Genomic DNA, 72,089 nt, shown 5'->3' on the forward strand with positions numbered 1-72,089 from the left:
TGGTGTCCTCAGTACCAGAATACAACCACATCAGATGGTCTCGGGCTTGAAGCGGTTGGATGCATCGTTGGAGGAAGACCTCCAAGAGGTCCATGCCGGTCACCCCATCACGGATAAGCTGGACAACACGTTCGACTAGCACCTTAACCTGCGCCTTCTCTTCCGGGATCACCTTCAAAGAGGAAGGCTTCCTCACTCGGTCCATGGAAAAAGGAGGGAGTCCAGTCGACTACCCTGGCGACGGCTGGTCCCTGCAGTAGAACCAAGTCGACTGCCATCCATGGACCGAGTCAGGTAGGATCATGGCCGGAAAAGCACTTTTCCCCCTCATTTGAACCCCAAGACCCCCACACATCTGAATCACTTGTGTTCTCTCGTCACTCGGATTGGCCTTTTTCACCATCTGGGAGCGACAGGTGAAAATGTGCTTGAAAAGACCCCAATGAGGCCGACAACCCAAGAAATTCTCACACAAAGACACGAAAGCAGCAAGGTACACGATAGTATTGGGTGTGAAGTGGTGGAGTTGCGCCCCAAAGAAATTCAGAAATCCCTGAAAGAAAGGATGAGGCGGCAAAGAAAACCCACGGTCGACATGGGTGGCCAAGAGAACGACCTCACCCTCTTCAGGCTGCGGCTCAGACTCCTTCCCCGGGAGCCGCGCTGATCCATGGGGGATCAGTCCTCCATTGGCCAGGTCGTCAAGGTCCGCTTGACGAATTGTCGAGCGGATCCAGTCGCCCTAGATCCAGCCCTGCGGCAGACCGGCCCTCGACGAAGATCCGCCCCGACTGGTCGCCCTTCCCTTCGCCTTCGCCATCGCTTTCTTCGCCCGCTCCAGGGCCGCCATCTTCTCCTTCACCATCATCGCCGGCGAGATGCGCACGGAGCAGCAGTGCTGAGATGGAAGCGAACACGGTGGATAAATCTGAGGAAGAGGTGAGGAAATGAGAGCGCACTGTTCAAAAAACCCCGTCCGGCGCCTTATATGAGGTTACTCCCGAGTGGCTGACTTGTAGGCCCGGGCGATCCTGTCAAATCCCGCAACAGTCGCGCGCATGATACGTGGCGAAAAAGGTGGCATGGAGATCGATGCGTTCCTGCCTTATCCCATCCGATTACCACGGCCCCCTCCGCCTCGCGCGCTTCCTGAAATTCGAATCCCGCTAAATCCGCGGGCTGCAGAGCAACTTGTCAGACGAGAGATTTCCTCCGCTCTATCGCTCGGAGTTCTCCAAGTAAAGATATTCACTCGACGGATACAAAGAATGGATCAAGGGGACTGAAAAAGAAGTTGGTGTTGTCACCTAAGTTCATTGATCCAAAACAAGGCATACTCATCGCACGAAAATGGGTCGGAAGTGTGCTCAACTCCTTCCCCACTAAAACCTCGATCCATTCGGGGGCTAATGATGAAGCCATGTACTTAGGGTAGGGTCATGGACCTGTCCAAGATACCCTCCCCAAGGACATCTCTAGAAGAAACCACCTTTCAGTCGACCTGGAAGGGTTCCACTCGATGGACTCGAAGACACTCGACCATGAAGCCAACCACTCGACCGCCAGGAGACCTAAAGTCACTATGCATGCAAACGGCCTGTCATTAAGTAGCTTTTATGGTCATCATAGCACTTTATATGTGGCGCTACCAGAAACGCCCGACCTTAATGTACCTTAAACCCTGCATAACTGAGGGCCGGAGGGGTCTGGCGGACTCTATATAAGCCACCCCCCTTCTCAGTGTAAAGGGTTCGCACCCCTGTAACTCATATACGCATAATCCAGTCGACCGCCTCCGGGCTCTGAGACATAGGGTTGTTACTTCCTCCGAGAAGGGCCTGAACTCATAAATCTCTTGCGTATACAACTACCCCATAGCTAGGACCTTGCCTCTCCATTCGTACCCCCCTACACTACTGTCAGACTTAGAACTACGACAGTGATCACTTAGAAGATTAGAGGGATGTCTATCTAAGTGGGAGTTCTTAAGTAATATGATTAATTGAACTTTAATTTATCATGAACTTAGTACGTGATAGTATTCTGCATGTCTATGTTGTTGTAGATCAATGGCCCGTGCTACCGTTCCTTTGAATTTTAATGCGTTCCTAGAGAAAGCTAAGTTGAAAGATGATGGCAGCAACTACAAGGACTGGGTCCGTAACTTGAGGATTATCCTCATTGCTGCACAGAAGAATGACGTCCTGGAAGCACCGCTAGGTGCCAGGCTTGCAGCTGATACTACTGATGACGTTAAGAATGTCTGGTAGAGCAAAGCTGATGACTACTCGATAGTTCAGTGTGCCATGCTTTACGGCTTAGAATCGGGACTTCAACGACGTTTTGAACGTCATGGAGCATATGAGATGTTCCGAGAGTTGAAGTTAATATTTCAAGCAAATGCTCGAGTTGAGAGATATGAAGTCTCCAACAAGTTCTATAGCTGCAAAATGGAAGAGAATAGTTCTGTCAGTGAACACATACTCAAAATGTCTGGGTATCATAATCACTTGACTCAGCTAGTAGTTGATCTTCCAGTTGATTGTGTCATTGACAAAGTTCTTCAATCGCTGCCACCAAGCTATAAAGGCTTCGTGAAGAACTATAATATGCCAGGGGTGGACAAGACTATTCCCAAGCTCTTCGCGATGCTAAAAGCCGCGGAGGTAGAAATCAAAAAGAGCATCAAGTGTTGATGGTCAATAAGACCAATAGTTTCAAGAAAAAGGGCAAAGGGAAGAAAGGGAACTTCAAGAAGAATGGCAAAAAGGTTGCTGCTCAAGATAAGAAACCCAGTCTAGACCTAAGCCTGAAACTGAGTGCTTCTACTACAAAGGGACTGGTCACTGGAAGCGGAACTGCCCCAAGTATTTGGCGGATAAGAAGGATGGCAAAGTGAAAGGTATATTTGATATACATGTTATTGATGTGTACTTAACTAATGCTCGCAGTAGCGCCTGGGTATTAGATATTGGTTCTGTTGCTCATATTTGCAACTCGAAACAGGGGCTACGGATTAAGTGAAGATTGGATAAGGACGAGGTGACGATGCGCATGGGAAATGGTTCCAAAGTCGATGTGATCGCGGTCGGCACGCTACCTCTACATCTACCATCGGGATTAGTTTTAGACCTGAATAATTGTTATTTGGTACCAGCGTTGAGCATGAACATTATATCTGGATCTTGTTTGATGCGAGATGGTTATTCATTTAAATCAGAGAATAATGGTTGTTCTATTTATATGATTAATATCTTTTATGGCCATGCACCCATGCTGAGTGGTCTATTTTTGTTGAATCTCGACAGTAGTGATACACATATTCATAGTGTTGAAGCCAAAAGATTGAAGTTTAATAATGATAGTGCAACTTATTTGTGGCACTGCCGTTTGGGTCATGATGTCTACTACACAACCTTCTTCTTGTAGACGTTGTTGGGCCTGCAAGTACACAGGTTTGTAGGACAGTAGCAAATTTCCCTCAAGTGGATGACCTAAGGTTTATCAATCCGTAGGAGGCGTAGGATGAAGATGGTCTTTCTCAAGCAACCCTGCAACCAAATAACAAAGAATCTCTTGTGTCCCGAACGCACCCAATACAATGGTAAATTGTATAGGTGCACTAGTTCGGCGAAGAGATGGTGATACAAGTGCAATATGGATAGTAGATAAAGGTATTTGTAATCTGAAATTATAAACACAGCAAGGTAACTAATGATAAAAGTGAGCGTAAACGGTATTGCAATGATAGGAAACAAGGCCTAGGGTTCATACTTTCACTAGTGCAAGTTCTCTCAACAATAATAACATAGATAGATCATATGACAAGCCCTCAACATGCAACAAAGAGTCACTCCAAAGCAACTAATAGCGGAGAACAAACAAAGAGATTATGGTAGGGTACGAAACCACCTCAAAGTTATTCTTTTGGATCGATCTATTAAAGAGTTCGTACTAGAATAACACCTTAAGACACAAATCAACCAAAACCCTAATGTCACCTAGATACTCCATTGTCACCTCAAGTATCCGTGGGCATGATTATACGATATGCATCACACAATCTCAGATTCATCCAACCAACACAAAGTACTTCAAAGAGTGCCCCAAAGTCTCTACCGGAGAGTCAAGAAAACGTGTGCCAACCCCTATGCATAGGTTCATGAGCGGAACCCGCAAGTTGGTCACCGAAACATACATCAAGTGGCACGTGATATCCCATTGTCACCACAAATAAACATGGCAAGACATACATCAAGTGTTCTCAAATAAAGACTCAATCCAATAAGATAACTTCAAGAGGGAAACTCAATTCATCACAAGAGAGTAGAGGGGGAGAAACATCATAAGATCCAACTATAATAGCAAAGCTCGCGATACATCAAGATCGTGCCATAGAGAGAACACGAGAGAGAGAGAGAGAGAGAGAGATCAAACACATAGCTACTGGTACATACCCTCAGCCCCAAGGGTGAACTACTCCCTCCTCGTCATGGATAGCACCGGGATGATGAAGATGGCCACCGGTGATGGGTTCCCCCTCCGGCAGGGTGCCGGAACAGGCTCCCGAGAGGTTTTTGGTGGCTACAGAGGCTTGCAGCGGCAAAACTCCCGATCTATCTTGATATTCAATGGTTTTAGGGTACGTAGGCTTATATAGGCGAAAGAAGTCGGTTGGGAGGTGCTAGAGGGGCCCACGAGACAGGGGGCACGCCCAGTAGGGGGGGGGCTATCTCCTGGGCTCCTCGAGTATGTTCTGACGTGAACTCCAAGTCTCCAGGATGATATTCTTCCAAAAAATCACGTTGCCGAAGGTTTCATTCCGTTTGGACTCCGTTTGATATTCCTTTTCTTCGAAATACTGAAACAGGCAATAAAACAGCAATATGGGCTGGGCCTCCGGTTAATAGGTTAGTCCCAAAAGTAATATAAAAGTGTATAATAAAGCCCATAATCATTCAAAACAGGTAATATAATAGCATGGAACAATCAAAAATTATAGATACATTGGAGACGTATCAAGCATCCCCAAGCTTAATTCCTGCTCGTCCTCGAATAGGTAAATGATAAAAATAGAATTTTTGATGTGGAATGCTACCTAACATGATTCTCAATGTAATTTCTCTTTATTGTGGCATGAATGCTCAGATCCAAATGATTCAAAATAAAAGTTCATATTGACAAAAGAAATAGTAACACTTCAAGCATGCTAATAAAAGCAATCATGTCTTCTCAAAATAACATGGCAAAAGAAAGTTCATCCCTACAAAATCATATAGTTAGGCTATGCTTCATTTTTGTCACACAAAGATGTTCCCAACTTCTATACCCCCGATGACAAGCCAAGCAATTGTTTCATACTTAAATAATCTCAAACTTTTTCAACCTTCACGCAATACATGAGCGTGAGCCATGGATATAGCACTATGGGTGGAATAGAATATGATGATGGGGATTGTGTGGAGAAGACAAAAAAGGAGAAAGTCTCACATGGACGAGGATAATCAACGGGCTATGGAGATGCCCATCAATTGATGTCAATATGAGGAGTAGGGATTGCCATGCAACGGATGCACTAGAGCTATAAATGAATGCTCAACAAAAGAAAACTAGTGGATGTGCATCCAACTTGCTTGCTCACGAAGACCTAGGGCATTTGAGGAAGCCCATCGTAGGAATATACAAGCCAAGTTCTATAATGAAAAATTCCCACTAATATGAAAAAGACAACTTATGAGACTCACTATATGAAAAACATGGTGCTACTTTGAAGCACAATATATGAGACTCACTACATGAAGAACAAGGTGCTACTTTGAAGCACAAGTGTGGAAAAAGAGATAGTAACATTGCCCTTTTTATTTATTTATTTCTCTTTTTTTTCTTTTTGGGACTTTCTTTTTTTTTCTTTTGGCCTTTTTTGGGCAATGCTCTAATAATGATGATCATCACACTTTCATTGATTACAACATATGAATTACAACTTGAAACTAGAACAATATATGACTCTATATGAATGCCTCTGGCGGTGTACCGGGATGGTGCAATGCATCAAGAGTGACATGTATGAAAAATAATGCATGGTGGCTTTGCCACAAATGCGATGTCAATTACATGATCATGCAATGGCAATATGACAAAAGTAATGTATGTCATGATGATGATAAACAGGACGATGGAAAGTTGCATGGCAATATATCTCGGAATGGCTATGGAAATGCCATAATATGTAGGTATGGTGGTTGTTTTGAGGAAGATAAAAGGAGGTTTATGTGTGATAGAGCGTATCATATCACGAGGTCTGGATGCACCGGCGAAGTTTGCACCAACTCTCAAAGTGAGAAAGGGCAATGCACGGTACCGAAGAGGCTAGCAATGGCGGAAAGGTAAAAGTGTGTATAATCCATGGACTCAACATTAGTCAAAAGAACTCATATACTTATTGCAAAAATTTAGAAGTCATCATAAATCAAGGACTACGCGCATGCTCCTAGGGGGATAGATTGGTAGGAAAAGACCATCGCTCGTCCCCGACCGCCACTCATAAGGATGCACAAGCCAGGTACACTTCATGTTTCAAATTTGTTACACAACTTTAACCATACGTGCATGCTACGGGACTTGATAACTTCAACACAAGCATTCTTTAAATTCATAATCACCCAACTAGCATGACTTTAATATCACTACCTCCATATCTCAAAACAATTATCAAGTATCAAATTGATCATAGCATCCAATTCACTTCCTATGGTAGTTTTCATTCAAATTACCATGTTGTTTAAGACTCTCAAAATAATATAAGTGAAGCATGAGAGTTCATTAATTTCTACAAAATATAACCACCGTTGTGCTCTAAAAGATATAAGTGAAGCACTAGAGCAAATGACAAACTACTCCAACAAGATATAAGTGAAGATCAATGAGTAGTTAAATAATTATGCAACTATGCAAAGACTCTCTCTCATTTAAAAATTCAGATCTTGGTATTTATTCAAACAGCAAGCAAAGCAAAAGAAAACAAAATGACGCTGTAAGCAAAACACATATCATGTGGTGAATAAAAATATAGCTCCAAGTAAAATTACCGATGAACGAAGACGAAAGAGGGGATGCCTTCAGGGGCATCCCCAAGCTTAGGCTCTTGGTTATCCTTGAATATTACCTTGGGGTGCCTTGGGCATCCCCAAGCTTAGGCTCTTGCCACTCCTTATTCCATAGTCCATCGAATCTTTACCCAAAACTTGAAAACTTCACAACACAAAACTCAACAGAAAACTCGTAAGCTCCGTTAGTATAAGAAAATAAAACCACCACTTAGGTACTGTAATGAACTCATTCTAAATTCATATTGGTGTAATATCTACTGTATTACAACTTCTCTATGGTTCATACCCTCCGATACTACTCATAGATTGATCAAAATAAGCAAACAACACATAGAAAACAGAATCTGTCAAAAACAGAACAGTCTGTAGTAATCTGTATCAAACGTATACTTAAGAACTCCAAAAATCCTACCAAATTAGTAAGTCCTAAGAAATTTGTGTACCAATCCAGAGCAAAAATAATCAGATCATAATCACGTTTCTGTGAATTAACAAAACTAATTTACTGGGTGGAAAAGTTTCTGATTTTCAGCAGGATCAACACAACTATCACCGTAAGCTATCCTAAAGGTCTTGCTTGGCACTTTATTGAAACAAAAGCTATAAAACATGATTACTACAGTAGCATAATCATGTGGACACACAAAAACAGTAAGGGTAAATATTGGGTTGTCTCCCAACAAGCGCTTTTCTTTAATGCCTTTCTAGCTAGGCATGATGATGACAATGATGCTCACATAAAAGATAAGAATTGAAACATAACGGTAGCATCATGAAGCATATGACTAGCACATTTAAGTCTAACCCACTTCTATGAATAGGGATTTTATGAGCAAACAACTTATGAGAACAATAATCAACTAGCATAGGAAGGTAAAACAAGCATAAGTTCAAAAATTGAAGCACATAGAGAGGAAACTTGACATTATTGCAACTCCTACAAGCATATGTTCCTCCCTCATAATAATTTTCAGTAGCATCATGAATGAATTCAACAATATAACTAGCACCTAAAGCATTCTTTTCATGATCTACTAGCATAGAAAATTAACTACTTTGCACATAAGCAAAATTCTTCTCATGAATAGTAGTGGGAGCAAACTCAACAAAATAATTATCATGTGAGGCATAATCCAATTGAAAACTAAAATCAGGATGACAAGTTTCATGGTTATCATTATTCCTAATAGCATACAAGTCATCACAATAATCATCATAGATAGCAACTTTGTTCTCATAATCAATTGGAACCTCTTCCGAAATAGTGGAATCATCACTAAATAAAGTTGATACTCTTCCAAATCCACTTTCATGTTCATCACAATACGATTCAACATCCTCCAAAATAGTGGGATCACTACTTCCTGAAGTTGACACTCTTCCGAACCTACTTTCATCAATATAATCATCATAAATAGGAGGCATGCTTTCATCATAATAAATATTCTCATCAAAACTTGGGGGACTAAAAATATCATATTCATCAAACATAGCTTCCCCAAGCTTGTGGCTTTGCATATCTTTAGCATCATGGATATTTAAGGAATTCATACCAACAACATTGCAATCATGCTCATCATTCAAAGATTTAGTATCAAACATTCTATAGATTTCTTCTTCTAGCACTTGAGCACAATTTTCCTTTCCATCAAACTCACGAAAGATATTACAAAGACGAAGCATATGAGACAAACTTAACTCCTTTTTTTGTAGTTTTCTTTTATAAACAAAACTAGTGATAAAACAAGAAACAAAAACATTTGATTTCAAGATCTAAAGATATACCTTCAAGCACTCATCTCCCCGGCAACGGCGCCAGAAAAGAGCTTGATGTCTACTACACAACCTTCTTCTTGTAGACGTTGTTGGGCCTGCAAGTGCATAGGTTTGTAGGACAGTAGAAAATTTCCCTCAAGTGGATGACCTAAGGTTTATCAATCCGTAGGAGGCGTAGGATGAAGATGGTCTCTCTCAAGCAACCCTGCAACCAAATAACAAAGAGTCTCTTGTGTCCCCAACACACCCAATACAATGGTAAATTGTATAGGTGCACTAGTTCGGCGAAGAGATGGTGATACAAGTGCAATATGGATAGTAGATAAAGGTATTTGTAATCTGAAATTATAAAAACAGCAAGGTAACTAATGATAAAAGTGAGCGTAAACGGTATTGCAATGATAGGAAACAAGGCCTAGGGTTCATACTTTCACTAGTGCAAGTTCTCTCAACAATAATAACATAGATAGATCATATAACAAGCCCTCAACATGCAACAAAGAGTCACTCCAAAGCAACTAATAGCGGAGAACAAACGTAGAGATTATGGTAGGGTATGAAACCACCTCAAAGTTATTCTTTCGGATCGATCTATTAAAGAGTTCATACTAGAATAACACCTTAAGACACAAATCAACCAAAACCCTAATGTCACCTAGATACTCCATTGTCACCTCAAGTATCCGTGGGCATGATTATACGATATGCATCACACAATCTCAGATTCATCCAACCAACACAAAGTACTTCAAAGAGTGCCCCAAAGTCTCTACCGGAGAGTCAAGAAAACGTGTGCCAACCCCTATGCATAGGTTCATGAGCGGAACCCGCAAGTTGGTCACCGAAACATACATCAAGTGGCACGTGATATCCCATTGTCACCACAGATAAACACGGCAAGACATACATCAAGTGTTCTCAAATAAAGACTCAATCCAATAAGATAACTTCAAGAGGGAAACTCAATTCATCACAAGAGAGTAGAGGGGGAGAAACATCATAAGATCCAACTATAATAGCAAAGCTCGCGATACATCTAGATCATGCCATAGAGAGAACACGAGAGAGAGATATCAAACACATAGCTACTGGTACATACCCTCAGCCCCGAGGGTGAACTATTCCCTCCTCGTCATGGATAGCGCCGGGATGATGAAGATGGCCACCGGTGATGGGTTCCCCCTCCGGCAGGGTGCCGGAACGGGCTCCCGAGAGGTTTTTGGTGGCTACAGAGGCTTGCGGCGGCGGAACTCCCGATCTATCTTGATATTCAATGGTTTTAGGGTACGTAGGCTTATATAGGCGAAAGAAGTCGGTCGGGAGGTGCTCGAGGGGCCCACGAGACAGGGGGCACACCCAGTAGGGGGGCCCTATCTTCTGGGCTCCTCGAGTATCTTCTGACGTGAACTCCAAGTCTCCAGGATGATATTCTTCCAAAAAATCACGTTGCCGAAGGTTTCATTCCGTTTGGACTCCGTTTGATATTCCTTTTCTTAGAAATACTGAAACAGGCAATAAAACAGCAATATGGGCTGGGCCTCCGGTTAATATGTTAGTCCCAAAAGTAATATAAAAGTGTATAATAAAGCCCATAATCATTCAAAACAGGTAATATAATAGCATGGAAAAATCAAAAATTATAGATACGTTGGAGACGTATCAGGTCATATCGGTATAAAGCGCATGAAGAAACTCCATACTGATGGACTTTTGGAATCACTTGATTATGAATCACTTGGTGCTTGGATACCATGCCTTATGGGCAAGATGACTAAAACTCCATTCTCCGGAACAATGGAACAAGCTACTGACTTGTTGGAAATAATACATACCGATGTATGCGGTCCAATGAGTGTTGATGCTCGTGGTGGGTATCGTTATTTTCTTACCTTTACAGATGATTTGAGCAGATATGGTTATATCTACTTAATGAAGCATAAGTCTGAAACATTTGAAAAGTTCAAACAATTTCATAGTGAAGTGGAAAATCATCATAACAAGAAAATAAAGTTTCTACGATCTGATCGTGGAGGAGAATATTTGAGTTACCAGTTTGGTGTTCAATTGAAACAACATGGGATAGTTTCACAATTAACGCCACCTGGAACACCACAGCGAAATGGTGTGTCCGAACGTCGTAACCATACTTTATTAGATATGGTGCGATCTATGATGTCTCTTACTGATTTACCGCTATCGTTTTGGGGTTATGCTCTAGAGACGGCTGCATTCACTTTAAATAGGGCACCATCAAAATCCGTTGAGATGACGCCTTATGAACTGTGGTTTGACAAGAAACCAAAGTTGTTGTTTCTTAAAGTTTGGGGATGCAATGCTTATGTGAAAAAGCTTCAACCTGATAAGCTCGAACCCAAATCAGAGAAGTGCGTCTTCATAGGATACCCAAAGGAAACTGTTGGGTACACCTTCTATCACAGATCCGAAGGCAAAATCTTTGTTACTAAGAATGGATCCTTTCTAGAGAAGGAGTTTCTCTCGAAAGAAGTGAGTGGGAGGAAAGTAGAACTTGATGAGGTAACTGTACCTACTCCCTTATTGGAAAGTAGTTCATCACGGAAATCAGTTCCTGTGATTCCTACACCAATTAGTGAGGAAGCTAATGATGATGATCATGAAGCTTCAGATCAAGTTATTACTGAACCTCGTAGGTCTTCCAGAGTAAGATCCGCACCAGAGTGGTATGGTAATCCTGTTCTGGAAGTCATGTTACTAGACCATGATGAACCTACGAACTATGAGGAAGCGATGATGAGCCCAGATTCCGCGAAATGGCTTGAGGCCATGAAATCTGAGATGTGATCCATGTATGAGAACAAAGTGTGGACTTTGGTGGACTTGCTCGATGATCGGCAAGCCATAGAAAATAAATGGATCTTTAAGAAGAAGACCGACGCAGACGGTAATGTCACTGTTTACAAAGCTCGACTTGTTGTGAAAGGTTTTCGACAAGTTTAAGAAGTTGACTACGATGAGACTTTCTCACCCGTAGCGATGCTTAAGTCTGTCCGAATCATGTTAGCAATTGCTGCATTTTATGATTATGAAATTTGGCAAATGGATGTCAAAACTGCATTCTTGAATGGATTTCTGGAAGAAGAGTTGTATATGATGCAACCGGAAGGTTTTGTCGATCCAAAGGGTGCTAGTAGAGTGTGCAAGCTCTAGGGATCCATTTATGGACTGGTGCAAGCCTCTCGAGGTTGGAATAAACGCTTTAATAGTATGATCAAAGCATATGGTTTTATACAGACTTTTGGAGAAGCCTGTATTTACAAGAAAGTGAGTGGGAGCTCTGTAGCATTTTTAATCTTATATGTAGATGACATATTGTTGATTGGAAATGACGTAGAATTTTTGAATAGCATAAAGGGATACCTGAATAAGAGTTTTTCTGTGAAAGACCTTGGAGAAGTTGCTTACATATTGGGCATCAAGATCTATAGAGATAGATCAAGACGCTTAATTGGACTTTCACAAAGCACATACCTTGATAAAGTTTTGAAGAAGTTCAAAATGGATCAGTCAAAGAAAGGGTTCTTGCCTGTGTTACAAGGTGTGAAGTTGAGTTAGACTCAAAGCCCGACCACCGTAGAAGATAGAGAGAAAATGAAAGTCATTCCATATGCTTCAGCCATAGGTTCTATCATGTATACAATGCTGTGTACCAGACCTGATGTATGTCTTGCTATAAGCATAGCAGGGAGGTACCAAAGTAATCCCGGAGTGGAGCACTGGATAGCGGTCAAGAACATCCTGAAATACCTGAAAAGGACTAAGGATATGTTTCTCATTTATGGAGGTGAAAAAGAGCTCATCGTAAATGGTTACGTCGATGCAAGCTTTGACACTCATCCGGATGACTCTAAGTCACAAACCTGATACGTATTTTTATTGAATGGAGGAGCTATCAGTTGGTGTAGTTCCAAGCAGAGCGTCGTGGCGGGATCTACGTGTGAAGCGGAGTACATTGCTGCTTCGGAAGCAGCGAATGAAGGAGTTCAGATGAAGGAGATCATATTCGATCTAGGTGTCATACCTAGTGCATCGGGTCCAATGAAAATCTTTTGTGATAATACTGGTGCAATTGCCTTGGCAAAGGAATCTAGATTTCACAAGAGAACCAAGCACATCAAGAGACGCTTCAATTCCATCCGTCATCAAGTGTCGGAAGGGGACATAGAGATTTGCAAGATACACACAGATCTGAACGTCGTAGACCCGTTGACTAAGCCTCTCTCACGAGCGAAACATGATCAGCACCAAAGCTCCATGGGTGTTAGAATCATTACTATGTAATCCAGATTATTGACTCTAGTGCAAGTGGGAGACTGAAGGAAATATGCCCTAGAGGCAATAATAAATTTATTATTTATTACCTTAATTCATGATAAATATTTATTATTCATGCTAGAATTGTATTAACCGAAAACTTAGTACATATGTGAATACATAGACAAAACATATAGTCCCTAGTATGCCTCTGCTTGACTAGCTCGTTAATCAAAGATGGTTAAGTTTCCTAACCATAGACATGTGTTGTCATTTGATGAACGGGATCACATCATTAGGAGAATGATGTGACGGACATGACCCATCCGTTAGCTTAGCATTATGATCGTGTTAGTTTCATTGCTACTGCTTTCTTCATGACTTATACAAGTTCCTCAGACTATGAGATTATGCAACTCCCGAATACTGGAGGAACACTTTGTGTGCTACCAAACGTCACAACATAAAAGGGTGATTGTAAAGGTGCTCTACAGGTGTCTTCGAAGGTGTTTGTTGGGTTGGCATAGATCGAGATTAGGATTTGTCACTCCGTGTTTCGGAGAGGTATCTCTGGGCCCTCTCGGTAATACTCATCATTATAAGCCTTGCAAGCATTGTGACTAATGAGTTAGTTGCGGAATGAAATATTATGGAATGAGTAAAGAGACTTGCCAGTAACGAGATTAAACAAGGTATTGAGATACCGACGATCAAATCTCGGGCAAGTAACATACCGATGACAAAGGGAACAACGTATGTTGTTATGCGGTTTGACCAATAAAGATCTTCATAGAATATGTAGGAACCAATATGAGCATCCAGGTTCCGCTATTGGTTATTGACCGGAGACGTGTCTCGTTCATGTCTACATAGTTCTCGAACCCATAGGGTCCACACGCTTAACGTTCGATGATGATTGGTATCATGAGTTTATGTGTTTTGATGTACCGAAGGTAGTTCGGAGTCCCAGATGTGATCACAAACATGACGAGGAGTCTCGAAATGGTTGAGACATAAAGATTGATATATTGGAAGCCTATGTTTGGACATCAGAATGGTTCAAGGTGAGTTCGGGCATATACCGGAGTACCGGGAGGTTACCGGAACCCCCCGGGAAGTATATGGGCCTTATTGGGCCATAGTGGGAGAGAGGAGAAGGAAGCCTAGGAGCCCCCCCAAGCCCAATCCGAATTTGGTGGGGGGCGCCCCCCTTTCCTTCCTCCTTCCTCCCCCTTCCTTCCTCTCCTAGTCCAACTAGGGAGGGGGGATCCTACTCCCGATGGGAGTAGGACTCCTCCAGGCCGCATCATAGAGGGCCGGCCCTCCCCCCTCCTCCACTCCTTTATATACGGGGGAGGGGGGCACCCCAGAGACACACAAGTTGACATTGTTTAGCCGTGTGTGGTGCCTTCCTCCACAGTTACACACCTCGGTCATATCGTCGTAGTGCTTAGGCGAAGCCTTGCGCTAGTAACTTCATCATCACCGTCACCACGCCGTCGTGCTTACGAAACTCTCCTTCGGCCTCAACTGGATCAAGAGTACGAGGGACGTCCCCGAGCTGAACGTGTGATGAACGCGGAGGTGCCGTACGTTCGGTGCTTGGATCGATTGGATCGCGAAGATGTTCGACTACATCAACCGCGTTAACTAAACGCTTCCGCTTTCGGTCTACGAGGGTACGTGGACACACTCTCCCCTCTCGTTGCTATGCATCACATAGATAGATCTTGCGTGATCGTAGGATTTTTTTTTTTGAAATTACCGCGTTCCCTAACAGCTCTGGCCGGCAAGGGTGCCTGCCAGAACGGTGTATCTCATGTTCTTGTCGGTTGACACACCTGCTATGGATGTCGACGCTGTTGAACCACCGCCTCCTGTGTTGGGAGTGGGACCCTGTAAGAATTTGAATCCCCTGTTAGCAGTTACATGAACAACACACAACATGTGTACGCGAATGCATCTCAAACTTAGGAGGCTAATACATGGTTATCTATTGGACATGTACCATTTTGTTAATAAGGATGCTAATTGGTTATGCACGACATCACAAGAACTTACATCTCTTGTCAGTTTCATGACCCACACAGAACTAGTGTATCTCAACTTAGAAAGCTACAATATATGTATCCATAGGGCATATATGACTTTGTTAATAAGGACACTAATTTGATGTACACGACATTACAAGAATTTACTTCCCCTATCAGTTTTCATAAGCCACACAAAACATGCATAGTAGTGCAATTCAACTTAGTAGAAATGCTAAAAAAAATTACAAATCCATTGGGTCAATAGGGATGCTACTTTGATGTACATGGCATCATGAGCAGAGAATACTTGCGGAAATATAAAACAGTTAACAGCTCTTGTCTCAACTTATGAAGCTAAAACATGCACATCCATGGACATATAATTTTGTGCACAAGGATGCTAATTTACTGTACAAGGCATCACAAGAACTTAAATATGTTGCCAGTTTTCATGACCCATAGAGAAATAGTATGCAAGGTTCTAAATAAGCCTGTAAGTATCAAACCCAACAAATAGAATATACATCAGCACATAGGCCTAACCAGCACAGGGACCAATTTCCACGATGAGATCATCATCACAAGATTGTGGTGGTCAGAAGGCCACCACCAGAGACAACATCAACGCATAGAGCTGATCTCGAAATTATTGGCTCAATGGCCAGCACCAAAAACAGCCATGGCTCGATGGTCGGTTCATCTCAGGGTACAGGGAGAGAGGGAGGAGGATGGTCGGTCCATCTCAGGGTACAGGGAGAGAGGGAGGAGGATGACCGGTCCATCTCAGGGTACAGGGAGAGAGGGAGGAGGATACGGACTCACTAAAACTGAGGAAGAAGATGAGGCAGTGTCCAAGGAGGGGGGTAGTCTCCGCCAAGCCATGGTAGCCAGACAGGGAGGTTATGATTCAACCTCCACTGACCAGTCGGTGAAGCCAGACAGGGAGGTTATGATGCAGCCTTCGCTGACCGGTCGGTGAAGCCGCCAAAGCAGAAAAGGCACAGAGGCTCTTCTGGCAGCAGCCAAAGTGGTTTCTGGTATGAGAAATATAATCAAAGATCCATTAAAAAGCTTAATTTTGGAAGAATATAACAAATCTAGTCTTTTTTTTATTAAAGTCTGTCAGGAAAGAGCCACCCATATTCTGTAATTAGTAAGCTGTGAACAGAGATACAACTGTTCCTTGTGAAACATTTATGATACAAAAACGAAAGGATAATTCGTTCATGACACCTTCATTTTTCAGATAACGCGCAAGTCATTCACAAAGAACGGGTTTTTGACGGCGGGGAGTAAGTAGCCCACAACAACTATACCTATACTTGTGACTTAAAGTGGCAGGTACGCAGAAATACAAGATGGTCATGTCCTAATAACAACTTTCATCTATTTACAAGTCAAGAGAATACAGTTAGTATATGCATTATGCCTCTTGGTGGCTTCGCTATGATAGCATTCGAAGTTCAAACATTTAGTACAACTCATATTGCAAGGGTACCTCTATCTAAATAATTAAGCCATGAAATACTATATTGCTTGAAAAGGAAGTATAGGACAAGAATAATGTAGCCTACAACAGGCTCTGCAAATAACCATAAACCATCAAATATACATATAGTTCCACTTCAATTTTTATTCTTTCATCATCATCCAAAGAAAAATGTGTTGATTCGACGCCGCGGCACAAGCCCTCTCAGCTCTAGGTACTAGTTTCAGAAAACGGAACTTTGGACTCTGAAAAGTATATTGCTACAGCTTAATACCACGTGACATATGTGATAAGCAATTCAAACAATTTATAAAAAATAAATCAGAGTAGATGATGTCAAAAAAGGAAAACAAGAAAATCTCAAAAAGAAAAAAGAAAAATCAGAGATAGGACTTTGAAACCCGAAGGACATCGAACGATCTAGAGCCTTGCCGAAGCAGCTAAGCCAGCTCGTATTTACGGTTTTGCCCTCATTGACTTCCCTCCTATCCCCTTCCACTCCGCCGCTCGTTGTTTCCTCCGTCTCTCCTCAGGCAGGCGCTCTCTCTCTCCTCCTGGTCCTGGAGCCGCGACTCATCTGAACCCTAAACCGTAGATCCCGGCGCAGCAGGAGCGAGATATCCTCCAGCAAGCAAGCATGAGGTGATAGCCGCTCGCGATCCTTCTCTGGGCGTTCTCTTGTTCTAATTGACGAGATTCATGTGCGGTCGCGTGGTGGTAGGTCGCCGCCGCCGGCTGACCGGGCTGGGCTCGGATGGGATTGATTGACGGGGCGCTGCTATTTTAGTTTGGTTATTTACAGTAGGATTCTGCATATGGTCTTCTTGTCTGTCTGTCATATACAGACAGTAGTACTAGTTTGTTTAGTCAGTTAGATTAGATTGGATCATGGCTCTGGAAGTCGGGACTTTGCAGTCTGGACATTGCGCCTTGTAAGTTACTACTGTATTTCTTGGTTATTGTTAGGCACAAGCATGCGTGTCGTTGCGATTTGTGATATCCTAGGTTTTTGCTCAAAGGGATGCCCTGTTTTGGCGTTCCAGAGCATGATTGGCTGATTAATCACCGTTTGTTTGGCTGGCCAAGCCAACCTCACAAAAAGTTGCCAGTTTTTGGCCAACAAATTGGCTGGCCATCTTCTTATTGATTGATGATGATTGTCGCGGTCGTAGAGACGAGATTTGATCAAAATCCTGATGGTGATTGTTTTGAGTGCAGTCGCCACCCGAGCACCAAGTGGGCGCAGAGGCTGGACAAGGTTTACCTGACGATTGAGCTGCCCGACGCCAAGGATGTGAAGCTCAACTTGAGGCCTGATGGCCATTTCAACTTCTCGGCAAAGGCCCCTGCTGATGGCATGCAGTATGAGCTTGACCTTGAGCTCTTTGATGCTGTCAGCGTTGAGGTTGGTGTCTGCAATTACTCACAAATGTCATCTTCTTGGGTGCACTTTTTACATGCTAATCAACTGCTGTTATTTATTTACATGCAGGAGAGCCAAGCGGCTGTTGCCCCGAGGGCTATATGCTACCTTGTCAAGAAAGCTGAGGCCAAGTGGTGGCCTAGGCTGCTCAAGAAGGAAGGCAGGCCGCCTGTGTTCCTCAAGGTTGACTGGGATAAATGGCAAGATGAGGATGATGAAGACGCTGGATGTAAGTTCTGTGGTTCAAACATGTGTTTGTTTGGGTAGGTCCTATATACTATACTACCCTGTTCGGGGTGAACTGACCTCAGGTTATCTGTCTCGCAGTTGGTGACTTTGGTGATATGGACTTCTCGGTATGGGCCTGGTACAATCTTTCTTCGGTTACCAAGTAAATGTTAGCAAGGCTTCTCATTGTTCTTTGTGTTTGCAGAAGCTGGACATGGGAGGTGGTGATGACGATGATGATGATGAGATTGAGGAGGATGATGATGAAGACAATGTGGTCGACAGTGCTAACAAAGGTAGCTTATGATGTTTATCTTGCACCCCACAATTTGTTTGGGAAGCATGTGCCTGTTCAAGGCTTCATATTTGCTGTCCTGCTATTTGATTAGTGCCATGCTGATAATGTTCAGAACGAGGATACTAGTAAGACATTTTGCTGAATCCTACTCTTAATTATTTAGCCTTTTAGTGGTGAACCCTCAGTTTTTCTGGAGGTCCAATGCGAGAGTAGCATAGACATATCTTCAGTACACATGCCTGTGGAAGTGTCGAACTCTGTCCAGTGTTGTTCAATGCAAGTTGAGGCGACTGTATTAACCATCTGTTCCAAGAACAGTACAGAAAGACTTTGGCTGGCTTTCTCTTCTGTGAATTATTACAAAATTCACTAACTGGGATGTTCACTGATAGGGTGACAACTCTTGTAACCACCACCTCCTAGGAGGATTGTACCTTCTCATCTTTTCAATGAAATGAAACGCAAAGAGTCTTTTGCGTTTTCTCAAAAAAAAAATACAAAATTTTGATTTGGTCTATTTACTGCAACCTAGCATAAATAACTTGACCATTTCGAAAAAACACAAAGAACTTGTGGAGTTGGTCTCGACTCTTGGATTTTATGGGTAGTACTGTGTGCTGAACTACTAACCATGTTGCTGTAAATGCAGGTGATGTAGATGCTGAGACAGAGCCGGGGAGCAAGGGAGGGGAAGCTCCATCAGCTGCTGGTGCAGAAGCAAAGCCATAAGATTGGAGGCGATGGCATCGATCGTTACAACTTATCATGGTTATGAGATCTGTTTCTAGACGCGAGGTAGAATTTTGGTGTGCCCCTGAAGTTGGGTAGTAGAGGTGGGTGTTGGTAGCTTTTGGCCCGGGGCTATCTGTAGTGTTCAACGTTATTCTGCACCTTTTGTTTACTAGTAAATTGTATGTGCTTTGCACGTCACTTAAATATATAAAAGCATGGGAAAATACATTTGAATATGTATTTCCTTTCCTAGAATCATATTAGACAAGATCCAACTTGTTGGTTATTAGTCCCAGTTTTGTAAGATTCTCCCAGAACCTGACCCCTTCCTAGCTTCGCTCAGAATCTTTGAGCCGCATTTGTTTTATTATCCTATTTAGTTAGGGTCTAATTAGCTAGGATTCTAAAACAAATGGTGTCAAAGATTCTGAAAGAAGTTAATGAGGGGTCAGACTCCGGGAGAATCTTTCAAAAGACCTGGGTCTTATCTCTCTAGAATAGATTGTTCTAGTCTCTTTTTATTGGAGTATCAGATAAGCATGTCGAAAGGTACTTTTAAAAAACATGAGATGGTAGAATTGGGGGTTCAGTTATTCTTCTATAACAAAAACAACACATCCACACACACAGGCTTCATAACCAACACATCCACACACACAGGCTTCATAACCAGTGTGGCGTGTCGCCATGTCTAAGAGTATCTCTAAAAGACCCCGTATACGGCCCTTATTGCGGATAAGGGCCGAGAAATCGGAGATTTATGGGTCGCGCGTTGCTGTGCGGCCAAACAGAGTCCGTATTTGAAACCGATTTTCTTTAAAAGTATTCCGATAAGAAGTGGAGAACACAACTACATTCATGGGTTGATCATCGCTATATAGAAAGTTATTTTACATAGTGCATTCGCACCGGGTGCGGCCCTACTACATTCGCAAAATCGGAGCTCACTGCCATCCCTCCTCCGCTCACTCGTCGTTGTCGGAGGAGACAAGATCGATGTACTTCTTGTCTTGCTCCTCCTGCTCGCGGCGCAATTGAGCCGAGGTCGCTGAGCTCCTCGCCCCCCAGGCGACGTGCCTCCTCTCCTCTTGTTCGCGCGCAGAGCGCTCGGCGAGCACCGCTTCGAAGGCGTCCGTGTTCGGCCCGGCGAGGTAGTCCTTCAGGCTGGTGACGTCGCAGCTGCGCGGGGGCTCCTCCCTTCCTTCGATCTTGATGGCGCGGAGTGGAGTGAGCTCGCCGTGCTCCCTCTTCACTGGCACGGAGTAGAGGTGGTGTTGGTGCCTTCTGGCCTGGGGCTATCTGTAGTGTTCAACGTTATTCTGCACCTTTTGTTTACTACTAGCTCCGTCCGAAAACACTTGTCATCAAAATGAATGTATGTAGAACTAAAATACATCTAGATACATCCCCTTTTATTCATTTTGATGACAAGTATTTCCGGACGGAGGGAATAGTAAATTGTATGTGCTTTGCACGTCACTTAAATATATAAAAGCATGGGAAAATATATTTGAATATGTATTTCCTTTCCTAGAATCATATTAGACAAGATCCAACTTGGTTCTTAGTTGGGAGAATCTGACCCCTTCCTAGCTTTCTGGAAGAATCTTGCAAAAGACCTGGGTCTTACCTCTCTAGAATCTAGATTGTTCTATTTTTTTTATTAGAGTATCAGATAAGCATGTGGAAAGATACTTCTAAAAAACATGAGATGGTAGAGTTGGGGGTGTTGGGGGTTTAGTTATTCTTCTATAACAAAAACAACACATCCATAGGTTTAGTTATTCTTCGAGGTAAATACACTAAGAATCTTAGGACTTGCGTGTGGCGGTCAGTTTAGTGCACAAACTTGTAAAATACGTGTTTCTGGTCCACGGACTTGCATGAAGGTGCAAATACGGTCACATTTTATGTACGCGGACGTATCTACTGCCTACTTGGTAGTCCAGCATGGTAAAGGCCCGCTGTCAGCCACGGTAATAGTTCTTGCATGATAGATTTGTAGAAAAGCACACACCTTTTTGTTCATACACTGGGCCACTCAAATAAAATAAATAAAACATTGGCAGAGGTGGATTTCGAACCCAATACCAGCCGCTGAAAGTACCCCGTGTATTATCCCTCAAAAAAAAGTATCCTGTGTACAGCCACCATTTTATCAACAGGGACTGAAAAATTAAAGAAGAAATCAAACCCGAAAAACAGGATCCCGACAATTCGAACCTGTGAAATCGTGGCCGTCCATGACTAAGCAAACCATCAGGCTACAATTGCACATAATGTTATAAATATATAAACACTGTTTATGTTCTTATGTCTTTTGTTCAATGTAAGAAATACAAAAAAACATAGATTCTCGTGTTGTGACCATCCAAAAATGTCCATGCGTTACAAAAAAAAGGTACGAGAAATCTTAGATAATATTTAAACATTGTAAGATATATATTTGTGTAACTAAAAAAACATACGCTGCATTTAAAAATGTTCATGCATTTCAAAAAATATTTATGACATTTAAAAATATTAATAAAATGTAAAAAACTGTTCACATAGTTTAAAAATATTTTGTATCATCCAAAAATGTTTAACATATATTTGAAATAGGTTCAAAATCTTGTATTTGAATAAATATTATCATATGTTTAGAAAACAAGTATATAAATCTCTTTAGATGTATACCTGAAACAGATAATGTGTATGAAAAATATCGACATCAAAACATATATTTTTTTAAAAATGTTAATAATCTATTTGGATAGTGTATAAAAATGTTTATGTTGTATACAAAAAATGTAAAATATGTGTGTAAAAGTATATATCAAAACATATATTTGAAAAAAAAATTAATTATGTATTTGAAAAATGCTTAACATATATAAAGAGTAATGTTTAGTATGGTACCATGCATGTTTTTTGCACCATGCATGTAGCTAGTTATGCATATATGGCTATATAGTGCTCTCTCCGTACCATATTATAAGACGTGGACAAAGGGAGTAGTACGTACGAGCCTGTATATATTTACAATATTTGAATATTATCCAACTCAAAACAATGTTTAAATATTATTTAAAATGCCATGTACCTTTATTTGTAATGCATGAACGTTTTTGGTAGGTCACAAACACTAGAATATATGTTTTTTTTGTGAATATATATAAGTTGTATTTCTTACATAGAACAAAAGAGAGAACAAGATATAAAAAGTTTAGCTCTTTGGAACATTCTTCTTTTGAATAGCGGCCAGTACTCCACGAGGTCACAGGTTCGAATTGTAATTCTTTAATTTTTTCAGTCCGTGTTGATAGAATATAAGTTGTAGTGGTGCTAGTAGAACATGAAATGTTATCTGTCTGGTGGCTGTCCACGCCATTTTATTAGCTGCAGGTCATGTGTTCGAAACCCATCATCTTTTCTCTTTGGTTTTTTACTTTATTTGCAGGGCCCAATACGTGAATAAAATAATTCATTTTTTTTTTTGCAAATCTACCATATGAGAACTGTTACCGTGGCTGACAATGGGCCCCAGCGATGCTGGCGTGCCATGCAGCTTATAGATACGTCCGTGTATATAAAATGTGACCGTATTTGCACGTCCATGCAAGTTAGCGGATCAGAAGCATGTATTTTACAAGTTTATGCACCAAACTGGCCGCTATGCGCAAGTTCTAAGACTTCTAGTGTATTTACCTCTTATTCTTCTATAACAAAAACAACACATCCACACACAGGCTTCATAACCAGTACGGCGTGTCGCCACGCCTCTGCGTGCTCTTACAAAGTAAGAGCATCTCTAACAGACCCCGTATACCAGCGGCCCTTATCGCGGATAAGGGTCGAGAAATCGAAGATTTACAGGTCGCGCATGGCTGCGGCCGAACAGAGTCAGTATTTGAAACCGAAAATTTTGAAAAAAATATTCCGATAAGAAGTGGAGAACACAACCACATTCATGGATTGATCATCGCTATGTAGGAAGTTATTTTATATAGTGCATTCGCAACTGGGTACGGCCCTACCACATTCGCAAAATCGAAGCTCACCGCCATTCCTCCTCCGCTCACTCGTCGTTGTCCGAGGAGACACAATCGACGTACTTCTTGTCTTGCTCCTCCTGCTCGTGGCGCAATTGAGCCGAGGTCGTTGAGCTCCTCGTCCCCCCCGGCGACGTGCGTTCTCCTCCTCCTGTTCGTGCGCAGAGCGCTCGGTGAGCGCCGCTTCGAAGGCGTCCGTGTTTGGCCTGGCGAGGTATTCCTTCGGGCCGGTGACGTCGCGGCTGCGCGGGGGCTCCTCCCCTCCCTCGATCTTGATGACACGGAGCGGAGCGAGCTCGCCGTGCTCCCTCTTCACTGGCAGCAGCGGCGCACCGACGAGCTCCCCGCGTTGAAGAGGCGCGCATGGCGGCGATCGTACTCCCCCGTCCCGCGACGGAGGAGAGACGATGGCACCGGGAGCCGGCAGTTCGTGCATCGCTTTGCCAAGCGCTTGCGCGCCGCATCGGCGATGACGCAACGCTTGCGCTTCAGGTCTTCACCGCCACCGTGACAACTAGAGCTCGACATCGGCGCAGATGGGTGGGGGGTAGTGGTTTTAGCTCGCCGACGGCGAGAAATTGGAGAGGGGATTGAGGATTCATGGCGGCGGAGGGATAGGGTTTCGGCCCGTATCCTCGCGGCAAACACGTAGATATATCGCATGGGGAGGGGGCGATTTGCGGGCCACCGTAAAATAATTTACGGGCCAAGCGACTGTGTGGGCTCTGGTCTGACCGGAAAAACGGGTCGGGCCGTACACTCGCACGGAGAGATGCTCTAAAGAGTGGCATATAATCAATGTACTACCAAGGGTTGATTATTGCCCAAGCAGAACCGAGTGATTGGCGCACACAGAGTGACAGAGAGGGGAGAGAGCACGGGTGGGGTGGAGACCGGAGCGGCGAGGGTTTCGGTGCCAGCGTCGCTGCCCTGGGTGGAGAAACCCCACCCCTCGCGCCCTCCGCCCGCCTCGGGGAGTCCGGCAGGGCTCCGGATCTGCTCGGCCGCCGCCGCCGGCATCGGGCCCTTCGCTTCGGCGGGAAGTTCTCCGCCGCATTGCCCCCGTCTCCCACGCCTGTTTCCCCCCTCGATTCCCCCGGCTTTCCGGTGGGTTGATGCTTTGTTCCGCTCGATCTCGGCGTAGATGTACGTACTTTGGTAGTCTGTTTGGTGATTTGTAGTCCACTCCTAGTATAATTTTTGCATGCTGCATGGATTTTCCCTTGGAATTGGCCCGGTGATGATTAGGCTGAAACCCCCAATGCGGGGATAGATCGGCTCAGATCTGAGCACGAAAAGCGATCAGAAATGGCTAATGCGGCGCTGGCTTCTCTGTTCTGGGCGCTGAGGCCTGTGTCTGGGTCAGCCGTATCTTCTGCTGAAGCTCTGCCACTGACCTAGGGCCGGCCCTTGTTGAGGTCTGCCTCTCCGTCCTTCTCCTACTCCTTGCCGTCGTCGCCGCCGTACTTTTGCCATGGCCACGCCACGCCTCGCCACTTCTTTCGGTTCACCAGGCACGCCCCAGTGCCGGCTTTGGAGCCAGCCGCATTAGCCCGCGATGAAAACTGAAATCTGAGGGCCATGTTGTGATGCAGAATTCTCGGTATATTTTCGTCCGGATCGAACTCTCTTGCAATGCCACACACACTGTAAACCAGACAGCTTCTGCACATTGTGTTATATTGTCGTATGCAATGCAATGGTGGAATGGAATGCCATCTTACAGTGTGTGGAGCACTCCTAGGCTAGTGATTTGGTAGGATAATTAATCGATTGCACTGAATCACCCGCGCTAATCTCCTATGGCTATTTTCCTCTTTGTTTCCTCCGGCTTTCTGGTGGTATGATGCTTTGTTCTAATCGATCTCAGCTTAGATTTACTTTCGTGGTTTGCTTTGTGCATTTGTAGTTTATACTATGTTTTTGCTTTCTACATGGATTTTTCCTTTCTCTTGGCCTGATGATGATTAGGATGAAAGGCCCATGTGGGAATGGATAGATAGATCAATTGATCGGCTCAGGTTTGAGCTTGAAATGGGACCAGCCGTTGCATTCGCAAGGTTGAAGCCCCTGAAATGGCTAATACAGCGCTGGCCTTCTCTGTTCTAGGCGCTGAGGCATGTGTGCTTGGGTTAGCAGCTGCTTTTGCTCAAGCTCCGCCACTGACTGATGGGATGGTTCCCTTCTTCTCCACCACCACCACCACCACCATTGCCTGGTCTTCTCCATCGGTCCACCCAGACACATCACAGTGCCAGCTTTGAAGCCCGCTGCATTAGCCTTTGATGAACCTGAAATCTGAGGGCCATGTTGTTATGCGAATTCTCGGTATTTTCATTTGAATCGAACTGTTTTGTGTGGACTCACTGTAAAACAGCCAGCTTGCACATGGTGTTATACTATTGTGTAGTGGGCAATGGTGGAACGGGAACTCACAATGTGTAAAGCAGTGCTTTGGGCCATGCATGTGCGCCTGCCTGTCTTTGCTGAGATCCAGGCTAGTGTTTTGGTAAGATAATTAACTGGTCGTACTGAATCAGCCACACCCATCCCTCGTGTGCTACACATGATGGCCTAGGATCACACTGACAGATGTTACCAGTCCATCTGAGGTTCATTTTTTATACATCTATATTCTTGTTTTTGTTTCTTTTACCTTATTCTGTGTCACCTGTCATTTCAAGAACTGTTCATTTGCCATTCTTGAATGCAGGTTGGCTGTTTTGTACTAGGAAATATGACATGCTTTTGCTACAGAAATAGTGATTAGAACACTTTTGATTTGTTTTCTGTTTTTCTTTCAGTTACTTCTCTTACCAGTTTAACCTCATATTACATTACATCTTCCATTTAATAAGAAACCAACTGTGAACTTTTGGCTTTGCACCAAAATTTCGGTTTTGAGTTTTTGACTATATCATGATGGTATTTTTTGAGGATGGTGGTTAGAAGCATGTATTGCCTAATGATGAAAACTAATGTCAAGAGATGGAACATGACATGATCCCTCCCCCTTCTCTCTCTCTCATGTGTGTGTGCGCGCGCACGTACTTTGGCAGCGGATCTACCTTTCTTCATGCCCTTACAGGTGAATTGAATTTCATCTCTTGTGCCATCAATGAATGCTACATATTTGAACATGTGAAGGCACAGGGCTTCATTTTCATATCACAAATTATTGGCGAAGTTATGTTTGACATATTTATTTGGTTTCATCTTCCAGATCTGTATATATTTGTTTGATGCGAACCCTTCATTTGCACTGTTATTTCTTATGCTTAGATTATGTTAATTTCTACTGTGACAGAATCGTGATGTTTCATTTTGTTCTTGATGGTGGATAGAATCATATAAGTGTTCTCTTCTATACATCACCCGATGATGAAAATTGAAAATGTAGAGATGGCACTTGGGCATGATCCTCTCCTCCCTGTCCTCCTCCTCCTCCTCCTCTCTCTCTCTCTCTCTCTCTCTCTCTCTCTCTCTCTGCGTGATGCGTAATGGCACATGCGGCAGCAACAGCAGCAGCAGTTCAATCTTTCACATGCCTTATGGACAAAAGGGAGATCATTTCTTGTGCCATCAATGAATGCTACATCTATGGCACCTGAGGGCATGACGTTTCTTTACCTTATTCTGAAAACCGGCAAAATTTGCATGGATATATTTATTTTCAATTTCATTTTCCTTCAATAGCATTGTTGTCTCTTACGTTCAGATTTTGCATCATTTTCGCTTTTGCTTCATCATTTTTGTGCATTTGTTGTGGTTCCATCTGATTATGATTAAGTTTGCTCTGTGATTTCTTCATTACTTCTGTAGTACCTTCTTAGCTTTTTGTTTTGCTATTCACCTCAGTGGAGGAAAATCTTTGGTGTTTCATGATTTATCACGACTGATCACTGTTGTAAATCAGTTTGCATTTGAGTTCCGATAACAGAAGTGGTAGCCCCTTACCAGGGAGAAGGTTTTGAATTGGCCAAAGCATTGTTGGTTTCTGTCTGTAATGTTTATTAGTGGTTTTAAGTTAGTATTTTGGTTATGATTTGTGCTTCAAAATTGCCCATCTCCTACGTCTATTTCCCCCTTCGATTCCTTCGGCTCTCCGATGGTTTGATGCTTTGTTCCGGTCGATCTCGGTGTAGATGTACTTTGGTTGTAGTCTGTTTGGTGATTTGTAGTGTACTAGTAGTACTATATTTTCCGCATGCTGCATGGATTTTCCCTTGGATTGGCCCGATGATGATTTACTGAAACCCCCAATGCGGGGATGTGGATGGATGGATGGATAGATAGACCGGCTCAGATCTGAGCTCGAAAGGGATCAGCCGTTGCGTTGCAAGGTTGAATTAAGCCCCTGAAATGGCTAATGCGGCGCTGGCTTCTCTGTTCTTGGCGCTGAGGCCTGTGTCTGGGTCAGCCGTTGCTTCCGCTGAAGCTCTGCCACTGACCTAGGGCCGGCCCTTGTTGAGGTCTACATCTCCGTCCTTCTCCTCGTCGTCGTCGCCGTCGCACTTTTGCCATGGCCTTGCCTCGCCTCGCCACTTCTTTCGGTTCACCCAGACACACCCCAGTGCCGGCTTTGGAGCCCGCCGCATTAGCCTACGACGAAACTGAAATCTGAGGGCCATGTTGTCATACAGAATTCTCGGTATTTTCGTCTAAGTCGAACTCTTCTGCATGGTCACACTGCAAAACACGCAGCTTTTGCACATTGTATTACATTGTAGTGTAGTATGCAATACAATGGTGGAATGGGATGCCATCTTACAATGTGTGGAGCACTCCTAGGCTAGTGATTTGGTAGGATAATTAACTGATTGCACTGAATCACCTGCGCTAATCTCCTATGGCTATTTTCCTGTCTGTTTCCTTCGGCTTTCTTGTGGTTTGATGCTTTGTTCTGATCGATCTTGGCTTAGATTTACTTTCGTGGTTTGTTTTGTGCGTTTGTAGTGTATACTATTCGCTTGTTGCATGCATTTTCCTTTCTCTTGGCCTGATGATGATTAGGGTGAAAGGCCCATGTTGGGATGGATGGATAGATTGATTGATCGCCTCAGGTTTGATCTTGGAACGGGATCAGCCGCTGCATTCGCAAGGTTGAAGCCCCTGAAATGGCTAATACAGCGCCGGCCTTCTCTGTTCTAGGCGCTGAGGCATGTGCTTGGGTTAGCCATTGCTTTTGCTCAAGCTCCGCCACTGACTGATGGGCTGGTTCCCTTCTTCCTTCTCTTCCTACCAGCTCACTGTCGGCGTCCTTGTCTTCACCACCACCACCATTGCCTGGTCTTCTCTATGGTCCACCCAGACACGTCACAGTGCCAGCTTTGAAGCCCTCTACATTAGCCTTTGAACCTGAAATCTGAGGGCCATGTTGTAATACGAATTCTCGGGATTTTCTTTCGAATCGAACTGTTTTGTGTGGACTCACTGTAAAACAGCCAGCTTGCACATGGTGTTAGACTGTTGTGAAGTGGGCAATGGTGGAACGCGTACTCACAATGTGTAAAGCAGTGCTTTTGGCCATGCATGTGCACCTGCCTGTCTTTGCCGAGATCTAGGCTAGTATTTTGGTAAGATAATTAACTGGTCGCACTGAATCAGCCACACCCATCCCTCGCGTGCTAGATATGATGGCGTAGGATCACACTGACAGATGTTACCAGTCCATCTGAGGTTCGTTTTTTATACATCTATATTCTTGTTTTCGTTTCTTTTACCTTATTCCGTGTCACCTGTCATTTCAAGAACTGTTCATTTGCCATTCTTGAATGCAGGTTGGCTGTTTTGTAGGAAATATAACATGCTTTTGCTACAGAAATAGTGATTAAAACACTTTTGATTTGTTTTCTGTTTTTCTTTTAGTTACTTTTCTTACCAGTTTAACCTCATATTACATCTTCCATTTAATAAGATCCCAACTCTGAACTTTTGGCTTTGCACCAAAATTTCTGTTTTGAGTTTTTGACTATATCATGATGGCGTTTTTTTTGGGATGGTGTTTAGAAGCATGTATTGCGTAATGATGAAAACTAATGTCAAGAGATGGGACATGCCATGATCCCTCCTCGCTTCTCTCTCTCATGTGTGCGTGTGGGCGCACACACACACACACACACACACACACACACACACATTGACAGCGGATATACCTTTCTTCATGCGCTTACGGGTGAATTGAAGATCATCTCTTGTGCCATCAATGAATGCTACATATTTGAACATGTGAAGGCACGGGCTTCATTTTTCATACCACAAATAATTGGCGAAGTTTTGTTTGACATATTTAGCTGGTTTCATCTTCCAGATCTGTATATATTTGTTTGATGCGAACCCTTCATTTGCACTGCTGTTTCTTATGCTTAGATTATGTTAATTTCTATTGTGACAGAATGTGATGTTTCATTTTGTTCTTGATGGTGGATAGAATCATATAAGTGTTCTCTTCTATACATCGCCCGATGATGAAAATTGAAAATGTAGAGATTTCGACATGATTCTCTCCTCCCTGTCCTTCCTCCTCCTCCTCCCCCCCCCTCTCTCTCTCTCTCTCTCTCTCTCTCTGCGTGATGCGTAATGGCACATGCAGCAGCAGCAGCAGCAGTTCACACCAGATCAATCTTTCACATGCCTTATGGACAAAAGGGAGATCATTTCTTGTGCCATCAATGAATGGTACATCTATGGCACCTGAGGGCATGACATTTCTTTACCTTACACTAATAACCGGCAAATTTTGCATGGATATATTTATTTTCAATTTCATCTTCCTTCAATAGCATTGCTGTCTCTTACGTTCAGATTTGCATCATTTTCGCTTTGCTTCATCATTTTTGTGCATTTGTTGTGGTTCCATCTGATTATGATCAAGTTTGCTCTGTGATTTCTTCATTACTTTTCTAGTACCTTCTTAGCTTGTTGTTTTGCTTTTCACCTCAGTGGAGGAAAATCTTTGGTGTTTCATGATTTATCACGACTGATCACTGTTGTAAATCAGCTTGCATTTGAGTTCCGATCTCGAAGTGGTAGCCCTTTACCAGGGTTAAGGTTTTGAAATGGCCAAATCATTTGGTGGTTTCTGTCTGTAATGTTTATTAGTGGTTTTAAGTTAGTGTTTTGGTTATGATTTGTGCTTCAAAATTGCCCCGTCTCCTACGTCTATTTCCCCCTTCGATTCCTTCGGCTCTCCAGCGGTTTGATGCTTTGTTCTGGTCGATCTCGGTGTAGATGTACTTTGGTCGTAGTCTGTTTGGTGATTTGTAGTCTACTAGTAGTACTATATTTTCTGCATGCTGCATGGATTTTCCCTTGGATTGGCCCGATGATGATTAGGCTGAAACCCCCAATGTGGGGATGTGGATGGATGGATAGATAGATTTATCGGCTCAGATCTGAGCTCGAAAAGCGATCAGCCGTTGCGTTGCAAGGTTGAATGAAGCCCCCTGAAATGGCTAATGCGGCGCTGGCTTCTCTGTTCTGGGTGCTAAGGCCCGTGTCTGGGTCAGCCGTTGCTTCCGCTGAAGCTCTGCCACTGACCTAGGGCTGGGCCTTGTTGATGTCTGCCTCTCCGTCCTTGTCCTACTCCTCGCCGTCGCGCCGCACTTTTGCCATGGCCACGCCACGCCTCGCCACTTCTTTCGGTCACCCAGACACGCCCCAGTGCCGGCTTTGGAGCCCGCGGCATTAGCCTGCGATGAAACTGAAATCTGAGGGACATGTTGTGATGCAGAATTCTTGGTATTTTTGTCCGAATCGAACTCTCTTGCAATGTCACACACACTGTAAAACAGACAGCTTCTGCACATTGTGTTATATTGTCGTATGCAATGCAATGGTGGAATGGAATGCCATCTTACAGTGTGTGGAGCACTCCTTGGCTAGTGATTTGGTAGGATAATTGATCGATTGCACTGAATCACCCGCGGTAATCTCCTGTGGCTATTTCCCTCTTTGTTTCCTTCGGCTTTCTGGTGGTTTGATGCTTTGTTCTGATCGGTCTCGGCTTAGACTTACTTTCATGGTTTGCTTTGTGCATTTGTAGTGTATACTATGTTTTCGCTTGCTACATGGATTTTTCCTTTCTCTTGGCCTGGTGATGATTAGGGTGAAAGGCCCATGTGGGGATGGATAGATAGATCGATTGATCGGCTCAGGTTTGAGCTTGAAATGGGATCGGCCGCTGCATTCGCAAGGTTGAAGCCCCTGAAATGGCTAACACAGCACTGGCCTTCTCTGTTCTAGGCGCTGAGGCATGTGTGCTTGGGTTAGCCGTTGCTTTTGCTCAAGCTCCGCCACTGACTGATGGGATGGTTCCCTTCCTTCTCTTTCTACCAGCTCATGTGTCACCACATGGTGACACAGCTGTCGCTGCCGTCTCGTCGTTGTCACCACCACCACCACCAGCACCATTGCCTGGTCTTCTCCATCGGTCCACCCAGATACATCACAGTGCCAGCTTTGAAGCCCGCTGCATTAGCCTTTGATGAACCTGAAATCTGAGGGCCATGTTGTCATACGAATTTTCGGGATTTTCATTTGAATCGAACTCTTTTGTGTGGACTCACTGTAAAACAGCTTGCACATGGTGTTATACTGTTGTGTAGTGCGCAATGGTGGAATGCGAACTCACAGTGTGTGAAGCACTGCTTTGGGCCATGCATGTGCGCCTGCCTGTCTTTGCTGAGATCTAGGCTAGTGTTTTGGATAATTAACTGGTCGCACTGAATCAGCCACATTCATCCCTTGTGTGTTAGATATGATGGCGTAGAATCACACTGACAGATCTTACCAGTCCATCTGAGATTCATTTTTTGTACATCTATATTCTTGTTTTCGTTTCTTTTACCTTATTCTGTGTCATGTGTCATTTCAAGAACTGTTCATTTGCCATTCTTGAATCCAGTTGGCTCTTTTGTAGGAAATATGACATGCTTTTGCTACAGAAATAGTGATTAAAACACTTCTGATTTGTTTTCTGTTTTTCTTTCAGTTACTTTTCTTACCAGTTTATCTTCGTATTACATCTTCCATTTAATAAGATCCTAATTGTGAACTTTGGGCTTTGCACCAAAATTTCTGTTTTGAGTTTTTGACTATATCATGATGGTATTTTTTGGGGATGGTGGTTAGAAGCATGTGTCTCGGCGTAGATGTACTTTGGTAGTCTGTCTCATGATTTGTAGTATATTTTCGCATGCTGCATGGATTTTCCCTTGTATTGGCCCGATGACGATTAGGCTGAATTGAAACCCCCAATGAGGGGATGTGGATGGATGGATGGATCGATAGATCGGCTCAGATCTGAACTCGAAAAGCGATCAGAAATGGCTAATGCGGCACTGGCTTCTCTCTTCTGGGCGCTGAGGCCTGTGTCTGGGTCAGCCGTTGCTTCCGCTGAAGCTCTGCCACTGACCTAGGGCCGGCCCTTGTTGAGGTCTACCTCTCCGTCCTTCTCTTCATCGTCGTTGCCGTCGCCGCACTTTTGCCATGGCCTTGCCTCGCCTCTTCTTTTGGTTCACCCAGACACACCCCGGTGCCAGCTTTGGAGCCAGCCGCATTAGCCTACGATGAAACTGCAATCTGAGGGCCATGTTGTGATGCCGATTTCTCGGTATTTTCGTCTGAATCGAACTCTTTTGCAAGGTCACACACTGTAAAACAGACAGCCTCTGCACATTGTGTTATATTGTAGTGTGGTATGCAATGCAGTGGTGGAATGGAATGCCACCTTACAATGTGTGGAGCACTCCTAGGCTAGTGATTTGGTAGGATAATTAATCGATTGCACTGAATCACCCGCGGCATAGCCGGTCCCAAGCCCGGGTAAAGGAGGAGGGTTGTGATAGGCTTGGCGAGCCAACGTAAAAACTAGCCAGTCCCATAGGTATGAAACCCATTTGAGCGAGAATAGTACTAGGATGGGTGACCTCCTAGGAAGTCCTCGTGAAAGGGTTTCATATCTAAGGGTTGTGATAGGCTTGGCGAGCCAACGTAAAAACTAGCCAGTCTTTTGGGTATGAAACCCATTTGGGCGAGAGTAGTACTAGGATGGGTGACCTCCTGGGAAGTCCTCGTGAAAGGGTTTCATATCTAGCCTACCCCAACTTGTTTGGGATAAAAGGCTTCGTAAGTAAGTAAGTAAGTACTGAATCACCCGCGCTAATCTCCTATGGCTATTTTCCTCTTTGTTTCCTCCGGCTTTCTGGTGGTTTGATGCTTTGTTCTAATTGATCTCGGCTTAGATTTACTTTCGTGGTTTGTTTTGTGCATTCGTAGTGTATCCTATGTTTTGCTTGTTGCATGGATTTTTCCTTTCTCTTGGCCTGATGATGATTAGGGTGAAAGGCCCATGTGGGGATGGATAGATAGATCGATTGATCGGCTCAGGTTTGAGCTTGAAATGGGATCAGCCGTTGCATTCGCAAGGTTGAAGCCCCTGAAATGGCTAATACAGTGCTGGCCTTCTCTGTTCTAGGCGTTGACTGATGATGGGTTAGCCGTTGCTTTTGCTCAAGCTCCGCCACTGACTGATGGGATGGTTCCCTTCTTTCTCTTTATACCAGCTCACGTCACAGTGCCAGCTTTGAAGCCCGCCACTGTCGCGGTGCCAGCTTTGAAGCCTTTGAAGCCCGTTGCATTAGCCTTTATGAACGTGAAATCTGAGGGCCATGTTGTAATACGAATTCTAGGGATTTTTATTTGAATCAAACTCTTTTGTGTGGACTCACTGTAAAACAGTCAGCTTGCACATGGTGTTATACTGTTGTGCAGTGTGCAATGGTGGAACGCGAACTCACAGTGTGTGAAGCACTGCTTTGGGCCATGCATGTGCGCCTGCCTGTCTTTGCTGATATCTAGGCTGGTGTTTTGGTAAGATAATTAACTGGTCGCACTGAATCAGCCACACCCATCCCTTGTGTGTTACTCCCTCCATTCCTAAATATAAGCCTTTCTAGAGATTCCAATGCGGACTACATACGAAGCAAAATGAGTGAATCTACAGTCTAAAATATGTCTATATACATCCGAATGTAGTTCTTATTGAAATCTCTAAAAAGGCTTATATTTAGGAACGGAGGGAGTAGATATGATGGTGTAGGATCACACTGACAGATGTTACCAGTCCATCTGAGGTTCATTTTTTGTACATCTATATTCTTGCTTTAGTATCTTTTACCTTATTCTGTGTCAAGTGTCATTTCAAGAACTGTTCATTTGCCATTCTTGAATCCAGTTGGCTCTTTTGTAGGAAATACGACATGCTTTTGCTACCGAAACACTCCCTCCGTCCCATAATGTAAGAACATTTTTCAAGCTAACATAGCTTGAAAAACGTTCTTATAGTAGTGATTAAAACACTTATGATTTGTTTTCTGTTTTTCTTCCAGTTACTTTTGTTACCAGTTTAACTTATTACATCTTCCATTTAATAAGATCCTAACTGTGAACTTTTGGCTTTGCACCAAAATTTCTGTTTTGGTTTTTGACTATATCATGATGGTATTTTTGGGGGATGGTGGTTAGAAGCATGTATTGCCTAATGATGGAAACTAATGTCAAGAGATGGCACATGACATGAACTAACTCTCTCTCTCTCTCTCTCTCTCTCTCTCTCATGATCTCTGTTTGATATATTTATTTGGTTTCATGTTCCAGATCTGTATACATTTGCTTGATGCGAACCCTTCATTTGCACTGCTATCTCGTATGCTTAGATTTTGCATTATTGCCATTTGGCTTCCTGAACCTTTTGAATTTGCGTCAGATCATGGACAGGTTTGTTCTGTTAATTTGTTTATTATGTTTCTAGTATCTTCTTGTTTCTTGCTTTGTTTTGCTTTGGCTATTTGATCTTAACCCTTCATTTGCACTTAATTTCTATTGTGACAGAATCATGATGTTCCATTTTGAAAATGTAGAGATGGCACTTGGACATGATCTCTCTCTCCCTCTCTCTCTCTCTCTCTCTCTCTCTCTCTCTGCGTGATGCGTGATGGCACATGCAACAGCAACAGCAGCAGCAGTTCACACCAGATCAATCTTTCACATGCCTTATGGACAAAAGGGAGATCATTTCTTGTGCCATCAATGGATGCTACATCTAGGCACCTGAGGGCATGACATTTCTTTACCTTACACTAATAACCGGCAAAATTTGCATGGATATATTTATTTTCAATTTCATCTTCCTTCAATAACATTTCTGTCTCTTACGTTCAGATTTTGCATCATTTTCGCTTTGCTTCATCATTTTTGTGCATTTGTTGTGGTTCCATCTGATTATGATTAAGTTTGCTCTGTGATTTCTTCATTACTTTTGCAGTACCTTCTTAGCTTGTTGTTTTGCTCTTCACCTCAGCGGAGGAAAATCTTTGGTGTTTCATGATTTATCACGACTGATCACCGTTGTAAATCAGCTTGCATTTGAGTTCCGATCTTGAAGTGGTAGCCCTTTACCAGGGTGAAGGTTTTGAAATGGCCAAAGCATTGTTTGTAATGTTCATTGTCCTTTATCACGACTGATCACTGTCTGTAATGTTCATTAGTGGTTTTAAGTTAGTATTTTGTTTATGATTTGTGCTTCAAAATTGTCCATGAAGTTCTGATACTGGTTCTATACACCAATTAGTAATGCCTTCTACAATGTATTGCCCAATGATGAAAACTACTCCCTCCGTCCCATAATGCAAGACGTTTTGTGACACTACACTAGTGTGAAAAAACGTCTTACATTACGGGACGGAGGGAGTAATATGTAGAGATGGCACATTACATGGGCACGCGCGTGCATGTGTCTGTGTGTGCTGACAGCAGATATAACTTGAACAACTGAAGGCACAGGCTTCATTTTTGTCATCTTACACAAATTACCGGTAAACCTTTGTTTGATATATTTATTTTCAGTTTCATCTTCCAGATCTGTATATATTGGCTTGATAAAAATCCTTAATTTGCATTCCTTTCTCTTATGTTTAGAAGATTTTACATTATTGCCATTTGGCTTCAGTTTCGTGAATTTGCTTGTTTCATCTGGTCATGGTCAGGCTTGTTCTGTTAATTTGTTTGTTATGTTTCTAGTATCTATTTTGTTGTTGTTTGCCTTCGCTTTGGCTATTTGATCTGATCGATCTTAGTATAGTTTTGTTTTCTTGGTTTATTTTGTAGTGCAGTTCTACTGCTATATATTTTGCTTGCTACTTAGATTTGCCCTTGGCCCAATGATGATTACAATGGAGCCCTCATGCATGCATGGATGGATCGGCTTAGATTTGAGCTCCAAACAGGGCCAGCTGTTGCCTTCGCAAAGTTGAAGCCCCTGAAAATGGCTAATGCAGCACCGTCTTCTCTGTTCTGGGCGCTGAGGCATGTGTCTTGGATCAACCGTTGCTTCTGCCGAAGCTTTGGCACTGACGCCTGGCAAAAGGTGTTCTTCTTCTGCTTCTGCTGCTTCTTCTTCTTCTTCACTCGATTGTTGTTGTCTCTGGCAACTCATGTGCTATACCGGTGAACCAAGGCACGCCCAAGTGCCAGCTTTGAAGCCTGCTGCATTAGCCTGTGATGAAACTGAAATCTGAGGGCCATATTGTAATACAACCTTGTTGGTATTTTCAATGGAATCGAACTCTTTTGCATGTGCTCACTGCCTAACAGCCAGTGTGCACGCTTTGCTTCTCTTATTTCATTATCTTGGTATATACTCCCTCCGTTCCTAAATATAAGTCTTTCTAGAGATTATACTATGGACTACATACAAATCAAAATGAGTGAATCTACACTCTTAAATGTGTCTATATACGTCCGTATGTAGTTTGTAGTGAAATCTCTAAAAAGACTTATATTTAGGAACGGAGGGAGTATTAGCTAAGGTTTAGGCTAGTGTTTTGAATAAAGTTATGTGCTTCATGGTGCTGAAGTGTGTATGTGGATTGCTAGCTCTTTCCATCAGTTCGGACTTTTCGTTGCATTAGCTAGTGCTGAATCATTGTTCCACAATCAATGGAACAAAATCACTCACATCCCCCTGCCATGTCGTCAGATATGATGGCAGAGGATCACAGTCTGACAGATGATACTATTTCATCTGAGGATAATTTTTCATACATTCATATTATTTATTTCTTTGTGCGATCAGTATTGTTGTGTCACGTGTCATATGTATCATAAACATTCCATTTGCCATTCTCAGATGCAGGTTGGTTCTTCTATAGTAAAGCAACATACGCAACATCCGCATTTAGTCATCAAATGTCTTGTCTATGTTTGTTGATTTTCTTTCTGCTTTGTTACCACTTTGTGTTTTTTTCGTATGTCTCTTTGCGAAACCTCATATTACACCTTGACCCAATTAATATCCCAATTGTGGGCATGTGGCTTGCACTTAATTTCTATTGTGACAGAATCGTGATGTTTCATTTTGTTCTTGATGGTGGATAGTATCATGCAACTGTTGGCTTCTATAATGCATCGCCCAATGATGAAAAATGAAAATGTAGAGAATGGCACTTGGACTTGATCCTGTCCCCCCCCCCCCCCCCCCGATGCAGCAGGAGCAGCAGCTCACACCAGATCAATGTTCACATGCCTTATGAACAAAAGGGAGATCATATCTTGTGCCATCAATGAATTGCTACATCCATGGCACCTGAGGGCATGATGTTTCTTTTTCATATGTTACACTAATTACTGGCCAAATTTGCATGCATATATTTATTTTCAGTTGCATCTTCCAGATCCGTCTCTGTTGGCTTGATGGGGACCCTTCAGTAGCATTGCTGTCTCTTATGTTCAGATTTTGCATCATTTTTTGGTTTGATTAACCAATTTTGCGCATTTGCTGTGGTTTCATCTGATTATGATTAAGTTTGCTCTGTTGATTTTTCATTACTTTTGTAGTATGTTCTTAGCTTGTTGCTTTGCTTTTCACCTCAGCAGGGGAAATTCTTTGGTGTTTCATGATTTATCACAAGCGATCACTGTTGTAAATCAGCTTGCATTTGAGTTCCAATCTCAAAGTGGTAGCCCTTTACCAGGGTGAAGGTTTTGAAGTGGCCAAAGCATTGTTGGTTTCTTTCTGTATTGCTTGTTAGTGGTTTTAAATTAGTATATTGGTTATGATTTGTGCTTCAGAACTCTCCATGAAGTCCTGATACTGGTTCTATACACCAAGATTGGTCTTTTGGATGGTGGTTCGAAGTATAGAAATGCCTTCTATAGTGTATTGCCCCATGATTGAAAACTAATATGTAGAGATGGTGCATGACATGGTTTCTCCCTCTCTCTTGCTGTAATAAATTGGATAAAATTTATTTTAAGGTGGCTAATCTAAATATAGGAGGATATGGTTGCAAACCTTGGGATGTTTTCCAGTTTTTTGTTTGGAAATAATTGATCTGCTGTTAATTTGAAGATGACAAGGAGATAAGGAGGAAAATTAAAAGGCTTCTTTGGTGGATGGGTAGGAGAACTCCGGATCTGCCAAGGAAGCAGGTGAGGGAGGAGACGTCTTGTGCTGTAAGGGTGTCTCGCAGACTGATTTTCTTGATTTGATGTATTGTCATTGCATATATCATTATCTCAAAGTCTGGTTAGTGTTTGATTTTGCACAGATTTGTTTGGGATCTGCTTTGAAGCAAGCATCGTTCCTTGCGCTCACAGGTAAATTTGCATTCCTGTCTGTTAATAGTTGGTTCAGAACATTTGGAGCACAGTGACAAATTTCAGTTTTAAGGATTTATGATACCCCATTTCCACTGGTTTTCCCCCAATATGTCAATGTGTGATGTGTCTAAACCCCATTATTTCCCTTTGTTATAGTCATTATTCAGCATGGAGCAGAACCGCTGCACACTTATCAATGTATCAATCATATAAAACTTGATATATTGCAGAGTTGTGCTTCTATCATTTCCTAAGATATACTGAAATTAAAAGTTCAGCTTCTATTTGTTGAGCTGGTTTCTTTTCACAGCCGACAGCTGAAGCTAAATAAAATGTCCTTAATATGCTTTAATTCCTATAATCAGCGCTACAGATTTCTTCTAACACTGTAATGCTAGGCTGGAGTTTGAGGTTTTCGCTACTGCTCTAATCTTCGATGCTATCTCAAACTACTAAAATTTTAAAATTATGTTTCATCTTCACCAAGATTAAATGTGAGAACAGAGGCCATGTATGACGTACATTGTAGTTTGAGTTTTCATCAATGCTGTTGATATTTTTATCTATTTGTAGCGTCATATAAATGAGTTTTAACATGGTCATTTTACAGAATGAGCAAACAATGGTTGGTCGGTACTAGTAGAAGCTTCACTTGCGAATGTGTGCCTTTCTGCCTTAAGAATTCTTTTTCATTGTCGAGGAACACTTTTTTTATGGGCCAGTTGCATTGACTTTATCCATGGCTACAGTCACAAGACAATTAAGCGCTCATAGGAGAAAACAGACTATGAATATATGTAAATTTACTCTTTCACATGGTATGGGCTTTATAGTTATCACCTTATGACACAATGTGACTGTTCTCCGTGTGAGCCTATGGTTCAAAGTCAATGCAAAATATCTGCTACCATACTTTGATTCGGAACGTGAGTTTCTACCATCCACCGGGTACATCTATAAGTTCTTTTTCCTCTTTCTTTTTTTGTGATTTGGGCACAACACTGCTTGAATGTCTAATCAGATTGAAAATTATATTTGATTGTTCAGCTGTGAGCAAACTTTGTGTGCTATCTAACACTAGAATGTTACATCTAATTATGCTTATGGCTAACTGGTGGTTTTATATACTATCATGCCATCTCCTTTTTGCGATCACACTTACAAATCTATGTTTGCAGAATGGGAAGTTGCAGAAAGAGAGAAAAGGTGGGCCACTCAGATGTGGCTCATTGACGATGTAGGATTGAATATGGATAAGGGCAGGATGCCGCTTTCATCAACATGAAACATGACCACACCACTTGGAGTTGGAGATGACATACTCACATGAGCCTTGGGAAGCTTTTGTAGTGGTGCTTGTTTGCTTTGGATAGTATATGCTTGATAATTTCCCCGTGTTGTTCGCATGTGTAAGCGGGTGAATGGATTATCTTGTAATGAACTTCTAGTTTCTTGAAGCAGCAACAACCATGTCCTCCTTTGTTGAATTTGCTTGAGAATGCATAGTTTGGTCAGTTCGCTATTTTTAAAACTCTGCAGTTTGCTCTCCCAACTTTTATCTGATTTCTAGATCCATCTCCCAAAAGGGGTACCATTGCTTAGATTTGACATGGCGGCTCGCTCATCTCAATTAATCTTGTGAATTCAATTATTGCTACATGTCAAGTGTTGATGTCACCACAGTTCTATTAGAACCACATGATGTTAGGTCAGAGAGTGCAAGGCTACAGTGATAATTGCTAGAGTACTGCCAACCTCTGTTTCACTGATGCTTCTCATAGGCCTGGGCATACACTTGTGTCTCAGCACTTTCTCCCATCATACAAAGATCAACATGCAGTTCACCGACTCCGAATCCTTTCTCTCTATGTAGTCCTTCTAGGTGCATATTACAGCTAACCTCTCATGTTGATCAAACAATGCCCCATTTCCTGGTGTACAACAAACACTGTTTAAGATGCGGGATCCAGTCAAACTGCATCGTCGAGCGTAGTGTCCAGATTTTATGTTGCTGTAATTGCTTGTTTCTCCACGCCTTGAATTTGTAATGGCACCACCTGTTGAGTTCTCTCGACTCGCTGCGATGGGCTGCGTCCAGTGGCTCTTGTAGTTTCCCGAGTTTCAGAACTTCCCCTGGCGCCTAGGGAGTGTGTTTCAATCTCATTCATGTTTCACCCTTGTATTTTTCTGTGAAAATTCCATCCAACCGCATCATGGCTCTCAAGCCTGAACATTTGTAGCACAGACCATGTTTTGATGAGTAAAACTGCCCCTTTAGAGTTTCTGTCTGTTACATTATATATATATTGATCTAATATGCAGGAAGTAGCACATGAGCCCCTGTAGATGTAGGGTTCAGACTAACTCTATCATCAAACATCATGCTGTGTTTCTCGCCTCGGATTTTATAACAGGATGTAGCATTATTTCCACCCCCGTGCTGTCAGAGTTCTCTCAGCTCACCGTGATGGACTCAGTCCAGTGGCTCTAGCTTTTACTCCCTCTGTCCCATAATATAAGAACGTTTTCGGCACTACACTAGTGTCAATAACGTTCTTATATTATGGGACGGAGGGAGTAGCTTATTAATGCCAGTTAGATCAACAGTATTATTGAAGAATTCTTGGAGAAAACAGAGTAGATCATTCTTGAACATATCCTTCAAAAACTAATAGAACTCATTTGTGTAGCAATCAGTCATGAGCAGGCATTACCTTGTCGATTTCCATTAAAGAAACCACCAGTGTTTAAGAAAGAAAAACAAAGAACAAAGATTCCCTAAGAAGTGAAGAATTTGAGTGATGCCCACAACATGATGCAAGTACACTATGCAAGTACAGTATGCAAGTACTCAAAAGAATAACATGCATCCAGATTGCAGCACACACAATTTAGCTACACTGCAAGGTCCACACTGATCAAGTACTCTCAGGCTATCAGTACCTAGAAATTAAATTATTACTGGGCGCGCCATAACACGAAAGCTCATGAGCTCTGGTGGTTAGGCGCAATCGTTCACCAGCGGGACGGTTCGATCCCTATCGCGCGGGCATAGCCGCTACGAGCATAATCATCCCCACGGCCGAGGAGGATTCATGTGTGAGTCGCTCCTTGATCCGACGCCTGCGACCTTTATCCACCTGGGATCTCCTTGGGTAAATGGCATCGCATTTCTCACATGGGACTTCACCACGCAACTCGATTCTCTTCAGCCCCACAGCTCGCTCCATGACTAGCCTTATGTAGTTTGTCACTTTGTCTTCATCCTCAAAACCGTACATCCGGAGCAACTTCAACTTTAGGTGCTTCAAATCCTTGGATGGTTCCCACACCATGTTGGTCTTCTCGGCACTGTCCTGAGACGGTATGTCACATGCATGCCGCTCTCGAGATAACTTCACTCAAGGGCATACAAGACAAATAACACAAGTTAATTGAACTCGACACCAACCCATGCAGGGCAATGCAGGAACAGTTCAAACTAAATATATCTGCCATTAAATTTTTTGCAACATGTTAAGTATTACTCCCTCCGTCCCACATTGTAAGACGTTTTTTGACACTAGTGTAATGTCAAAAACGTCATACATTTAGTATCTAATCTAAGTGTATGCCTGTGCAGAGTTTGGACAACCTTGCATGAACTAAATCCTAGGCAAAGTAAAATATGCTAACATGCTTCAGGTAACTCTAACACGAGTGCGATCCAACATGATTTATTTATTTATTGTCTTGCACGGACGTTGTCTCTCTGCAAAATATAAATGGAATGCCAAAACTGTTGTTTGCATTGCACTATCATTCATACACAATACAATCCATGTGTTCCATATATCCCAATTACTATGCATACTCTATGCGCTACTTCTAAAATACTACTCCCTCTGTCCCATAATGTAAGACGTTTTTTGACACTAATGTAATGTCAGAAAACGTCTTACATTATGGGACGGAGGGAGTACTTGTGATAAGACTAGAGTTGTGTCAGCACTAGAGCTCTATTGCTGACGAACGGCGCATCAGGGAGCAGACAGGAGAAGAAGGGGACAGATACTAAGTGGCAGGCCGAAAGTTGACTCAAATGTATGGGCCGTTGGCCCATCTCGTAGGGCAAGAGGACCCATGTAATAGAGTGCGTAAATACCCAGTAGCTGAGCCGGAGAAGGCAGCGAATTGTAATTGGATCTCGATCCCCTCTCAGACTCTCCCTTCTTCCTTCTTCCCCAAGCTGTACATCTTCTCCCAATCCCCATTCCAATCTCTACGAAAGTACTATGTATCCTTGAATTCGTTCAATAGATCGTGAGCAGAGGGTTCTGTACATCACATTTGGTATCAGATTTGGGTCGATCGGCGGCGGGATCGGGCTCGGCGACGGTCGGGTTGGGTTCTCTCGTAAAATCCCCGTTCGTTGGCTGGGTCTGCGGCGGCGGAGGGTGGCCCCAGTTCTTTGGCGGCACGGGCGGCGTCTTCGGCGGCGGCGGTGAACTGTTCGGCGGCGGATCGAGGGTAGCTCACGGTTGCACTCAGATCCTCTGGGTGTGTGAAATTCCGGTGGGCTACTCGGTTGGCGCTGCACGGCGGTGTTTGGAGTCGGTTGCAGAGGAAGGGGTTAGCGGCTGCTGTAAAACTCCCTGGTACTCGCCGATTCCTGGTAGGCGGTGAAGCTGGCGACTACGGCGCCCCCCAAGCCGAATCAGCAGACACGTCTCGTGGTGGATGCCATGGAGACCATCGAGGCGTGGGTGGGAGAACAGCTGCAGCTTCTGCAAACGGTGGGCGACAAGTTGGGTAAGTTGGATGATCTGTTTAGTCGCTTGGATTCCCTCGATCAGCAGTTTGCGACACAGGCAGTGCTGATGCATATTGTTTAGAACAATGTCAGTCTCACGATGAAGTCGATTGGGGAAATTAGACAGGAGCAGGCAGCAGCTGCTCGTGAGTCAGGACCGAAGCAATCTCCTCCGAGCGCGTCCACTAGCGATGGCATTTTGGATACGCCACCGCAGCATAGGCAACCGGCCGTTCCACCACCTGTGTTTGTGACTCAAGTTGGGCATTCTGCAACAGAGCATTTTGGGACAGAAGTTCAGTTGAAGAAACCGTGGATGCCCAAAATGGATTTTCCCCGTTTTGAGGGAGAGGATGTTCGTATCTGGCTAGATGGATGTGAGGCCTACTTCTCACTGTATGCTATCCCTGAAGAATTCAAGGTCACGTCAGCTACGCTGCACCTGTCTGGTGATGCAGCAAATTGGTTCCATGCATACAAGGCTCTGCATCAGTGGCCGTGCTGGAATGAGTTTAGGATGGCAGTTATGCAGGAGTTTGATGTGAATGTTCATCGCACAAAGATGAGAGCTCTGTTGTTACTTAAACAGACCGGATCAGTGGCTGAGTACAAACGGGAGTTCACCCAACTAGTGTATCAACTTTTGTTGTATGAACCGACATTGAGTGACACATTTTTGGTGACGAGGTTCACTCTGGGCCTCAAGGAAGAACTCCGGGCTGCTGTTGATATGCAGCTACCCACTACTGTTAGTGAAGCAGCTTCATATGCATTGATCCAGGAAGAGATTGTACAGCGTGCTCGCTCTAACAGAAGTTTTACTACCAGAACTGCCTTCTTCAAGCCGGACACACGCCCAAGCACTCCACCAGCTGGAGAGCTATGGAAAGCAAGGCAATTGAAGGAGTATAGGCGCACTAATGGCCTGTGTTTCAGTTGCGGTGACAAATACGCACCTGGTCATACTTGTGTGAAACCACCCACTCCTACTGCAGTCATGGCCATGACTAGTGCAGCTGAAGCCATTTTGTCGGATGATATACTTGATGTAGTAGAAGAACAAGAAACTGCTTAGCAGGAAATGCACTTGTCTGTCAATGCCTTGTCTGGAGCTGATCACCCTAGAACCATTCGCTTGCGAGCTCTTATTGGCAATCAAGTGGTACTTATTCTCCTAGACTCCGATAGTACTCACAGTTTCATGGATTCAGCGTTGCTGCCCAGAATTCAAGTGACACCACAACAACTGTCCAAAGAAATCTCTGTAACAGTGGCCAATGGAGAGAAACTGTTGTGTAATTCTGAAGTGCCCCAGCTCAACTGGTGGATCCAGGGACACACATTTGAGTATGATTTTAAAGTTCTTGATTTGGGAGGTTATGATCTCATTTTGGGCATGGACTGGTTGGAAGCTCAAGGGGAAATGACATGTCACTGGAGAAACAAATGGATCCAGTTCAATCACAAGGATAGTCTGGTTAAGCTGCAAGGAATTCTTCCACAGTCTACAGAGGACATCAAGGAGGTCACTCTAGAACAAACTATGAAATGGCACAAAGGTAATGATATTTGGGCAGTGGCACTGATACAACCAGTATGGGACAAAAAGCCTGACCCTGTTCCTGATCCAGTACAACCCTTGTTACAGGAGTTTGCAGATGTCTTCAAAGAACCTACGGAGCTACCACCCTCTCGAACTTTGAACCATGCAATACACTTGTTACCAGGGGCCGCTCCTGTCAACTCCAAACCTTACAGATACTCAACACTGCAAAAAGATGAGATTGAAAGGCAAGTTGCAGAAATGCTTAAAGCTGGTACTATCACTTCCAGTCTCAGCTCTTTTGCTTCTCCTGTCCTATTGGTAAAAAAGAAAGATGGATCTTGGAGATTTTGTGTAGATTATAGGAAGCTAAATTCCATCACTGTGAAGAGCAAGTTCCCAATGCCAGTGGTAGATGAGCTTTTGGATGAGCTTAGTGGCACTAAGTGGTTCTCCAAGTCAGATCTCAGGTCAAGATATCATCAAATCAGAATGTTAACGGAGGATGAACACAAAACAGCTTTCAAAACTCACAGTGGACAGTATCAATTTAGGGTGATGCCTTTTGGTCTTATTAATGCCCCCTCCACTTTTCAATGCATCATGAATTGGATTTTTGCTGCTTACAACAGAAAATTTGTTCTTGTCTTCATGGATGATATCTTAATCTTTAGTGAGACCCTGGAAGAACATTTGGAACATCTCAGAATAGTGTTTCAAACCTTAAGAGAGCATCAGTTCTTTGCTAAGAGTACCAAATGCACTTTTGCACAACAACAGTTGGAATATCTAGGACACATCATTTCTGACAAAGGGGTTCAGACAGATCCTGAGAAAACTTTGGCTATGGCCAGGTGGCCTACTCCTCAGAACGTGACTGAATTAAGAGGCTTTTTGAGGCTCACGGGATATTACAGGAAGTTTGTGCAAGGATATGGTATGATTGCTAAACCACTCACTCAACTACTGAAGAAACAAGCATTTGCTTGGTCCTCAGAGGCCCAGGAAGCCTTTGAGAAACTCAAGGCAGCGATGATGACTACTCTTGTATTAGTGTTGCCTGACTTTGACCAGCCGTTCTGCATTGAAACAGATGCATGTGCTACAGGAATTGGTGCCGTGCTCACTCAAGGAGGACACCCTGTTGCCTTTTATAGCAAAGCCTTGGGCATCAAAAATCAATCTCTGTCCATCTATGAAAAGGAGTTTTTGGCAATTATGATGGCTGTAGAAAAATGGAGAGCGTATCTACAGCGAGGGCCTTTTATTATCAAAACGGATCATCAAAGTCTGTGTTAGTTGGAAGACCAAGTCCTTACAACTGATGTTCAGAAAAAAGCCATGACCAAGTTAGTGGGGCTGCAATTTCAGTTTCAATACAAAAAAGGCAGTGAGAACTTAGCAGTTGATGCCTTATCCAGAGTAGGGCACTTACTGGCAGTGACCACTACTTCCACCAGTAGACCTGTGTGGCTACAGGAAGTACTTAATTCATATGAGGTGGACCCAGATGCTCAAACACTGCTTCAGAAACTAGCTATTTCTGCTGGTGATACATCAAAGTACTCTCTGGAGAAAGGTGTGATCAAGCATCAAGGCAGAATATGGATTGGAGCAAATCAAGCATTGAGAACAAAACTCATTTCTGCCTTTCATGCAAGTGCTGTGGGGGGACACTCTGGCATCCAGGCTACATATCAAAGAGCTAGGAAACTGTTTGTGTGGACTGGGCTGAAACAAGATATCATTGATTTTGTTCATCAATGAGCTGTGTGTCAACAAGCAAAGCATGAACATGTGAAATCTCCCGGATTACTTCAACCACTTCCTGTACCTGACGGACCTTGGCAGGAGATCACCATGGACTTCATCGAAGCTCTACCAAAATCTGAGGGCTATACAGTGATCTTAGTGGTGGTTGATAGACTGACCAAGTATGCTCACTTTATCCCCTTGAAACATCCTTTCTCTGCTCCAGTGGTAACGAAAGCATTCCTACATACTGTGGTCAAATTGCATGGACCACCCCATACTATAGTTTCCGATAGGGACAAGATCTTTACCAGTCACTTTTGGAAGGATTTGTTCAAGCTTTGGGATACTAAATTGCTCATGAGTACTGCCTATCATCCTCAAACAGATGGGCAGAGTGAAAGAGTGAATCAGTGTTTGGAGATGTTTCTCAGATGTGCAGTACATGATACTCCAACAAAATGGCATTCCTGGTTACCCTTAGCAGAATTCTGGTACAATACTAATTTTCATTCTGCTTTGGAGTGCTCCCCTTTCAAAGCTCTCTATGGATATGAACCTACTTATGGGGTGTTTCCCTCTTTGCTTACCTCTGATAATGTTGAAGTAGAACAGTGGCTTAAGGAACACCAGGCACATACATCTCTGCTGAAGGCGCACTTACTTAAAGCCCAAACGAAGATGAAACACTATGCAGATCGGAACAGATCACCCAGGATGTTTTCGGTGGGAGACTCGGTGTATTTGAAGCTCCAGCCATATGCTCAACACACTGTAGTAAACCGACCATGTACAAAATTAGCATATAAGTTCTATGGGCCTTTTGAAGTTTTGGAACAGATCGGACCGGCTGCTTACAAACTTCAGCTACCTGCAGCAGCCCAGATCCACCCCGTGTTTCACGTCTCTCAACTCAAAGAATTTGTGCCAGATCATACACCAGTCTTCTCCACTGTGCCTGCCCCAGTTGATTTTTCCAGTATGAACGTGCAGCCAGGTATGATCTTGGACAGGAAATTAGTCAAAAAAGGTGACAGTGCATTGTTGCAGGTTTTGGTACAGTGGACAGGACTTCCAGCCGAGGCAGCCACCTCGGAGGATTACGATACAATCAAGCTTCGCCTGGGGTCAGGCTGAATCTCAAGAGGGCGGCACTGTCAGCACTAGAGCTCTATTGCTGACGAACGGCGCATCAGGGAGCAGACAGGAGAAGAAGGGGACAGATACTAAGTGGCAAGACGAAAGTTGACTCAAATGTATGGGCCGTTGGCCCATCTCGTAGGGCAAGAGGACCCATGTAATAGAGTGCGTAAATACCCAGTAGCTGAGCCGGAGAAGGCAGCGAATTGTAATTGGAACTCGATCCCCCCTCAGACTCTCCCTTCTTCCTTCTTCCCCAAGCTGTACCTCTCTTCTCCCAATCCCCATTCCAATCTCTACGAAAGTACTATGTATCCTTGAATTCGTTCAATAGATCGTGAGCAGAGGGTTCTGTACATCACAAGTTGGTGAGTGATTGAAAATCAGATTAACTTTCTCGTTTGTTGTTAATACTGAATATTCGGAAACCTGGCTGTCATACTAGACGGAGTCATGATATCGAGGCTAAGGTGTGGATTAATTAAATTAAAAAGAAGGTAGAGTAACAGGCTTACTGTAAACTTGTGCAGGGCAGGTGCAGCTTCGAGGATAAATAGGGTCCAGCTCAGATCACACTCAGGGAAGATACCAGAAAAAGACACTTCAGTAAGATTTCTGAATATGGCAGTGAGATGCTTGGGATGTTCCGGGTGAATCCATATCTGCACCAAGAAGAGGAACACAAATAAATAGACGGATGAAATTATTAGTAAAGAAGAGCATATCAAGATATGTGTGCAGAAGAAAATTACAGTAGCTTTTACCATTTGGTGGCGAAAATTGAGATGCAAAGCACTCGTCATTGAGAAGCACTGCCGATGGAGCTCGGATGAGAGGCCGACGACAGGAAGAAGCGGAGGCAGATGGCCTTCATAGCCATGGCACGGCCGCGCTGGCACTCGCAGTTGCGCCTGGCACAGACGGACGTCAAAGCGGCCGTGAACGCGTCCATGGTCTCTACCAGCGTGGCCCGGCGGAAGCTGCGGACGTCGAGTGTCACGAACGAAAGCTGGTGAGGGAGGTGGCGCCACCGCTTGGAGACCGTGCTGGCGCGGATCGCCCGGCGCAGGCCGAGCCGCTCGAGGATCCGGAGGAGGAGCTCGTCGGGAAGCGCGCTGATCCTGTCCTCGCCTCGGGCGACGTTGAGCTTGAGCGGCGGCAGCTCCATGGCCGGGATTGGGGGCCCGGTTGATGGATCGAAACCCTAGCTAGCTAGAACCAGTCGCCGAGATGCTCCGAGGCCGCGGCTCCTCCGGCGCTCCGGCTCCGCCCCGCACCTCCGGCGTGTGGCCCGTCGATCGCCGGATCCGACTCTTGCCTCCTCCTCCTCGATCCCCCTCCGGCCGGCGTGGTTAGCTTCGATTTGGTGGTTGGTTGGATCGTAGTGCATCGGATTGGACTGGATTTGTGCTCTAGTACTACCAGCGAGGGAGGATTCAAGCGGATTGTTCCTCTCGGCGGCTGGACGGAGTGGGGAGAGAAACAATAAGACCACGGGAAGGGGAGGGGAAAGGGGAGGAGGCAGAAGAAGCTCACTTTTTTAGTTCTTACTATGCCGTAAATCCCATTCATTTCGAGTAGGTAGATCATCCCTCGATATGTGCCGCAAGGTTGTACTTCATTTCATTTTCCAAGGCTACGACTGTTGCATGTCTATATTGAACTTTCCATAAAATCTCGTACCAAAAACACACGGTTGCGGGAAATGGATACAGATACTATTTCAATAGAAATTAATATGGATGTTTGCATGGGGAAATATAGAGTTAAATACACGGGAGGTGGCGAACCAACCTGTGGTTGGATGGTTAGAGGGACTGTGGTATCCCCAACCCTTCAGGGTTCAAATCCTGATGCTCGTATTTATTTCTGGATTTATTTCAGGATTTCCAGCGATGCGCGCTAAGGTGACTTCGTAAACCTCAAATGCTGTCGGGATGACGCGGTGCTCTGGCGGGATAGGTTTCGCGAGGAGGATCGTGGTCACATAGATGCCTGGCTTCTGGCGCTCGCTGCACCGCGAGGCTGATCCCTTAACCCCCGCCCCCCTCCCCCTTCTCTTTGTACAGGTTTCTTGGTTTCTTGTTGTAATGTGCCGTCCGCGCGTGTCGTTCCGACCGCGCGCTCATAGGGGTAGGGTGTGCATGTGTGCGTTCATATGGGTGAGTGTATGCGTGTGTATATGAGCGCTTGTGTCTGTACTGATGTTCAAATAAAAATACACGGGGGGTGCCTTAGCTAGTCGAGCACGGTCGCTTTGGTGCCCAAAATTGTAAAATACGTGAAATTGGTGCTATAGCTTGTCTTATGATGTAAATACGGTGCCTTCATACGTATTTGGGGTGTACATCCTACCCACGTGGCCTTGGCCCACATATCAGTCAATGACAGCTGATGAGGTGTGCGTGAGAACTTTTTTGCAAAAAAGAATATCCGCATATTGTTTTAGTAACAATTACATAAAAAAGCCAAACACAGGTCCTACATGTCAGTCTGTTAATACCGCAGAAAAACAAACTGCCTCGCTGATGAGTTTCAAAACTGAGACGTCCTGGCTCAAAACCCGCACGCTAGCCACCGGGCAGATGACTACCGTAAGGCTTCATTTGGATTTAAGAGGAGCTACTCCCAGGGAACAAGTGCCTCGTGGTGAAATTAGCCTGTGCAAACTTGAACCCCGTGGAAAATCTACATCGACCTTTGGCTGTTGGGGCTCGAGGGTAACTGGGGATTGGGGATGGCCAAATCGGAAGCAGCGCTCGAGGCAGGAAGGAGTGGGCGGCGTTGCTCTCGATCGTTGTTAGTGTGAGTCGTGGGAACGAGCGAGAGGGGGATTTCCTCCACGGCCTGTGGAGGCGTGGAAATCTCAGCCAGGGAAGGGCCACGGAAAGGGCCGGGGTCGCTCCCCTCTGTTGGGCACCAAATGCAGCGGTACCTTTCCCTGGATCGATTCGGTCCAGGTATTTTCTAGCCAGTGAAAGGAGGGGGATCCCGGGAGGATCCCTATTACCAAATGATCCCTAAGTAGTACAACTGCTACCTGGTTTCCTATATAGATTAATTCTACCTATATCACACCAAAGTGGAGTTCCCCAAAACGGTGCCCGACGCTCCCCTCGGTCGCTCCCACGGGCGGCCAGGGAGCGAGCCCTAGCCACCGCCAGAGCCACACGCCGGCGTCCCCCTCCCCTCCCTGCCGCCGGCAGGAGTCGCTGGGCGAAGCCCGAGCGGCTCGGCGGTGGTGATGCCATCTTTCTCCTCCCGAGCGAGCGGCGCGGGCCGTTCACTTTGGGGGGATTCTAACTCGCGATCGGCCAGGGCGGCGCTCGGTGCGTGGGCTGGTGTAGGCAGGAGTGGCGCAGTGCAAGGTGGGGCGGAGGCTCAGGGGTGGCCACGCGCGCGACTCGGATCTGCCGCGCTGCAGCGCAAATCCGCGGCGACGCGGTTCGGTGGCCATTGGCGGGTGCCCGTGATGTCCTACTGCCGTGCGGAACGCGGGGTGCATCAGTGCTCGAGGGAGGATGGCCTTGGCTGTCCTGTAGGCGCGACGCAACGGATCTGGTGTCTTCGAATGAACTGACCGTACTACAAATCGACATCCGGTATCCGGCAGGCGCGTGGTGGCGCGCATGGCGTGCGTTGCCACATCTGGTTCATGGTTGCGGCTGGGAACCGTGGTGGTTCTCCGTCTCGGGCGGTGCTTGGCGCTGCCGGAAGGTGGAGCCGGTGGATGTCGACCATGGGGATTGTGTGCTACGCAGTGCTTCGGATCTGCTCGAATTCAGAGGTATGGAGGATCTCCGGGCGAAAGCCTAGCACTAACCTTAGGTTGGTGCCGGCAACAGCGGCGCCATGGCCATGGTGTCGTTCCCCTTCTTGAAGGTGTTGTCGTGGTGCTCCATTGCACGACTCTCCGGGAGAAATCCCTAGCTTCGGATGATCAAAGCAGGCGATGACGGCGGCTATGCCATTTCCTTCTTTAATTTGAGGCATCGTCTTGGAGAGTCAGCATGTTGCAGTTTGCACGGATCTCTTCGTCGTCGGGGACAGTGGACGTCGGGGCGGATGCTCTGGATGGTTTCTGATTGTGCGTCGAGATGACGATCTCGGGAACAATGTGAGTGGCAGCTCTATGAGGTGGGGCTCTATCTTGACATTGGTTGGGTGGCATCCTTGCCCCGCTTGGCCGGTAGGGGTGTCGACTCGGTCGATGCGCCCTAGAGGGGGTTGTCTGACTTTACGTCGGGGGCGGCGGCCCCAGATGTGGTGCGACGTCCGTGGTCTGCGACCGGTTGCCATGAGCAGTGTGGGCTGCGGGCAACTGGGTTGTTTGGCATTGCTGCTTGAGTGGAGCGGTGCTATGTCGGGGCGGCGCCCGGAAGGCGGTGCCGGTTGATTGTGCTGGGCGCGACGGAGTGGTGGATGTTAGGGCATCGGCCCCGAGTGAATCTCTGTGGCGACCAGACTTTTGTGGCAACGATGATGGTGGGAGCGATGTGGGCGACGCGATAATGGTTGTGGTAGTCGCTCTTCTCTGACGTGTCCATGATTTTGCCTCGGTTTGCTTGTTGTTGTGGAGTCGAAGCTGCGGCGGTGGGGCCCTGTGGTGTATGATGACTGGCTGCAGGTGGCCCATTCTGCGATCTTCTGTGGCGCCAGCCGTGCTTGGTTTTGTTCTTCTGAGCTCTCCGTCAGAGTTGGAGCTGCGTTGTCTAGCCGCAGGTCGACTTGTCGTCGATAAGAGTGGGCTTTACCCTGTGTGCTCAGTCTATGAGAGTGGGCTTGGCCCTTGTTGTTCTGGTTTTTGACCGGTTTTTCATAATTAACCTGGCAATTATCTTCTGCTTAATTAATAGATGTGGCAATCTTTGCCTCCATTCGAGAAAAAAAATTCAACCTATCGCTTTCTTGCAAAAAAGGAGAAAATTTTTGACTGGCGCTCTGCAGTTTCCTTTTATGTTATTTACCTTTTTTTCAATTTACTACTGTTTAGTCATATATAAATTACAATAATTATCAATATTTGATTATTGTCTATTTTAATTTTTATTCTATTTTCATTATTATGTAGGTAGAATAGGTAAACATGAACATTTTCTAAAATTTATGTGAATTTAAACAGTTCAACATATATTATAAAATACTGTAAATGTGTTAAAACATGTTAAACATGTTTGTAGGAACTTTAAATTCTGTAAATGTGTTAAAACATGTTTGTAGAAATATAAAAATAAATTTACACAATAAACTTTTTTTAATACATGCTGAACATTTTTTAAAATATATGTTGTCAATTTTTTGAATGCAGGGCATACTTTTTTTAAAACACGTTTACAATTCTTAATACTGCAGAGCCTTTTCCAAAAATATCTTGAACACTTTTCAAATGCACTAACACTTTATTTAAGTTGATGGCAGTTCTAGTATTTTCTTACATTTATTTTTTAAAGGGAAAATAATATAGAAAATAAACATGAAATTGGAAAAGGTGAATAAAAAGAAACCTTGTGTGAGCCCATAATAGCGTCATATATTAAAAAAAATACTTGGACAGATAAATACTAATGCGACATCTATAAGTCTAGCTCAAAAAATGTTTACATAAGCTAAGGCTTACCTGGTGGTCACTTTGGGCGGGCTGTACACCGAGGTCCCAGGTTCAAAACACTTGTTCGTGTTTTTGTTCTCTCTCTCTGGTTTATCAATCATACTAACCAGTGTGACCCATGTTTCTAATTTGAGGTGTTTCTTACATAATAAAAAAAGGAGGGTTTTCTGTAAAAAGAATCCTCATGTGCGGGCCACCCACTGCCACCCACCGACATGTGGGACATGGCCGCTTTGGCATGCCATGTAGGTAGGACATACACCTGAATACGTACAGAGGCACCGTATTTGCATCATAAGACAAGTTATAACACCAGTTTTATGTATTTTATGACTTTAGGCATCAAACTGACCGCACAAGACAAGTTAAGGCACCACTGATTTTTGGTTATCCAACGTTCGAAAATAAGGATCGACCCCCACACCGTCTCCAGAGGGGCGGCTCGTAAACCTGTTCATGGACAACCCAACCCGGAGGCCCGAACCCGACGCCCGACATTCGGGTCGGGCTCGGGCTCCACTTTCTCACCCGAAGCCTGGCCCGTAAGCCCGAAATGTACATACAAACATATTTTATTCAAAATATTGGTATAATAAATTAATATAATATCCTGAATATGATTAATTTAATTAAAAATGCCACTGTTCATGTACTTCGGGCCGACTCGACCAATGATCAGGTTTGCCGGCTCGTGGGAAACCTACCCGTCTTCCACCATCCCTCCCTCGCCGACGCTGACATAGGTCGTTGGGAAAAGCCCGTGGACAGCCGGTGGCGACATGATCTAAGTCTCCCTTGCGCAATTCTTGGTTGATGCACTTGCATATCCCTCCTGGTCGGCTACTCTGGCTTCCTCATGGTGGGTTGCTTTGGCTTGCCGGCGTCCTTGTGCTGCATTGAGGTGTGGGTTGTGGTGTATCGCCCTCTTTCGCTGTGTGGGCAGGCTGGATTCGGCCGCGAACGGCGATGGGTCTGACATGGCCTTTGGTGTGGTTCTTTCTCGACGAGTGTACTAGGGGATGGATTGTTCGACTATGGTGAGATGGACGGCAAAAGCAGTGCTCAAAAGTTTTTCTGGGCCAATGATGGCGACGACGCCTTTGGGCATCGTTACCATGTTGAAGGTTGCTACTTCTTGAGCTTACGTTGGTTTTTCCCTTGAAGAGGAAAGGGTGATGCAGCAAAGTAGAGATAAGTATTTCCCTCAGTTTGAGAACCAAGGTATCAATCTAGTAGAAGGTACAAGCAAGTCTCCAGTCTATGCACCTGCACAACAATCAAACACTTGCACCCAACGCGATAAAGGAGTTGTCAATCCCTTCATGGTCACTTGCAAGGATGAGATCTGATAGAGATAGATATAAAAGATTACTAAAATGTAAAACAAGGTAAACACAAATAAATTGCAGCAAGGTATTTTTTTGGGTTTTTTGGTTTATAAATTCAAAAATATATGATGAAAAATAGACCTGGGGGCCATAGGTTTCACTAGAGGCTTCTCTCTTGAAGATAGCATACGGTGGGTGATCAAATTACTGTTGAGCAATTGATAAAAAATACAAAGTTATTATGATATCTAAGACAATGATCATGAATATAGGCATCACGTCCATGACATGAGCCACCGGAAGGCCGACTGGTAGGCACGGGAGAAGGACATGAACTGCTGCCCCAGCTCGGGGATCTGCGGGCCGGAGTTTACCCGGAGGGGCAAAGATATTTGGAAGGCAAGGCGTGTGGTCTTGCCATGGCCGACGACGTCTTGGATGGCGCTGCCGATGGAGCTCAGATGAGAGGCCGACGACTGGAAGAAGCAGAGGCCCATGGCCTTCATGGTCATGGCACGGTCGCGCTGGCTCTCATAGTTGCGCTGGGCTCAGACGGACACGAAAGTCGCCGTGAACGCATCCATGGTTTCGACCAGCATGGCGCGATGGAAGCATCGGGCGTCGAGTATCACGGACGAAAGCTAGTGAGGGAGGTGCCGCCACCGCTTGGAGACTGTGCTGGCACGGACCGCTTGGCACAAGCTGAGCCGCTCGAGGATCCGGAGGAGCTCGTCGGGAAGCGCATTGATCCTGTCCTCGCCTCGGGCGACGTTGAGCTTGGGCGGTGGCGGCAGCTCCATGGTCGGGATTGAGGGTCGGTTGATGGATCAAAACCCTAGCTAGAACCAATTGCTGAGATGCTCCGAGGCCGCGGCTCCGCCCCGCACCTCCAGCATGTGGCCCGTCGATCGCCGGATCCGACTCTTGCCTCCTCCTCCTCCTCGATTCCCCTCCGGCCGGCGTGGTTAGCTTCGATTTGGTGGTTGGTCAGATCATGGTGCATCGGATTGGACTGGATTTGTGCTCTAGTACTACCAGCGAGGGAGGATTCGAGCGGATTGTTCCTCTCGATGGCTGGACGGACTAGGGAGAGAAACAAGAAGATCACGGAAGGGGAGGAACCGGATCCTCTGACATCCTAAAGGGATGTCACGTAAGCTACAGTAACCGTGACATCCATCCTTCACATCCATATGGGTAAGCTAAAATGATTATAGTTAATTTGCAAATTACAAATCTACTGTATACATTTACAAAAAATACAAAAAATTATATATGGTGCAATAAAATTATTTTTTGATTTATTTTTGTACATGCTACAGTAAATCCGCACAGTGGTTGCTACAGTACCCTGCCATCTCTTCTTCGTTTTACACACGCATTTCACTGTAGCTTTGTGACATCACTTGAGAATGTTAGATGATCAACTTCCAGAAGGGAAAGGGAGGGGAGGAGGAAGAAGAAGCTCACCAGTCCCAAGCGCACTTTTTTATTTCTTATTTATGCAGTAAATGCAAATCCCATTCATTTCGAGTACTCCTAGGTAGATCATCCCCTCGATATGTGCTTTCCACAAGGTTTTATTTCATTTCATTTTCCAAGGCTACGACTACGGCATGACTATATTGAACTTTCCACAAAATCTCCTAAAAAACACGGGTACAGATTATTTATTTACTTTGCGGGAAATGGATACAAATATTTTAATACAAATCAATACCGATGTTTGCACGAAAACATATAACTATGGATTTTGGTTACCCAACGTCCGAAAAATAAGGATCGACCCCCGTGCCGCCTCCACGGGGGCGGCTCGTGGAAAACCTACACGTCACTGTTACCAACCCATCTTCCACCCTCCCTCGCTCGCCGCCGCCGGCATAGGTTGTTGGGCAAAGCCTGTCGGCAGCCGGTGACTACAGGATCTATGTCTCTCTTGCGCGATTCTTGGTGGATACGCATGCATATCCCTCCTAGTCAGCTACTCTGGCTTCATCATGGTGGGCTGTGTTGGAAATATGAGCAAATTACTACAAGATTTAATCCGAATAAACAGAAGATAAATCATGACAGCAGCAACAGAGATTAAGCTAATCATGCAAACTAGCATAGTAGATGAACAAATCACATCTAGGGCACATACTAGAAACATGAATTCTATCATGATCTCGAACAAGAAGGATAGAATCACATATGGTGCATCGGGAACAGCACCGCCGGTGTTGGTGTTGTCGCCCATGTCGTCGAGGATGAGGTTGCCGAGGTCGGGGAAGAAGTCGTCGTTGGCAAAGTCATCGCTACCAGCAGTCGCACGAGTGCGCTCCCCAAAAACTAGATCGCCCCTCTCCCGTACAGGATCACGAGAGGTGGGGTTCCGGAGGCCTGCTGTCCCTTCTCCTAGTGCATGCCGAAAGGAGGGATGGAGAAGACTTGCTTGGCGGCGCAATGGTCTGGAACGGTGGTGCAAAACCATGCGATTCGGCGGCAGATAGGGTAGACGTCTGCCTATCATGGGAGTAAACCCCACGTCCGAGTCGTCACGATCCAAAAGAATCGGAAACGGTTCAGTAATTAATGCGTTCATTAATTATTAATTAATGACTCATTAATTTTTCCCAAGCAGCAAAAATATAGACAACGTGCATAGCTCTGTCCCCGGCTCCGCTCATTCCCGCAACCCGCGACGCGTCATGCGAGGCGTGGCGTGGTGAGGCAAGCGAGGAGGAGGAGCGCGCGTGTAGGTCTCCTCTTTTCATGCTCATACAAGTGGTAGAAGAGCACAACTTATAAAGAGGTGCAATTCTCACTCAACTTCCGTGGTGGGACTAAACTTTAGTCTCACTCACTCCACTCACATGTGTGCATGAATGGGCCAAGAGAATTTCAGAATTTTAGTTGGGCTTTGGGCCAAAGGCCTACTAGCAAAATTCCAACAATCCCCCACAAACTCTCATTGGCACATCTCATCATTTAGTTCCAAAACATTGTTTATATACCGGTGCTCTGTGGAGACTGTAATGTTGAACTTCCACTCAGAAATTTATGCTACACTAGATCACAACTTGAATAGTGGACTATGCCTTGAACTACAAGTTTTCTGCGAGACTAGTTTCACACAAACTCTTGACCGATACCGGTCTGCCGCAAGGCTTCCCCACGGGTGGAGCGTATACGTCATACTACACGGCCTTTCATGAATTTATTAGAGAACACCCAATTCTCACAGACTGCAACATTAACCGTCAAATTCATATAGGTGTGTTCCTCAGGAGATGCTCCACAGGACAACATATCTGCTTACCCGAATAAGCCACTAGGAACACATTAAGATAAGTATCAACCTACCATGCAGATCAGGAGAGTATTGCATCTTTACGCAGTGGGATAATTAATATAGGGATACTCTCCTCCCAGCTGACCAACATCTTGTCTCCCACTTCTACTTCACGGGATCTCTGATCACATAGAGTGGGTTACCACTATGGACAACTCATGCGGTGGGTCTCAAACCCATCTCCATCGATGCATTATCTATCACATTATCTAAACCCTTTGTGAAGGGATCTGCCAAATTTTTCGACGTTTGGATATAATCCAACACAATAACTCTGGAGTTCCTCAATTTTATGACAGATTTTACCCTCCTCTTCACATGCCTTGAGGACTTCATATTGTCCTTAGAACTGTTTATCTTGACGGTCACAGTTTGATTATCACAGTTCATCAGGATAGGGGTATTGGTATTTCAAGCATAGGGAAGTCCATCAAGAGCTCACGAAGCCACTCTGCTTCAATAGTGGCAGTGTCTAATGTTGTGAGTTCTGCTTCCATAGTTGACCTTGTTAAGATGGTATGCTTGCAAGACCTCCAGGAAACAGCACCACCACCAAGTGTAAAAACATAACCACTTGTGGCCTTAATCTCATCAGCATCAGATATCCAGTTTGAGTCACTATAACCCTCCAGTACCCTTGGATACCCAGTGTAGTGAATCCCATAGCTCGCGGTGCCTTTCAAATAGCGCATAACTCTCTCAAGTGCATGCCAATGATCATCTCTCGGTTTTGACACAAACCGACTCAGCTTGCTCACAGCAAAAGAGATGTCAGGCCTCGTGGCACTCGCCAAATACATAAGCGAGCCAATAATCTGAGAATACCTCAGTTGATCTCTAGCAATCCGTCGATTCTTTCGAAGCAACACACTAGCATCATATGGAGTTGGAGAAGGCGTGCAGTCGCTATACCCAAAACGACTCAAGACCTTTTCCACATAGTGAGACTGAAGCAGTGTGATCCCACCATTCTCATCTCTCAACAGCTTGATGTTTAAGATAACATCAGCTACTCCTAGATCCTTCATCTCAAACAGCGAGATAAGAAATCCTTAACCTCCTTGATTAAATCAAGTTTGGTTCCAAAGATCAGTATGTCGTCGACATACAGACAAAGAATAACTCCTTCGCCCCGACCATGGCGATATTACACACACTTGTCACCATCGTTTACTACAAAGCCGACAGCAGTTAATGTTCTTTCGAACTTCTCATGCCACTCCTTAGGAGCTTGTTTAAGGCCATATAAAGACTTTAATAACTTGCACACCTTTCCTTCCTGACCAGGTACTACAAAACCATCTGGCTGATCCATGTAAATTTCCTCCTTCAACTCTCCATCAAGGAGAGCCGTCTTAATGTCCATTTGATGAACGAGAAGACCATGTGAGGCAGCCAGTGATAGTAGCACCCGAATTGTGGTCAGTCTAGCCACGGGTGAGTAAGTATCAAAGAAGTCTTCACCTTCTTTCTGGGTATAACCCTTAGCCACAAGCCGTGCCTTGTACTTTTCAATCGTACCATCAGGTCTAAGCTTCTTCTTGAACACCCACTTACATCCTACAGGTTTGCACCCATAAGGACGGTCAGTGATCTCCCAGGTTCCGTTAGCTAAGATGGAATCCATCTCGCTACGAACAGCTTCCTTCCAGTAGTCAGCATCAGGAGATGCATAGGCTTCTGAAATAGTCCTGGGTGTGTCATCCACGAGGTACACAATGAAATCATCACCAAAGGACTTTGCAGTCCTCTGTCTCTTACTCCTCACAGGAGTTCCATTGTCACCCTCAACAGGATTCTCAACGTGTTCCATCGCAATGGTGGGTTCAGGAATTACAGCGAATTCCTCACTAGATGGAGTAGGTATCTCCTGATTTGATGAACTCGACATATCCTTCATAGGAAATATGTCCTCAAAGAAAGTTGCATCATTCGACTCCATAATCGTACCAACATGCATGTCGGATACCTCAGATTTTATTATCAAAAATCTATAGCCAATGCTATGAAAAGCATAGCCCAGAAGAACACAATCCACGGTTTTTGGTCCAAGCTTGCGCTTCTTGGGAATTGGTATATTGACTTTCGCCAAATAACCCCAAGTACGTAGGTAAGAGAGTTTCAATCTTTTGGTGTCATGGTCTTATGCTTTGTGGGAACTCGGTTTAGGACATGACACGCAGTCATTAGCGCCTCCCCCCACCATTCCTTGGAGAGACCCGATGTGTCTAACATGGTGTTAACCATATCAGTTAGAGTTCGGTTCTTTCTTTCGGCTACCCCATTTGACTGAGGTGAGTAGGGAGGCGTCCTCTCATGGATTATACCATGTTCCGCACAAAACAGATCAAATTCATTGGAAAAATACTCTCCACCACGATCGGACCTAAGCCGTTTAATTTTTCGATCAAGTTGGTTCTCTGCCTCAGCTTTATAGTTTTTGAAGAAAGTTAAAGCCTCATCTTTTGATTTCAGAAGATACACATAACAATATCTAGTGGAGTCATCAATCAACGTCATGAAGTATCTCTTTCCACCTTTTGTCAACACGCCATTCATCTCACAAAGATCAGAATGTATAAGCTCTAGTGGCGCCAAGTCTCTTGCCTCTGCAGTCTTATGGGACTTGCGAGGTTGCTTAGCTTGCACACATACTTGGCACTTGGAGCCTTTGACAGTAGAGATTTTCGGAATTAAATTCATATTGGCTAGCCGCGTCATGCAACCAAAGTTAATATGACAAAGTCGTGAATGCCAAATATCAGACTCATTATTGTGGCAAACATTATTAATAACTTTAGTGCAAATATCTGACAAAGACAGGCGGAACAAGCCTCCGCTCTCATAGCCTTTTCCAGCAAATTGTCCATACTTAGAAATTAAAACTTTATTGGATTCGAAAACTAACTTAAAACCATCTCGACATAAACGGGAACCGCTAACGAGATTTTTATTGATGGACGGCACATGATGAACGTTCTTCAGACGCACGGTCTTCCCCGAAGTAAACTTCAGATCGACCGTACCGACACCTCGAACGATGGCATGTGACCCGTTCCCCATCAGCACGGGAGAAGTCCCTGTGACCTTGTAAGAGGAGAACATGCATGTAGGCGTCAGCACAAACATGTACATTGGCACCGGCGTCAATTAACCAATCAGGAGATTGAAATACTGAAAGGATGGTAGGAAGAATACCGTACCCAGATTCCTTCATATCAGTATCACCGATGACAACATTAGCGGACTTGTCGCTCTTCTCATGTTCGCGCTCCTCAAAGCGGTTAGGACACTTCAGAGCCTAGTGATTAGGATCACCGTAGACATGGCAAAGTCCCTTCCCCTTCTTATGAGAATTCTTCTTGAAGTTGGTAGGATGTGACAGCTTGTTCTTTGTATCAAACTTGCCTTTGTGCTGAGTTTTGTTCTTGTTGTTTTTGAACTTGTTGGGCTGGAAGTTCTTCTTCTATACCATGTGGGCACTAGAAGCTCCCTTAGTAACTCGAGCACGTGTGTCCTTTGCTCTCGCCTTCTCTTCGATCAAGAGTACCAATGAGATCCGAAACGGAGAACTCCTATCTCTTGTATTTCAGGGAAGTAGCAAAATTGTGCCACGAAGGTGGAAGCTTGGCAATGATGCCTCCGGCAACAAATTTTTCTGGCAACACACACTTAAAGTACTCAAGTTCCTTGGCGAGTGACTGTATCTTATGAGCCTGCTGTACAACAGAGCGCTCATCAGTCATCTTGTAGTCATAGAATTGCTCCATGACGTACAACTCGCTGCCTGCATCCGAGGCACCAAACTTGGCCTCGAGCATAGCACACATGTCCTTGCTGTTGTCAAACGACATATACGAATCCACAATGGAATCATCAAGAACACTTAGAAGAGCACCTTTAAAGAGAGTATCGATCTTCTCAAAAGCCTCCACCTGCACTGGATTAAGATCGCCCTCAGGCTTGCCCTTAGTGGCATCATAGAAACACATGGTCTGAAACTAGTAGACTGCTCTTGTGCACCACCTCTTATATTGCACCCCCTTAAAGGCAGGCGGCTTCAGATGCGCAACAAAACCACTCGGAGTAAATTGACTATAATTAGGTTTTTGGATTGTTGGAAATATGAGCAAATTACTATGCGATTTAATCCGAATAAACAGAAGATAAATCATGACAGCAGTAGCAGAGATTAAACTAATCATGCAAACTAGCATAGTAGATGAACAGATCACATCTAGGGTACATACTAGAAACATAAATTCTACCATGATCCCGAACAACAAGGATAGAATCACATAGGGTGCAGAGGGAACAACACCGCCGGTGTTGGTGTTGTCGCCCATGTCGTTGAGGATGAGGTTGCTGAGGTCGGGGAAAAAGTCATCGTTGGTGAAGTCGTCGCTGCCAACAGTCTCGCGAGTGCGCTCCCCAAAAACCGGATCGCCCCTCTCTCGTACAGGATCACGAGAGGCGGGGTTCTAGAGGCCTGCTGTCCCTTCTCCCAGTGCACGCCGAAAGGAGGGATGGAGAAGACTTTCTTGGTGGCGCAATGATCTAGAACGGTGGTGTGAAACCATGCGATTCGGCGGCGGCTAGGGCAGACGTCTGCCTGACTATATAGTGTGTGCCGGGTAGGTCATGGGAGTAAACCCCACGTCCGAGCCGTCACGATCCAAAAAAATCGGAAACGGTTCAGTAATTAACGTGTCCGTTAATTATTAATTAATGACTCATTAATTTTTCCCAAGTAGCAAAAATATAGAAAATGTGCATAGCTCTGTCCTCGGCTCAGCTCATCCCCGTAACCTGCAGCGCATCGTGACGAGGCGTGGCGTGGTGAGGCGAGCGAGGAGGAGGAGCGTGCATGTAGGTCTCCTCTTCTCATGCTCATACAAGTGGTAGAAGAGCTCACCTTATAAAGAGGTGCAACTCTCACTCAAGTTCTGTGGTGGGACTAAACTTTAGTCTCACTCCCTCCACTCACATGTGTGCATGAATGGGCCAAGAGAATTTCAGAATTTTAGTTGGGATTTGGGCCAAAGGCCTACAAGCAAAATTCCAACAGGCTGCTTCGGCTCATCGGCGTCCTTGTGCTGACCGCATGCACCTCGGACGTGCATTCGAGCCTACCCATTGGTGGCTTTTGCGCGTTTGGCCAGGATGGGTTCGTTGAGGTGTGGGTGGTCATGCATCGCCCTCTTCCGCCGTATGGGCAGGTTGGATCCGGACGTAAACGACGATGGGGTTGTCGTGGACTTTGGTGTGGTTCTTTCTCAACGAGTGTACTGGGGGATGGTTCGACCGCGGTGAGATGGATGCCAAAAGCCGTGCTCGAAAGTTTTTTCGGGCCAATGATGGCCACGCCTTTGGGCATTGTTACCTTGTTGAAGGTGGCGTCGATGTCGTACTCACCTACCTGCCTGTTGGTATAGGGGAAACCCTAGACCCATGTGATCTCTGATTAGATGCCGACGTCAATGGTGTCATTTTTGTCGCCTGCGAACATCCTATTGGAGCTGCATTGGTTAGGAGGACCAGTGGATGATGACAGGTTCACGCTACAGCAGATGCTTTCATGTCTCATTGGTGCCGTGCTTTGGGTGGTGATACATCCATTTTGCATCATGTTTTCTTACTTCTATTTATAATGTTTTTATCCATAATAATGCTTTTTGGTGTAATTCTAATGCCTTTTCTCTCATAATTTGCAAGGAACACACCAAGAGGGAGAATTCCGGCAGCTGGAAATCTGGACCTGGAAAAGCTACGTCAAGCCACCTATTCAGCACAACTCCAAAAAAGCTGACATTTCACGGAGAATTTTTGTGGATTATTTAAGAAATACTGGAGCCAATAAACACCAGAGGGGGCCACCAGGTGGGCACAACCCACCTGGGCGCGCCAGGCCCCCCAGGTGCGCCCTGGTGGGTTGTGGCCTCCTCGGCCCACCTTCGGTGCCCATCTTCTGGTATATAAGTGATTTTGACCTAGAAAAAATAAGGAGAAGGCTGTCGGGACAGAACACCTCCGTCTCGAGGCGAAACTTGGGCAGGAGCACTTTTGCCCTCCGGTGGAGCGATTCCGCTGAGGGAACTTCCCTCCCGGAAGGGGAAATCATCGTCACCATCATCACCATCACTCTCCCATCTTGGGGAGGGCAATCTCCATCAACATCTTCAACAGGACCATCTCATCTCAAACCCTAGTTCATCTCTTGTATTCAATCTTGTTACCGGAACTATAGATTGGTGCTTGTGGGTGACTGGTAGTGTTGATTACATCTTGTAGTTGATTACTATATGGTTTATTTGGTGGAAGATTATATGTTCAGATCCATTATGCTATTTAATACCCCTCTGATCATGAGCATGTTTATCATTTGTGAGTAGTTACCTTTGTTCTTGAGGTCACGGGAGAAATTATGTTGCAAGTAATCATGTGAACTTTATATGTGTTCGATATTTTGATAGTATGTATGTTGTGATTCCCTTAGTGGTGTCATGTGAATGTCGACTACATGACACTTCACCATATTTGGGCCTAACAGAATGCATTGTGGAGTAGCAATTAGATGGTGGCTTGCGAGAGTGACAGAAACTTCAACCCCAGTTTATGCGCTATTCCGTAAGGGACCGATTGGATCCAAAAGTTTAATGCTATGGTTAGAATTTATTCTCAATACTTTTCTCGTAGTCGCGGATGCTTGCGGGAGGGTTAATCATAAGTAGGAGGTTTGTTCAAGTAAGAACAACACCTAAGCACCGGTCCACCCACATATCAAATTATCAAAGTAGCAAACACAAATCAAACCAACATGATGAAAGTGACTAGATGAAATTCCTGTGTACCCTCAAGAATGCTTTGCTTATCATAAGAGACCATTTTGGCATGTACTTTGCCTCAAAAGGATTGTGCTACCTTGCTGCATACTTGTTACTATTATCGTTACTTGCTCGTTACAAATTATCTTGCTATCAAACTACTCGCTACTTATAGTTTCAGCACTTGCAGACATTACCTTACTGAAAACTACTTGTCATTTCCTTCCGCTCCTCGTTGGGTTCGACACTCTTACTTATCGAAAAGAGCTACAGTTGATCCCCTATACTTGTGGGTCATCAAGGCTATTTTCTGGCGCCGTTGTCGGGGATTGAAGCGCTTTTGGTAAGTGGAATTCGGTAAGGAAACATTTATATAGTGTGCTGAAATTTATTGTCACTTGTTACTATGGAAAACAATCCTTTGAGGGGTTTGTTTGGGGTATCTTCACATCATCCGGGACCACAATTATCTACCACTCAACCTACTGCACCTACTGAAAATATTGAATATGAAATCCCTTCGGGCATGATAGAACAACTGCTAGCTAATCCTTATGCAGGAGATGAAACTAAACATCCTGATATGCACTTGATATATGTGGAACAAATTTTTGGATTGTTTAAGCTTGCAGGTTTACCCATGGATCAAGTTATGAGAAAGGTTTTCCCTTTATCTTTGAAGGGAAAAGTATTGGCATGGTATAGGCTATGCGATGCTATTGGATCATGGAATTGGAATCGTTTGAAATTGGAGTTCCACCAAAACTTTTATACTATACATCTAGTTCATCATGATCGGAATTATATATATAATTTTTGGCCTCGTGAAGGAGAAAGTATCGCTCTAGCTTGGGGGAGGCTTAAGTCAATGTTATATCTTGCCCCAATCATGAGCTTTCAAGAGAAATTATTATCCAGAACTTTTATGCTCGGCTTTCTCGTAATGATCAAACCATGCTTGATAGTGATAACCGACAAGTATAGGGGATCAATTGTAGCCTCTTTTGATAAGTAAGAGTGTCGAACCCAATGAGGAGTTGAAGGTAGAACAAATATTCCCTCAAGTTTTATCGACCACTGATACAACTCTACGCACGCTTGACGTTCGCTTTACCTAGAACAAGTATAAAACTAGAAGTAATTTGTAGTTGTAACGGGATAGGTTTGCAAGAATATAAAGAGCACGTAAATAAAAACTAGGGGCTGTTTTAGGTAAATAAGCAATAAAGTTAGTATAGCGAGTGTGGAAAAGTGGTCGTAGGAGTTGTGAAATTGTCCCTAAGCAATTGACTACTTTACTAGACCAATATCAAGTTTTATGTGGGAGAGGCCACTGCTAGCATGTCATCCATGACTTGGAATTCTATGCACTTATGATTGGAACTTATTAGCAAGCATCCGCAACTACTAACGTTCATTAAGGTAAAACCCAACCATAGCATTAAGATATATTGGCCCCCCTTCAATCCCGTATGCATCAATTTCTATGCTAATTTGAAGCTTCTGTCACTCTTGCCCTCCAATACATAGTCCTATCAACATACAACTAACCCTATGGTGTGAACCACGCGCGCACTCATATGATGGTCACCAAAGGACAGGAACATAACGACAAGCAAATTAAACCAATCATAGCAATTCACCAATTACCGATAGGACAACGAAAATCTACTCAGACATCATAGGATGGCAACACATCATTGGTTAATAATATGAAGCATAAAGCACCATGTTCAAGTAGAGGGTACATCGGGTTGCGGGAGAGTGGACCGCTGTAGATAGATGAAGGAAGTTGATGAAGATGTTGGTGAAGATGACAGAGGTGTTGGTGTAGATTGCTGTGACGATGATGGCCCCGGCGGCGTTCCGGCACCACCGAAAGCAAGGGGGAGAGAGCCCCCCTTCTTCTTCTTCCTTGACCTTCTCCCTAGATGGGAGAAGGGTTTCCCCTCTGGTCCTTGGCTTCCATGGCATGGGAGGGGCGAGAGCCCCTTTGAGATTGGATCTGTCTCTTTGTCTCTCTCTGTTTCTGCGTTCCAGATTCTGGCCTTTCACCGTTTCTTATATTCCCGGAGATCCGTAACTCCGATTGGGCTGAAATTTTAACACGATTTGTATCCGGATATTGGCTTTCTTGTGGAGAAAGAAGGGCACCAACCGCCCTATGGGGTGGCCACGAGGGTCAGGGGCACGACCACCCCCCTGGGCGCGCCCCCTGCCTCGTGGCCCCCTCGGACATCGTCTCGCGTTGATTCTTCTTCCTAAAAATCACATATATTCCAAAAAAAATCTTCATAAGTTTTTATCCCGTTTGGACTCTGTTTGATATGGATTTTCTGCGAAACAAAAAACATGCAACAAATAGGAAGTGGCACTGGGCACTGGATCAATATGTTAGTCCCAAAAATAGTATAAAAAGTTGCCAAAAGTATATGAAAGTTGTATAATATTGGCATGCAACAATCAAAAATTATAGATACGACGGAGACGTATCAGATACTTCTTGTGCTGGTTCTTTTATGAAGAAGACTATTGAATTCCGGTGGGATCTTTTGGAAAGAATTAAATGCAACTCTGAAGATTGGGAACTCGATGAAGGTAAAGAGTCAGGTATTAAACTTAAGTATGATTGTGTTAAATCTTTTATGGATACCGATGCTTGTCAAAAGTTTAGCACTAAATATGGACTTGACTCTGAGATAGTAGCCTCCTTTTGTGAATCATTTTCTACTCATGTTGACTCCCTAAAGAGAAGTGGTTTAAATATCACTGACCTATTAAAGAAGAAATTAAAGAACCGATACCAGTTAAAGAAGAAACTATACTTTATAATGTTGATCCAGTTGTTCCTTCTGCTTATATTGAGAAACTACCTTTCCCTGTTAGGATAAAGGAACATGCTAAAGTTTCAACTGTGGTTAACAAAAGCTATATTAGAACACCTAAACCTGATGAACAAATTAAAGTAGAACCTAGCATTGCTATGGATAAAGATCTCTTGGAAGAAGATGTTGATGGGCATGTTATTTACTTTTGTGAAGAAGCTGCTAGAATTGCTAAGCCTGATAGAAAAGATAAACATAGACATGTTGTTGGCATGCCTGTTATTTCATTTAAAATAGGAGACCACTGTTATCATGGTTTATGTGACATGGGTGCTAGTGTGAGTGCTATTCCTTACACCTTATATGAATAAATTATGAAAGACATATCACCTGCTGAGATAGAAGGATTAGATGTTACTATTAAAATTTCTAATAGAGACACTATATCACCAATTGGGATTGTTAGAGATGTTGAAGTCTTGTGTGGGAAAATAAAATACCCTACTGATTTTCTTGTTCTTGGTTCCCCACAAGATGACTTCTGTCCCATTATCTTTGGTAGACCTTTTCTGAACACAGTTAATGCTAAGATAGATCGTAAGAAGCAAACTGTTTGTGTTAGCTTTGGTGATGAGTCTCATGAGTTTAATTTTTCCAAGTTTAGTAGGAATCTTCATGAAAAATAGTTGCCTAGTAAGGATGAATTAATTGGTATTTCTTCTATTGTTGTGCCACCTACTGATCCTTTAGAGCAATATTTACTAGACCATGAAAATGATTTACATATGCATGAAAGAAATGAAATAGATAAAAATTTCTTTGAACAACGTCCTCTACTTAAACACAATTTTCTTATTGAAACTCTTGGAGGTCCTCCACCACCTAAAGGTGATCCTGCGTTTGAATTAAAACAATTGCCAGACACTTTGAAATATGCTTATCTTGATGAAAATAAAACATATCCTGTTATTATCAGTGCTAACCTTTCAGAACATGAAGAAGAAAGATTATTGAAAGTTCTATGGAAGCACCGGGCTGCTATTAGATATACTCTTGATGATTTAAAGGGCATTAGTCCCACTCTATGTCAGCACAAAATTAATATGGAACCTGATGCTAAACCAGTTGTTGATCACCAACGTCGGTTAAATCCGAAGATGAAAGAAGTGGTAAGAATAGAAATACTAAAACTTCTGGAAGCAGGTATAATCTATCCTATAGCTGATAGTAGATGGGTAAGTCATGTTCATTGTGTCCCTAAGAAAGGAGGTATAACTGTTGTTCCTAATGATAAGAATGAACTTATTCCACAAAGAATTGTTACAGGCTATGGAATGGTAATTGATTTTAGAAAATTAAACAAAGCAACTAGAAAAGATCATTACCCTTTGACTTTTATTGATCAAATGCTTGAAAGATTATCTAAGCACACACGTTTTTGCTTCCTTGATGGATATTATGGCTTTTCACAAATACCTGTTTCTCAACCTGATCAAGGAAAAAACCACTTTTATTTGTCCTTTTGGAACCTATGCTTATAGATGTATGCCTTTTGGTTTATGTAACACACCTTCTACCTTTCAAAGATGCATGATGGTTATATTCTCTGACTTTTGTGAAAAGATTGTTGAGGTTTTCATGGACTTTTCTGTTTATGGGAAGTCTTTTGATGATTGTTTAAGCAATCTTGAGCGAGTTTTGCAGAGATGTGAACAAACAAATCTCGTCTTGAATTGGGAGAAGTGCCACTTTATGGTTAATGAAGGCATTGTCTTGGGTCATAAAATTTTTGAAAGAGGTATTGAAGTGGACCAAGCTAAGGTTGATGCAATTGAGAAAATGCCATGTCCTAAGGACATCAAAGGTATTCGTAGTTTCCTATGTCATGCTAGTTTCTATAGGAGATTTATCAAAGACTTTTCTAAAATTTCTAGGCCTCTTACTAATCTCTTGCAAAAGGATATTCCTTTTGTTTTTGATGATGATTGTCTTGAAGCCTTTGAAACACTCAAGAAAGCTTTAATTTCTGTACCTATTGTTCAACACCTGATTGGAACTTGCCTTTTGAAATTACGTGTGATGCTAGTGATTATGCTATTGGTCCTGTTCTAGGACAAAGAGTTGATAAGAAATTGAATGTTATTCATTATGCTAGTAAAACTCTAGACAGTGGTCAAAGAAATTATGCTACTACTGAAAAAGAACTCTTAGCAGTGGTGTTTTCTTGTGATAAATTTAGACCTTATATTGTTGATTCTAAAGTATCTATTCACACAGACCATGCTGCTATTAAATATCTTATGGAAAATAAAGATGCTAAACCTAGACTTATTCATTGGGTTCTCTTGTTGCAAGAATTTGATCTTCATATCATTGATAAAAAAGGAGCTAAGAACCCCGTGGCTGATAACTTGTCTAGGCTTGAAAATGTGCTTGATGACCCACTACCTATTGATGATAGTTTTCCTGATGAGCAGTTAGCTGCGATAAATGTTTCTCATAGTACTCCTTGGTATGCTGACTATGCTAATTACATTGTTGCTAAATACTTGCCACCTAGGTTTACATACCAACAAAAGAAAAAAATCTTCTATTATTTAAGACATTACTTTGGGATGACCCACATCTTTATAAAGAAGGAGTAGATGGTATTATTAGATGTTGTGTACCTGAGCATGAACATGGACAAATCCTACGGAAATGTCACTCCAAGGCTTATGGAGGGCATCATGCTGGAGATAGAACTGCTCACAAGGCATTGCACTCTGGATTTTATTGGCCTACTCTCTTCAAGGATGCCCGTAAGTTTGTCTCATCTTGTGATGAATGCCAAAGAATAGGTAATATTGGTAAGCATCAAGAAATGCCTACAAATTATTCACTTGTTGTTGAACCATTTGATGTTCGGGGATTTGATTACATGGGACCTTTTCCTTCCTCTAATGGGTATACACATATTTTGGTTGCTGTTGATTATGTTACTAAATGGGTAGAAGCTATCCCAACTAGTAGTGATGATCACAACACCTCTATTAAAATGCTTAAGGAAGTTATTTTCCCAAAGTTTGGAGTCCCTAGATACTTAATGACTGATGGTGGTTCACACTTTATTCATGGTGCTTTCCGTAAAATGCTTTCTAAGTATGATGTTAACCATAGAATTGCATCACCCTATCATCCTCAGTCTAGTGGTCAAGTTGAACTTAGCAATAGAGAAATAAAGTTAATTTTGCAAAAGACTGTCAATAGGTCGAGGAAGAATTGGTCTAAGAAATTAGATGATGCACTTTGGGCTTATAGAACAACATATAAAAATCCTATGGGTATGTCTCCTTATAAAATGGTTAATGGAAAAGCTGGTCATTTGCCTCTTGAGTTAGAACATAAAGCATATTGGGCAGTTAAAGAACTCAATTATGATTTCAAACTTGCTGGTGAAAAGAGGTTATTTGATATTAGCTCATTAGATGAATGGAGAACCCAAGCTTATGAAAATGCAAAGTTATTCAAAGAAAAGGTTAAGAGATGGCATGACAAAAGAATCCAAAAGCATGAGTTTAAAGTCGGAGAATATGTTCTTTTATACAACTCTCGTTTTAGATTTTTTGCAGGGAAGCTCCTCTCGAAATGGGAAGGCCCATATGACATCGAGGAGGTTTACCTGCCTGGAGCCATCAAAATAAATAATTCCGAAGGTACTAACCCGAAGGTTGTCAATGGGCAACGAATAAACCATTATGTCTCAGGTATGCCCATTAATGTTGAAAGTAATAGTATCCAAACTTTCACACCGGAAGAGCACATAAAAGAGTCCTTCCGGAACACTACATACTCGTGAAAATAAGGAGGTACATGATACGGTAAGTAAACG

At 43.9% G+C, this 72,089-nt stretch overlaps 2 protein-coding genes and 1 long non-coding RNA gene across 3 annotated transcripts; 2 read left to right on the top strand and 1 right to left on the bottom strand.

Moving 5' to 3' along the window:
* Positions 1 to 17,134: 17,134 nt before the first annotated feature.
* Positions 17,135 to 19,636, top strand: LOC123106576 (co-chaperone protein p23-1). The gene is made up of 6 exons (XM_044528693.1): positions 17,135 to 17,339; positions 17,916 to 18,102; positions 18,190 to 18,349; positions 18,448 to 18,476; positions 18,554 to 18,644; positions 19,296 to 19,636. Exons 1-6 carry the CDS (start codon positions 17,335 to 17,337, stop codon positions 19,373 to 19,375), a joined length of 552 nt encoding a protein of 183 aa, XP_044384628.1. The 5' UTR covers positions 17,135 to 17,334; the 3' UTR covers positions 19,376 to 19,636.
* Positions 19,637 to 24,246: 4,610 nt separating this feature from the next.
* On the top strand, positions 24,247 to 40,594 carry LOC123106599 (uncharacterized). Its single transcript, XR_006451410.1, has 2 exons — positions 24,247 to 39,069; positions 40,251 to 40,594. It is a non-coding gene; the product is annotated as an uncharacterized lncRNA (long non-coding RNA).
* A 1,291-nt stretch (positions 40,595 to 41,885) lies between these two features.
* LOC123106587 (uncharacterized) lies at positions 41,886 to 49,903 on the bottom strand. Its single transcript, XM_044528701.1, has 3 exons — positions 49,064 to 49,903; positions 48,815 to 48,961; positions 41,886 to 42,467 (listed from the first exon to the last, which is right to left on the bottom strand). The coding sequence occupies exons 1-3, from the start codon at positions 49,100 to 49,102 to the stop codon at positions 42,111 to 42,113; spliced, it is 543 nt and encodes a 180-aa protein (XP_044384636.1). The 5' UTR covers positions 49,103 to 49,903; the 3' UTR covers positions 41,886 to 42,110.
* Positions 49,904 to 72,089: the final 22,186 nt, after the last annotated feature.

The sequence above is a fragment of the Triticum aestivum genome, chromosome 1B (genome assembly GCF_018294505.1).
Source record: "Triticum aestivum cultivar Chinese Spring chromosome 1B, IWGSC CS RefSeq v2.1, whole genome shotgun sequence".
Taxonomy (NCBI): Eukaryota; Viridiplantae; Streptophyta; class Magnoliopsida; order Poales; family Poaceae; genus Triticum; species Triticum aestivum.

Coding starts and splice junctions, on each gene's coding strand:
- LOC123106587 (XM_044528701.1), bottom strand. CDS start 49,102: ATGACGAGTGCTTTGCATCTCAATTTTCGCCACCAAATG. Junction 48,962..49,063: donor TCAATTTTCGCCACCAAATG/GTAAAAGCTACT, acceptor TTCTTGGTGCAG/ATATGGATTCACCCGGAACA. Junction 42,468..48,814: donor CTGCCCTGCACAAGTTTACA/GTAAGCCTGTTA, acceptor CCTTGAGTGAAG/TTATCTCGAGAGCGGCATGC.
- LOC123106576 (XM_044528693.1), top strand. Junction 18,103..18,189: donor TTGATGCTGTCAGCGTTGAG/GTTGGTGTCTGC, acceptor ATTTACATGCAG/GAGAGCCAAGCGGCTGTTGC. Junction 18,477..18,553: donor TTGGTGATATGGACTTCTCG/GTATGGGCCTGG, acceptor TTGTGTTTGCAG/AAGCTGGACATGGGAGGTGG.